Consider the following 72089-nt stretch of genomic DNA (forward strand, 5'->3'; position numbering starts at 1 on the left):
GTTGTTTTTAATGTCATTTTCCTTTTAAGTGTTGTTATTTAATGCTGTAATACTGTATTGCATTTAGTGTGCAAGTGATGGTTTGCAAGGCTGTTCTGCGAGTTACGAATTGTGGTTCCAGCTTCCGAATTTCAGTGGTTTGTTGGTTTTATTTCCCCTCTGAAAATAGCTTTCACCTTTCAAGATTCATCATGAAATCTGCAAATGTTTATCATGTTTGTTAAAGGTTGGCAGGGTTATTTGAAAAATCTTTCATATAATAACAACTTTGGTGTCTTGTCTGACATCTGCATGAAATTTGGCAGGCTATCTGCATGGCATTTGGCAGACCCTCACCATGTTCAGCTTACTCTTGGTAAGTTTTATGCAAATTCATTAAGGATGGGGAGAGGTAAATGGGAGGGTCTTAAAGTGCACAGTGTTGTCATCAATGATGTCATTGCAGATGTTCCTGTGATGCTATCAATCAAAGAACATGTCATGAGTGATGTAATATGGGAGGTAATTAGCAGTGTAGAGCGAGGGCACACATTATATATGTTTTTTGGGACAAGATTTAGGGCCATATGCAGGAAGCTGTTTTGCGATATTTGCGAAAATTCAGGGTGTATGCGATCGCAAAACAGACCATTCCTATGTAGGAAAGGTTTCCGCTGCGCAAAAATGGGAATCGCTAATTTAGCGATTACCATTTTTGCGTACCAATGATTCTGCGAATTATTTTGCGAAATCGCAGTCTGCGGCACATCATTTGCGATATTCGATACTACCGTTCTCGCTAAATGCGAATGCGCAAATTGAGATGTAGGTAAAAGTCGCAATTTGCGATTTTACGAAAATCGCAATTTTGCACTTCTCAATTACCACCAGCTCTGAGCAGGTGGTAACCAGGTGCTAAATATTTAAACTGGCCTACAATGCCACTGGTACTTCCCACCATGGCTGGCCTGCATGTGATAGCCAGGAGGCTGCGAATCAGAGATGCTACACAGAGAAGGAGACACCAGGAAAGGATCTACAGAGCACGCATCACCCTCTTCCAGCTGACCGAGGAGGAGATCCATGTGAACTACAGGCTGCACCCAGACAGCATCCTGGATTTAATAGAGGAGCTGACACCCATACATGAACACCCCACACGCAGGGCACACACCCTTCCCACCCATGTCCAGGTTCTGTGCTTACTGCACCTCCTGGCATCAGGGAGTTTTCAGGGGGTGATAGCCACAGCAGGAGGGGTCTCTCAAAGTGCACTTCTGCGCTCCTTCCACGCTTTCCTTGATGCAATCGTCCAGAGGCTGCATCACCACATACAATTTCCAAGCACACAACAGGCACTAGATCAGACCAAGCAGGAATTCTACCAAATAGCCCAATTCCCCCACGTCATTGACTGCGTAGATGGGACCCATGTCGCAATCTCACCCCCATCACAGAATGAGTATGTGTTTAGGAACAGAAAGTCATATAATTCCCTGAATATCCAGGTAGTGTGTAACGCCAAACATATAATCACTGTTATTGTGTGCACCAGGACACTGCCCACGTCCTGGCAGCAGTGGGCCATCTCATGCTGCATACTGACACATCTTCGGGCCAGCAGGGATGTGGCGGTTGACTGGCGGTTGACTGCTCTTGTGTACTAGTCCAGCCGGGTGTGATGGCGATGTCTCTCCCTGCGCCTGGCTGCCCTGTCTCTCCTTATCTCCCTGCACAGTCCTTCCAAAGCACCTGTCATGGCCATTACACCAACCCGCAACTCAGTCATGTTATGATTGTGTGCAGCCAATTGGCGCTGTATTGATCTTATTCCTTTGACTTGCAGGTGCTGTGCTTTCAGCATGCTGCCCTACACTGTGTCTTCTTCGACAGGAGCAGTGCTGGTGCTGGTGGTGCCTCTCCTGCTGTGTCTGTTGCCTGTGCCTCCAGCAGTGGCAGTGGTGGCACTATGTTGCGCTGTATGCATGGTGCAGGGTTTGCTGGTACCGCTTCGCCCTGCTCCTCCTGTCCTGCCTCATCCTCATTTTCTGGTGTTTCCTTCCCTTCTGCCACGGTTTCCTGTGTTGTTGGTGGTGCTGTGAATTTAAATGCACACATTAATTCTGTGTCCTGTCTCGCATTTGTAATGCATTACAGTTTACAATTTTAAATTCACATGAGTACTATCTGTCTGTTTTCTTCATTTCCTGAATGACTCATCCCTATTCCACCTTGCTGTGTCTCACTGGCCCAGGTATCAGTGCATGTGACTACATCTCCCATAATGCATTTCTGGGTGTTCTGGTGGACATATACTGGAGTTGCACTCATGTTGGGTGTCTGGGGGTGTGAGTGGGTTTTGGCATGCATCTTACCTTGTCTGGTGTCTGGGTGTTCGGAGCTGACAGTTCAGCTACACTACTCACACTCTCAGGCTAAAGGGTGCCCTCCACCAGCTCCTCCAGGGGCATTGGGTCTGTTGCTGTGGACGTCCCACCACCAGTGTTTTTGGCCTCGGCCAATCTTGTAGCTATCCTCTCCTTTGACCTTTGCTGCATGTCGTACCACCTTTTTCTGAGGTCTTCGACTGAGCGGTGTGTCACGCCAATAGAATTTACTTTCTCCTGGATGTCAGTCCATATTTTTCTTTTTCGTGCCTCTGGCACACGTAGTGAACTTTTTCCAAACAGGAGGTCATGGCTGCTGATTTTTGTTTCCTCTTTCTGGGTGTTTCTTCCTGCTGCTTCTCTGTCCCCTGGGACTCCATTTCTCCTCCTTTCAGTAGCTGAGCACAAATCTCCAACTCTCCTCACTGGCTCTCACTCAGCTTCTGGCTCTCACGCAGCTTCTAACAATCAGGTGCAGCATGGGCAGTCACACTTCCTGGTTGTGATGTCATCATTCTGCACCTGAATTGCAGATTCCCGGAATTGCGATTCCTTAATTGCGTTCTCGCAATTAAGGAATCTCAATTTCAGTAATCGCTATATAATGCTGCAATTTTTTGGGAATCGCTATTATTTTGCGATATTTTACCTACATCGGAATTTGCGATTCTCAAAATGCGATTCGCGGAAAATCGCAATTTCAGAATAGCAAATTCATTTTTACCTACATACGGCCCATAATTACTTAAGATAACTATAATTGGTGCATTTCAGTTTTTTTTGTTCACTTCAAATGGTATGTTTTAACTGGCATTTTCATATATGTAACCTTTAGTTTTTTCAGTGAATTCTAAGTTTTTTTAAATGTAAAGTAACATATTAATACAATTCTAACACTAATGTCAATTTAACCTTTGGTTTTTTGAGTGAATTTCTATGTTTTTTTAATGTAAAGTGAGCTGTCCATTGTTATGCACAGACTGGAGTTGCAAGCTGGGTCTGGCCTCTGGCCAGGCCCTGTACCCAGCCCCGCACGCACACCCAATCTCATGCTGTGCATGACCTTCACCCATGAGTGGCTGTAGGGTTGGAAGTGCATGTGATGTACCAATATAAAAGTGTCATTTCTAAAGTATAACATGCATTGGCAATGCCAATTGGCCTAGCTTTAAAAGAAAGCTGTATGGTAATATGAAGCATTACCTGTAGCATGGTAATTGATATGTATTTGAGCGGAAGCAAAGAACTATGGAATAATATTGGTGTAGGTTAAATGATCGGTGACTGTTGCACTGTCAAGCCATTTCTAAACATCCATGTAGGTTCTTAACTGCTCACCACCCATCTGTGCTGCTGCCAGAGAAAAACACCATAAATGATCTAATTATCTTAGACACATTACTAGCTTTACAATGTCATGTGTTTGCTTCTGAAAGTTCAAGCTAAGGAAGCTAAAAATGATCACAGCTGTGTGGAGGGCACCCACTTTTTGTAATGGAAGTACACAACGCCTGCCCAGTCAAAACATGTACTCCTGGCTCCCAATATGTGGGCCGAGCCAAAACCCTTCTCTAGTGATGCATAATTGTATGGTGACAGCAGTGCTGACAATCCAAACCATAAAAAGCAAGCCTATTGGTTTTAGCAAGGGGTCAGCACAACATATCTAAAGCAGATCTCTTGTCTATGTCAAATAGTCACTAATAACCATAATCAAATGTATATTTTATAAATTCAGCTACCCCTTCTGTTACCTCCAGTCCCACACATTGGGTTTGCTGAGAGGTTTTCGGTGGCCACTCTTTCCCCACCACTCTGTAAACACACCTCCTGGCACACTACTAGTTGGGGAATGAAGTCACCTTGGCTCTTGAGGGTCCTTTGGAGCCAACTAGCCCTCCTGTTACCTCCAGTGAGAACCACAAAGCTGGATTGCTGAGCGGTCATCAGAGTCCATGCTCCCTTTTTGTACCACTCATGCAAAATGTTTGGTGACATCTGCAAAGTTCTCATTTGTTTAAAACAGTGCAGTCTCAGAATTTCCTAAATCTACTGACCTTGACCATTGCCCATTGTTTTATTATCAATTTCTTTAGGAAATGTGAACATAGCATAAACATTCTAGTTCCAATCCATGCCCATTGTTAGCTTCACTTTGAAGAAAACAGCTTTTTCAAGCGAATTATCCCAAAATAATCATGTAAAAAAAAAAGATACATAAGGGGCACCATGTGTGGTATTGTACTATTTTCCTTCACGGGGTTCTTGTCACATTTACAAACCACTTGTACGTCTGCCTCATGGTTTAAGATGTCACCCACAACCCTGGATGGCAATATTGGACCACATAGCAAAGTTACTGATATGAATCCGATAGATAGATAGATAGATAGATAGATAGATAGATAGATAGATAGATAGATAGATAGATAGATAGATAGATAGACTTAACACTGCTATTCGTTTATGTTACAACATAAGAAATTGCTCCAAGGTATGCCCAGGGGTTAGCACTTAGCCTGACGCTCTTCGATGTACACATACAACCACTTGTGAATCTAGTAAAATCTTGATGAAATGATATTCAACTTATCATCACACTGGATAGGTCAGGTGCTGATCCTTTTGAACCCTTCCATTGGTGGATGGCATCGGTCTCAGCTTGTTTGCAACAAAACTCTCAAAAGTTTAATTCAGAGAAAATGGAGGTACCTTGGATGAAACACTAGCATCCTTCATCCTCGGCCTTTGGACTTCTGACCTCCTTCTTGGTCTATACTGCCTGCCTGTTAAGATGGGTAAAAATCTTGGGATATTTCTGGAGCCTGAAATTTCCCTACCTGGTCAGGTTAAGCATGACACCACAGTCAGGTGTTTTTCTTCTGAACGTGGTCAAAAAAATTCTGCCTTTCCTCCCTAGGAATATCCATTGAGCGGTTGGTGATTGAGGCTACCGTACTAAGGGCCCGATTTCCGCCATAGTTGTGGGAACGGTACTGACCGACAGGTAGTCGGTGGTCCCACCCGCCAAATTAGGATCCGACCACCCTGAAGGCTGTTAAAAACATCACTATTTGTATTAAGGCTTGTGCTCGGACCCAGAAAAGGGCCGCAGCATAAGCCACAATGCAAAGAGGCATGTTTTCAAACATCCCTGCAGCCATGACAGACAGGAACCATCCGGTGCCTGCCACACAATGCAAGGATGTTTAGGGGGCACCAAAGGTGTCCCCCACGACCCAAAGCTGAGGGTCATGGGGGACAGGGGCCCTGCTAGAAAGAACCAACGTGAACTGTCTGGCAGAACGGTGGATTATAATCCCCAAGGGGTGCCTGAGAAGGCATTGCCTCCATTGTGGAGAATCGATCAGACCGACCGACCGCCCAACAGGCTCCTTGATCCTGTCGGAAGCTGTCAGTCGGTTCCTGGGCCAATGTGGTCAGACCGACCACATCCTAATGCGATGGTCTGACTGCGGTTAGAGATGTCGGTTTGTCGGTCCCATCAACATCATAATCAGCCCCTTAGTTACCTGTATGACTGCAACTCTCTTTTTTGGGGATGAATTGGGGGTCTTATGAGGAAGTTCAGAGGGTAATGAACGCTGCTGCTAGATAAGCAATAGGACTTCTATGTTTCTCATCTGATTCTGAGGCATTAAAATCCTTGCAGTGGCTTCTAATTGTTAGAAATGGGGGTCTCTAATTGGTAGGTACCTTTGTCCAAATAGGGACCCTTACTTCTAGTCAGTGTAAGAGGGATACACTTCTAAAATAACCCCTGCTCACCTCCTTGGTAGTTTGGCATGAGCAGACAGGCTTATCTCAGAGGCAGTGTGTAAAGCATTTGTGAACACAGACAGTAATACAGTGAAAACACTACAAATGGACACCACACCAGTTTACAAAAATAAGTAAATCTTTATCAAAACCAAGAAGACCAAATACAATAAAAATCCAACATACAATACTCTTGAAAACTAGTACTTGTGCAAAATAACCTTTAATTTGCAGGAAAATCAATAAAATACAGTTCTTCCAACTTGATAGCTCCTCCTGGGGCTACCACAATATTGAATACGACAAAGTCTAACAATTCCAGCCGACGGCGTCGATATGGGCCAGCTGAAGCGCCGACAGACCCGGACACAGTACCTTTCTTGTTGCGGCCAACACTGTGCGAGCCGTTCGGGGCAAACGTCGCAGTTGCGTTTTGAAGCGGCGGTCAGTGTCCTCACGATGCATTGCAGGCAGTGGCTCGTTGATGGAGTCATGAGACCAGGGCTTGCGTGCTTGCTGCGGTGCTTGCAGGTCATGGTGCGGTGATGGAGACGGTTGATGATCGGGTCTGTATCGAAGCGTTGCGGAGTGCAGCGCCCTCAGGACGCAGTGCAAGCAGCAGCTCGTTGATGGAGTTGGTGAGACCAGGGTTGCGTTGCGAAGCAAGGATTTGCTCTCTGCAGTACTTTCAGGACACGGAATCCTGCGATGGACTCGATGACAGAGTTGGTTACCCTTTATTCTGTGGCGACGATCAGAGACAGTGCCCACAGACACGATGAGGTCTTTGCTGTTCCTGAGACCTTTAGAACAGGGGGCAAGCTCAGTTCAAGCCCTTGGAGATCATTTCTTCAAGCAGGGGGACAAAGCAAGCAGCAAAGTCCTTTTCTCCTTTCCTTGGCAGCAAGAAGCCACTGCAGGCCAACCCCAGACAGCAAAGAGCACAGGGGCAGTATTCCTCCTCAGCTTCTCTGGCTCTTCTCCTTGGCAAAGGTTCATCTTGATTTCCCAGAAGTGATCTAAAGGTCTGGGGTCTGGGCGGCTCTTTTTATACATTCAAATCCTTTGTTATCTGAAGGCAGAGACTGTCTGTACCCAGCCAAAACCAGTTCTGTCCTCACTGGTGCAGTTTCCTGGCAGGAGGTGGAGACAGCATTGTAGAAGGCAGACCACGCCCAATCAGGTGAAAGGAAATCTCCCCCTACTCTAAATGCAGCCCAGGTCTATTCAGCCCTGCCCTGACTCATCAGAGTTCTGGAGCAGTTGCCCCTCTCCAGCCACTGTCACCCAAAAGCCAGAAATGCAATACATAAACCTAACAGAGGCACACTGGCTGGTTAGGCAATAAAATACCTACTTTCTAAAAGTGGTATACAAAATGTAAAAATCACGCTCACTAAAAGATGCATTTTAACATTCTGAAATCAGGCATACTAAACTTTATTTTTCTACCTTGTTTCCAGGGCCAGTTATGTGTATAAGATGTTATAAACAAACTCCCCATTCTGTCCTACGGGAACAGGTAGCCTTGCAATCGTGAAAAACTAAATTGGCAGTATTTCACTATCAGGACATGCCACACACATCAGGACATGTCTTACCTTTCACATACAATGCACCTTGCCCACAGGGGTACCTTGGACCTTCCTTAGGGGTGACTAATATGTAGAAAAGGGAAGGTTTAGGGACTGGCAAGTGTGTGCACTTGCCAAGTCGATATGACAGTTTCAGACTGCACACAAGCTGTGCAATGGCAGGCCAGAGTTACATTTTACCGGCTGCTTCTGTGGGTGGCACAAGCAGTGCTGCAGCCCACAAGCAGCATTTGATTTACAGGCCCTGGGCACACAAAGTGCACTATACTAGGGTCTGACAAGTAAATCAAATATGCCAATCATGGGAACACCAATCCATAACAGTAATCTACAAAGGGAGCACTTGCACTTTGGCACTGAACAGCAGTGGCAAATTGCCCAAAGCATCTAGACCAGCATAACGGAGTCCAACACACAGCAAAATCACAGGCGGCAAAGGCAAAAAATGCAGGGGAGACCCATGCCAATGGTGCCAGGTCTAACACCGATGTACAAAGGCACCCCTTTCAAGTCCCTTTGCCATGTTTTTAGAGCAGTCCATCATATTGGTCCAGACCACCTATCTCAAAAAATGATTTACTATACCCCTTCATGATCTTCTGAGGCTCAACTGTTGTTTCTTCCCATGAGTCAATAGGATTTATTCAGGTAGAAAAGCTTTTTCAGTCAGCGCTATAAAGTTGTGGAGTGAGCTCCCTTGTACTTTGTGGCAGATTCCCTTCCTATTAAATTGTAGGAAGGCCTGAAAGACTTGTAGGACTCATCATCTGTTTGGCATTTCAGGAAGTGGGACTCTGGCAACGGTATGCGATACTCCGGTTTTTGCAAAAGGTTTGGAGTTCCACTGTGCCTCTTAACTCATCTAGTGTGACTGATCATGATCCAAAACCACTTCCTATGCAGTACAGATCAGTGGTTTGTGTATGAAATGAAGCCATTTTGCAACATCATTTGCGGGTTGAAAGGAAAAAGGTTGTAAGAGGAACTTTCAAATTTCTCTGGGAGTAAGAGATGGAAGGACAATAAAACAATATTTAAGATATGTCAGTACAAATGTTGGAAAACACTTTACTCCAAGAGTTATTGTAGTGTTTGAATGACATAAAAAAAATTCGAACAAAAAGAGCGGATGAAGACATTATAAGCTAAATAGCAACTCCTAAAGGACTATCGATTTCTTGTTAATTTGGAGTGATGAGTGATTCCTTCATAACAGACCAGAAGATGCATAAACAATAAAAGTTACTAACAACGTTAGGATAAGCCTAAAGGGATTGAGCACACAGTGGTGTGGTCCACTGAGATAGACTTGACAAAAGCAACTGAGGTTGTGTTAGGCTCTGATCTAGTAAACAAAAACTATTAGATCCAATCAGGCAATTGGCTTATTTATTAGGGGAAAACAGTTTTCAGTCCATAAGTTTGACGGACAAACTTGGTTCTTAATGTCTATTTGTCATTCCACTTGCATTTCTTTGCTATTGCCTTGAGGTGGTCTTTCAACTCATCCTTTCGTCTTCTTCCATCTGGGTTTATGGCCATTTGCCAGACTTTCGGTGCTACCACCTTGGAGGTAACAAAAGCCATGGTTCAAATTTATTCCTTAAGTTTTCCTACAGTTATGTTGTTTTCTTTCTCTACCTTTCTCAACCTATGTCCCAGTTGTTTGGCCACCCGTGTTCTCATGCACCTATGTCTTTAGATCTAGAAATCTGCTTAGTAGTTTATACAGTAGTGTTTTTCCCCTTTTCGCATCTTATTCTTGTTTCTTCACCCTTCGAGCCCATTAGCCATTTGTACCCGTTAGCTTTCTGTACTCACCTTGGAAGTGAAAACTCTTTCAGTTGGTATTTTATTTACTGGGCTTAGTGGCCCTGGAGTTACTAATTTCCTCCTCGTTTCCTCCCCTTTTCCTAGTTATCTGGTAGCCCCAAGCCTGCATATGCTCACCCACCAGTGTAAGCCACATGCACACCTCACCCACCAGTGTAAGCCACCTGCACACCGCACCCACCTGAGGGAGCCACCTGCATACGCTCAGCCCTCCTGTGTGAGCCACCTGCACATGCTCACCCACCAGTGTGAGCCACCTGCACGTGCTCATCCACCTGTGTGAGCTACCTGCATGCGCTCACCCACCAGAGTGAGCCACCTGCACACGCTCATCCACCTGTGTGAGCCACCTGCACACGCTCACCCACCAGAGTAAGCCACCTGCACACCTCAGACACCAGTGTGAGCCACCTGCACACGCTCACCCCTCCTGTGTGAGCCACCTGCACATGCTCACCCACAAGTGTGAGCCACCTGCACATGCTCACCCACCAGTGTGAGCCACCTGCACACGCTCATCCACCTGTGTGAGCCACTTGTACATGCTCACCCCTCCTGTGTGAGCCACCTGCACACACTCACCCACCAATGTGAGCCACCTGCACATGCTCACCAGCCAGTGTAAGCCACCTGCACACATCACCCACTAGTGTAAGCCACCTGCACACCTCACCCACCTGAGTGAGCCACCTGCACACACTCGCCCCTCCTGTGTGAGCCACCTGCACATGCTCACCCACCAGTGTGAGCCACCTACACATGCTCATCCACCTGTGTGAGCTACCTGCACGTGCTCACCCACCAGAGTGAGCCACCTGCACACGCTCACCCACCAGAGTAAGCCACCTGCACACCTCACCCACCAGTGTGAGCCACCTGCACATGCTCACCCCTCCTGTGATACAACAAACAAATGATGGACGGAATGCTGACAATGCAGACATTCTCCCCCAGTCAAGAGATCTGGGTTAAATCCATCGTTCTTTTGCCCACTACGCCACCCCAGTTCAGAAATGGCCATATGCAAATCAGTCTTAACCCTGTGCCTCATGGGAACAGTCCAGCCCGAACTGCCAAGCCATGTCTTCCCTGGACCGGAATCAAGCATCCTAGGACCGGTTTCTGGCTATCAGCCGTCATCAGCCAGGATAGCTTGACTCCAGTGGCGTAGTGAGCACGGGTCCCACGTCTGGGAATACCCATCCCACTTAGGGCGAAAAGCGTTACAACAAACAAATGATGGACGGAATGCTGACAATGCAGACATTCTCCCCCAGCCAAGAGATCTGGGTTAAATCCATCGTTCTTTTGCCCACTACGCCACCCCAGTTCAGAAATGGCCATATGCAAATCAGTCTTGACCCTGTGCCTCATGGGAACAGTCCAGCCCGAACTGCCAAGCCATGTCTTCCCTGGACCGGAATAAAGCATCCTAGGACCGGTTTCTGGCTATCAGCCGTCATCAGCCAGGATAGCTTGACTCCAGTGGCGTAGTGAGCACGGGTCCCACGTCTGGGAATACCCATCCCACTTAGGGCGAAAAGCGTTACAACAAACAAATGATGGACGGAATGCTGACAATGCAGACATTCTCCCCCAGTCAAGAGATCTGGGTTAAATCCATCGTTCTTTTGCCCACTACGCCACCCCAGTTCAGAAATGGCCATATGCAAATCAGTCTTGACCCTGTGCCTCATGGGAACAGTCCAGCCCGAACTGCCAAGCCATGTCTTCCCTGGACCGGAATCAAGCATCCTAGGACCGGTTTCTGGCTATCAGCCGTCATCAGCCAGGATAGCTTGACTCCAGTGGCGTAGTGAGCACGGGTCCCACTATCTATCCTGGCTGATGACGGCTGATAGCCAGAAACCGGTCCTAGGATGCTTGATTCCGGTCCAGGGAAGACATGGCTTGGCAGTTCGGGCTGGACTGTTCCCATGAGGCACAGGGTCAAGACTGATTTGCATATGGCCATGTCTGAACTGGGGTGGTGTAGTGGTCAAAAGAACGATGGATTTAACCCAGATCTCTTGACTGGGGGAGAATGTCTGCATTGTCAGCATTCCGTCCATCATTTGTTTGTTGTAACGCTTTTTGCCCTAAGTGGGATGGGTATTCCCAGACGTGGGACCCTTGCTCACTACGCCACTGGAGTCAAGCTATCCTGGCTGATGACGGCTGATAGCCAGAAACCGGTCCTAGGATGCTTGATTCTGGTCCAGGGAAGACATGGCTTGGCAGTTCGGGCTGGACTGTTCCCATGAGGCACAGGGTCAAGACTGATTTGCATATGGCCATGTCTGAACTGGGGTGGTGTAGTGGGCAAAAGAACGATGGATTTAACCCAGATCTCTTGACTGGGGGAGAATGTCTGCATTGTCAGCATTCCGTCCATCATTTGTTTGTTGTAATGCTTTTTGCCCTAAGTGGGATGGGTATTCCCAGACGTGGGACCCGTGCTCACTACGCCACTGGAGTCAAGCTATCCTGGCTGATGACGGCTGATAGCCAGAAACCGGTCCTAGGATGCTTTATTCCGGTCCAGGGAAGACATGGCTTGGCAGTTCGGGCTGGACTGTTCCCATGAGGCACAGGGTCAAGACTGATTTGCATATGGCCATGTCTGAACTGGGGTGGTGTAGTGGGCAAAAGAACGATGGATTTAACCCAGATCTCTTGACTGGGGGAGAATGTCTGCATTGTCAGCATTCCGTCCATCATTTGTTTGTTGTAACACTTTTTGCCCTAAGTGGGATGGGTATTCCCAGACGTGGGACCCGTGCTCACTACGCCACTGGAGTCAAGCTATCCTGGCTGATGACGGCTGATAGCCAGAAACCGGTCCTAGGATGCTTGATTCCGGTCCAGGGAAGACATGGCTTGGCAGTTCGGGCTGGACTGTTCCCATGAGGCACAGGGTCAAGACTGATTTGCATATGGCCATGTCTGAACTGGGGTGGTGTAGTGGGCAAAAGAACGATGGATTTAACCCAGATCTCTTGACTGGGGGAGAATGTCTGCATTGTCAGCATTCCGTCCATCATTTGTTTGTTGTAACGCTTTTTGCCCTAAGTGGGATGGGTATTCCCAGACGTGGGACCCGTGCTTACTACGCCACTGGAGTCAAGCTATCCTGGCTGATGACGGCTGATAGCCAGAAACCGGTCCTAGGATGCTTGATTCCGGTCCAGGGAAGACATGGCTTGGCAGTTCGGGCTGGACTGTTCCCATGAGGCACAGGGTCAAGACTGATTTGCATATGGCCATGTCTGAACTGGGGTGGTGTAGTGGGCAAAAGAACGATGAATTTAACCCAGATCTCTTGACTGGGGGAGAATGTCTGCATTGTCAGCATTCCGTCCATCATTTGTTTGTTGTAACGCTTTTTGCCCTAAGTGGGATGGGTATTCCCAGACGTGGGACCCGTGCTCACTACGCCACTGGAGTCAAGCTATCCTGGCTGATGACGGCTGATAGCCAGAAACCGGTCCTAGGATGCTTGATTCCGGTCCAGGGAAGACATGGCTTGGCAGTTCGGGCTGGACTGTTCCCATGAGGCACAGGGTCAAGACTGATTTGCATATGGCCATGTCTGAACTGGGGTGGTGTAGTGGGCAAAAGAACGATGGATTTAACCCAGATCTCTTGACTGGGGGAGAATGTCTGCATTGTCAGCATTCCGTCCATCATTTGTTTGTTGTAACGCTTTTTGCCCTAAGTGGGATGGGTATTCCCAGACGTGGGACCCGTGCTAACTACGCCACTGGAGTCAAGCTATCCTGGCTGATGACGGCTGATAGCCAGAAACCGGTCCTAGGATGCTTGATTCCGGTCCAGGGAAGACATGGCTTGGCAGTTCGGGCTGGACTGTTCCCATGAGGCACAGGGTCAAGACTGATTTGCATATGGCCATGTCTGAACTGGGGTGGTGTAGTGGGCAAAAGAACGATGGATTTAACCCAGATCTCTTGACTGGGGGAGAATGTCTGCATTGTCAGCATTCCGTCCATCATTTGTTTGTTGTAACACCCCTCCTGTGAGTCACCTGCACACGCTCACCCACCAGTGTGAGCCACCTGCACACGCTCACCCACCAGTGTGAGCCACCTGCACATGCTCATCCACCTGTGTGAGCCACCTGAACACGCTCACCCACCAGTGTGAGCCACCTGCACACCTCACCAACCAGTGTGAGCCACCTGCACATGCTCATCCACCTGTGTGAGCTACCTGCACGTGCTCACCCATCAGAGTGAGCCACCTGCACACACTCATCCACCCTTTGTGAGCCACCTACACACGCTCACCCACCAGTGTAAGCCACCTACACACCTCACCCACCAGTGTGAGCCACCTGCACACGCTCACCCCTCCTGTGTGAGCCATCTGCACACACTCACCCACCAGTGTGAGCCACCTGCACACGCTCATCCACTTGTGTGAGCCACCTGCACACGCTCAACCACCAGTGTAAGCCTCCTGCACACTTGCAAGCAGTCACTGCTAGAGAAGGCAGCTTGATAAAGTGACACACATTATTGCCAATTACATGGTGCTGGTAAGGATCAAAGCGACACGGCCCATCTTCATCCCTTGAAGACACTAATTAATCACCCCAACTACACACCACCTCACACCAAAGGGTGAGGCCCGACCTCAACCCAACGGATCCCACCCACAGGAACCCCAAGACCAACAGACTACATACTAGGAGTCAGTGATTGAGGAAACAGAGAGGAAGACGACCACGGTAATCACATCAAGTGACCTGAGTATTCACACCAGGTGAACAGGATAATCCCACAGGGTGACCAGGGTAATCGCACCAAGTGCCCGGAGTATTCACACCAGGTGACCAGGATAATCCCACCGGGTGACCAGGGTAATCACACTGGGTCACCAGAGTCATCACACCGGGTGACCTGGGTAATCACACCATGAGACCAGGGTAATCAAACGAAGTAATCATAGTATTCACATCAGGTGACCAGGGTATTCACACCGAGAGACCAGGGTAATCTCACCGGGTGACTAGAGTAATCACACCAAGTGACCAGAGTAGTCCTACCGGGTGACCACGGTAATCACACTGGTTGACCAGGGCAATCACATTGGGCAAACAGAGTAATAAAATCAGGTGACCAGGGTAATCAAACCAGGTAACCAGGGTAATCACATGAAATGACCGGAATATTCACACCAGATGACCAGGGTAAGCACACCGGGTTACCAGGGTAATCACACCAGGTGACCAGGGTAATCATAGAGGGAAACTAGGGTAATCACTCCGGGTAACCAGGGTAATCACATCGGGTGACCAGGGTAATCAAACCGGGTAGCCAGGGTAATGACACAAAGTGACTGTAATATTCACACCTGGTGACCAGGGTAATGACAGCAGGTGACCAAGGTAATCACACCAGGTGACCAGGGTAATCAAACCGGTTAGCCAGGGTAATGACACGAAGTGACCGTAATATTCACACCAGGTGACCAGGGTAATCACAGCAGGTGACCAGGGTAATCACACTGGGTGACCCAGAGTAATCTCACTGGCGACTAGGGTAATCACAGCAGATGACCAAGGTAATCACAGCAGGTGACCCGGGTTATAACAGCAGGTGACTAGGGTAATCACACTGGGTGATCAGGGTAATAACATCGTGACCAGGGTAATTACACCAAGTGACCGTATTGGTATTCACACCGGGTGACCAGGGTAATCTCACCAGGTGACCAGGGCAATCACACCAGGTGACTAGGGTGATCACACCGGGTGACCAGGGTAATTACACCAGGTGACTAGGGTAATCACACTGGGTGACCAGGGTAATAACATCAGGTGACCAGGGTGATCACACCGGGTGCCAAGGGAAATAACTTCAGGTGCCCAGCGATACATTTAACCAGCCTCTTATTTCTAGGCCTCGCCTCGCATTGCATTTGCTGCGTGAGGCCTTGACCCCGTTTTCGAGCCTGCGAAGTCAGCCTGCCTACTCTGTACAAACAAAACAAATGAAGCAAGGTACACGCCTGAGAACTTTGGATCAAACACATAACATTCTGCTCCAAAGAGGGTGCAGTTATGAAACGTATAATTAACAAGAGCGCCTGGAAAACAAGCCAGCGGGTGTGTCCATGCGCCTGACAAAAGTAAACAAACTCCTCCTGATCTCTTCGGTTAGAAGTGTACCCGCTTCACTGTCATCTCTACAGTAAGGCAGAACTGAAGTGGTCAGTTTATTGTGTTCAGTCTCAGATACACTGCACCTTTTTCCAGAATAAATCCTAGATCTGTGTAGGAAAGTAGGATCTGCTGTTATGGTTACCCCCACTTTTTGTTTGATGCTATGATGTTTCTGACTAGTCTGACTGGGATCCTGCTAATCAGGACCCCAGTCTCTTTGCTTTCTCCCCTAGATTGATTATGGTAAGTACTTAGGTACATCCCACATTGAGGGTACCCAGCGCATAGGTACACCAGGGGTCCCCCATGGGCTGAAGCATGTATTATGCCACCCATGGGAGAGCACTCAAATTGTAAGCACAGGCCTGCCATTGCAGCCTGTGTAAGATGGTGCTAGCACCACTTATGACAGATATAGGTTTCCCTATATCTAAGGTTACTGCACTTAACACCTATAAGTCACCCCTAAAGCAGGCCTTTCAATCCTGAAGGCAGGGTGTTCGGTTCTAAGTGTGAGGGTGCCCCTGCATGAGCAGGACAGCCCTACACCATTCAGAGTCCATTCTCCTGGGCTGTAAGTGCATCAGCCATTATGATACATAGGGACATATGTACAAGGAAGTGGTGTAGTGAGGTGTTAACTGTTATGGCTTAACACCTCACTCCTCTACTTCAGAAACGCAAGGCTGCACCATATTTACAAGGATATGGTGCAGCCCTGTGTTTCCCCCTGCACTGGCGCCAATGCAGGCACCCTTGCACCACAGTGCAAGAGTGTCTGCATGCAGGAGAGGATGGTTTATGTGTAGGAAGGTGTCCCTTCCTGCACATAAGCAATCCTTTACTGCCATTTTGTCACTACTATGCCGTTTAATGCAGCACACACGGAAGTGACAAAATGTCATTTTTTTAAGGATTGTTTATGTGCAGGAAGGGACACCTTCCTACACATAAACAATCCAATGTGTTTTGCTTTTTCCATGTGTGCTGGAAAAAGCAAAAGCGAGGAGAAATAAAGCATTTCTCCTTGTTTCGCCAACTTAAGACCAGGTTTCTCCAGGTCTTAATTTTGGTGCTGTGTCCTATTTATGCTGCCCTTGTAAATAGGGGGCAGCGTCAAAAACAGTGGGTGTTGTGATGGAACACCCACCGCAACACCCACTGCTCACCCCTTTCACGCTAAGAATAGCGTGAAAGGGGGCCTTATTTACAAGGCAGCGTTAAGCTACATATAGGGGCTTAATGCTGCCTCATAAGTAAGGCGAGGCCCCTATCGCCACCACAGCGTCACTGAATGTGACGTTGGTTTTGGGACAGGGGCTTGTACATATGCCCCATAGAGTGTCTATGCGTATTACTCGATGACCATCTCTAAACTGGCTGTAAGGATCCTGTCATGTTTCGTATCAAAAATCTTGGAAACATAACCCCACACCGTTAACAGTGTGGGAGGCACTGTAAAGCAGTGACGACTGGTGGAATTTGAAACCGGTGAGGCGTAAGCATACAAATTAATGTATGCGTGCGCAGCAAGTGAGCCCGACGGCAATAAGGGGGATTTGGGGGGGTTCTCCCCCCGTGAAGACATTTTTTAAAAATTGGCATCTTTTTGGTGTGATTTTCAGCACTATTTCTGTGATAAATGGCCTAAAAATTCAGTTCTTCTAGGTATTCATCAAAGAAAACTCATACATTATTTCAGAGAATTTCTGGGTTGCCAAGCAAGTCTGACTTCTGAAGAGGGCTAGGGTACTAAGCAAGACTGCTTTGGCTCTATCTTTTCCAATAGAAAACACTAGTTAGCGATGTGAACAAGTTCAATGGACAAGTCTGGGGTCTAGGGAGAGTCCCTCTCCTGAGAAAGACATTTAAAAAAGATTGGCAAATGGTGCATTTTAAAGCACATTAATGCAGCGATAAAGCAAGGCTTATTAAGCAGTGGAAACGTATAGTCTTGAAATATTAAACACATTAAAAACTGCCCTGTATCTTTTTGCATTCATTTGTTCAACAGTTACTGTAATATGTAAATTGTTCTGCATGACAACTTTAGCCCTTTAACATGTATGCTTACCCAGTGTCTTGCACTGCATGCAGCATTAACTTTGGAAAAATGTGCTCTAACCAGACTTCGGGAAGCACCCACAGATGCTAGCTGTAACCACTCATATAGAAATATTTGCAGATAGGTCTTTAAGTGAGATACAAAAAAGTGGGTGGTCCCTATAAAGGAACATGCCAAATACATTTCTATAATTCCCATAGTGTGTCATCAGACCGGTATTTTGGCTTCTCTCTGAGATGTAATTTTAGCCAGATAAATGGCACAGCAACTGACATACACCTAAAGCCTGTCAGTATGATTGGCTTTGTCACTGGGTGTTAGCTGTTTAAGATAAATGCGTAACAACAATGATTTCTTATAAATAATTAACATCGAAAATGTTTAAATTCTGAAATTGTGAATCTGTGCATTAAATAGCATTGAGGTCTGTGGAAGGAGTTTTGGCCTTCAATTATGTGTGCTTAATGTTAGATATGTATCCTCTTTTTCTCTGCATATCTTGTCCATCTGCATATCTTCAACCCCCTCTCTTTCCTCTTCAGCATCCGCTTTTCACTCTTCCCCGAATGCCCTTCCTCACATCTCTGTCACTTCACCACCCCAAACATGCACTGCACTCCCTCAAATATAAGCACTTTAATTTCTCTTACTTTTGCCTTGCAAATATTTTGACATCAGTGTGCCACCTTCACACACATTTCCACAGAATTTTTGTTGCAAATGGAATACACAAATATTGTTCTGTGTTCTCTGCAGAGAGGCCAACCCACTGACAGGCACTTTGTTTGGCTTTAGCATATGTGTTTCCTTCTCCAAGAAAAGTATGCCCACTCAAGACAATGGTACACACAAAAAAATTCTAACTTCTGTAGGCTACAGGCTGTAGACACTGTAACGCACTGTTGTTATGTACAAGGTAACACATTGCCGTTCAATAGGCTGGTGCAGCGCCCCCGTAAACATACTGAATACAGCGAGTGCAGCCCTGTTCCCTTGTCGACAGCCCAGTAAAGTAAACCTTAACCTAGAAAAAACATGGCTGCAGTCTACCACACGTAGCACTAGCATAGCAAATTCACCTTTATTTCACCACAGTCTCGTGCCTGCCAATTGAAGGCTCAAGCTGCAGCCGACTCTGGTCAAAGCTTTGAAAACATGAAGCTAAACTAGAAACATAAGGAGCTCACAATTACTACCATCAGAATCAATGAATAAATATGTTCTCCATCATGACACATGCTTACAGAGGAATTGCTAGCAGGTGATTCTAAAACCTGATGCAGTCCTGAGTGGGTTTTGCTTCACTGTCTTCCTTCTGCGAGAAAGCAATTAAACTAAAAAGCCGGATGGAACCGGACTCTGGGAGATGCAACTCATGAAAATACTGGACACTTAGCCCCAAATCGTGCGTCGACACATTAGAGAAATTCCACGTCAGAAAGTAAAGCAACAAGTCCTGCCATACTTAACCACTGATCTGCAAACATCAAACAGGAAATTCACACTGTAGGAACACACCCCTCAATACAATTTCGGAGACTGGAGTCCAGGACGCTAATGATCCTTTCCGGCTGTTGCCCCCCCTTTTCAGGTAACGTGTAGTAGTTTCTGTCCCTCAGAGCAGGCGCCCTTTCTTCCTCATTGAGCCAACCCCGTGCCCTACAGTGTGAATGGAGTATTCGTACACCTGAACATCCCCTGCCTACTAAGGGACCCCCGCCTCCACCACTGGACTTTATCTCCGAAGTAGTGTAGGGAGGGCTCAGTCACTTCTCTATCCGTTCAACTACTTTTCCAGTCCCTCCCGTTAACCCTGACAATTCTCTTTGTCACTCGAGAAACTCTACACCCCCTCACCTCCTTGGGTACCCTACGGTCTACTCATCTCAGGGGACGCCCCATTTGCCATCCCTCCCTGCTGCACCTGTACCTACCTAGGGGGACCCCTTGTTTCTTTACTTGGCCTCAGCCCCCACTTATTCCTTCAGGCGCCTCACCCGCTCCATGTAACCCACAGATACCCCAGCACCCCTCATCTCCTCCAGGAGCTCGCCGTTCCCCACCGGATGGTACTTCTGGGACCCTCGGAGGAGGGTCAGTTTCTGGAAGGGTCTGTCGAGGCCATTGGCTCCCATCTTGGATGGTTGGCGGCTGCCGAGGAGCTCAGAGACATGAGCCGGGTCACCTGCTGCCAGGTCTCCTGTCGCCGGGTCACCTGCCGGGCCGTGTCCTGCTGCTGCCGAGGCTCCATGCGGCAAAGGGAGGCAGCTGAGAGCTACACCTGTGCAGGTGAGGGCCCAGCCTCTGCCCCCTGAGGTCCGCCCCGCAGGGAGCACACCCTGCAGGGGGCAGGGCCCTGGAGGAAGTGTCCTGGGCCCCCGCTGTGCGGCTGCACTGCACTCCCGGGTGCTCGCCAAGGCATGGAGCACGCTCTGCAGGGGGCTGGCACGGCACAAGCTGCAGGCAGTACACCAGGTCCGCACTGTGTACCGTGCTTCACCCATGCACTGGGTCCCCGCCGCCAACAAGGAGGCAGTGTACAGTGTCACCACCGTGCACGGGCAGATAGTGCACGGCGTTCTTGGTGCGCGCCAGCTGGCTGGGTACAGCTTCCTGGGTACGAGTTGGCTAGGTGTGAACTGTCTCCCCAATGCGCGTTGGAAGGGTGGGCTCCGACTCTCCTGTGCACGTCAACAGGGTGGGTGCTACCTCGTGGGGACGTGCTGGTATCCGGGTCTCTGTCTCCCCCCTGCGTGTAGCAAATGTGGGCTCTGCTTTTAGACTGCTTGCGGGTGGCATAGTGTGTCCTGTCTCCCCTATTCGCTTTGGCAAGGGGGGTGCTGTGTCATCGGAGCAAGTTGGCAGAACGCGCACAATTTCTTTAGTGTGCACTTGCGGAGTGGGCACTACCTGCTCAGTGTAAGCTGGCAAAGAGGGCCTCGTCTCCGGGACGGCCCTTATCTCCCCAGCACGTACTGGCAGAGTTGGTACTGGTTCGCTCTTTGACATAGTCATAGTTGCCCCTGTATCCCCTGTGTGCATTGGCACGGTTGGAACTATCTGTTCAGCGTGAGTTGGCACTATGGGCACTGCCTTCCCAGCAAGCATTGGCAGAGTGGGCACTGCCTCCCTGTACACATCGCTGGAGTGGGTATTATGCCGCCAGTGCGCATCTGTGTGGTGGACAAGGGCTCTCCCGTGTGCCTCGGTGGGGTGAGCACGTTCTCAACAGCGCGTGTCGGCAGGATGGACACCCCCTCACCTGTGCACACTGTCAGGGTCGGCTCTGTCACTCCTGGGCGTGGATGATGCAAGTAACAAGGACCCCCTGTAATAATTCTAAAGCTCCTAGGCCAGGGTAACAATACAATCAAAGGCACAAATTCCTAGGCAGTCCAAAAGGTTAGACTAATTCAAACACTCATTAAACCATACAACATGATTAGAGAGAACGCAGTGTGGATATGATGAAAACTACATTAAAACATGTTAGAGATTTGTTTTATTTATTAATGATAAAAAAGTTTAGGTTCAAATGATATTGTGAACAATACATGATTCTGATGCAACAGTTTCAATACGGATACAAAATGAAATAGAAATCACAAAACCAAGGATTGGTATGAAATACACAATATCTTAACACATATATGTAATCAATAGGGAAACAATATGAGGAAAGGAAAACTTAGGACAAAAGATGTGATGTGGCTAGCAGATGGTTCTTCTCAACGCACGTTTCGACACTAAAGGTGCCTTCATCAGGAGGGCCGAAAGTCCTTCCTACAGAGAATTAAAAATTCTATAAAACACAGTTCTTAAAACACACGGAGTTAAAAAATCTCTAATGTTACATTTTTACTAGAAGTTGCCAGACGTAAGATTACACGAAAGGTTAGGATAGGCTAAGGAGACTCAACTGAGAGTATAAGCTCTGAAATATACCAACATGAGAAATATAGATGAGACAGTGTAAGACACCCGCAGTGAAGATGTAGTAAAAGAATAGTGTGTACCAGTGTGTAGAGCTAAACATAAAATGCAAAAAAACTGAAGATGAAAGATTAGGTGACATTCATGAAACAATTCAGTGGATATAGTAATAGAAGATGGCTAAGTGAACAAGGTACCGGGTAATATGAATGGGCGTGGAGGCAGAGTGGGCATTACTTGTCCATTATGCATTGGTGAAGCTGCCGATACCACTCCAATACCTACTGGCTGGGTATGCACTGGTTCTCGACTGCCTGTCGGCATGGTGGGCATTATTTCACTGGTACGTAAACAGTCGCAGCTCGCGAGGTGGGGGGCGGGGGCGAGTTTTAAAATAAAATAAAAATCTTACCTGACCAGGTCCGCCCCGTCTTGGGTCCGTTGGTGCCTACAGGAACAGCCGCATCACTGCTGGCAAGTGGCAACCCCTCTCAGCCAATCCTGGTGCTGCTCCAGCAGTGCCAGGATTGGCTTAGAGCAGGGTTACTCGCTGCCCGCCTGCCCATTAGGAGACCGAGGTTTGAGCCTTTGCTCAACCTTCGCTCTCCTAATGGGCATGCACCAGCCTGAGCAGACACTAGTGCGCATGACTGGGCACGGCGGAAAAATTCGCCGACCTTCACAAGTAATGCGCACTTGTGCTACTGCCTTCCCCTGGTCTGACAAAGCCTGTCAGTCAACATTGCACCAGACCGCCCACCCCCTTCAGACTCTGAAGGGGGTGGGCGGTCCGACGTCATGCTGACTGACATGATTGTCAGTTCTCCCTCTGCGTCTCTGAACTTAAGTAAACTGAGAGTTTACTTAAGTTCAGAGACGCCGAGGGAGCTGCGGGCACGGTCGGCTTGCGGGCAATGCCCCAGCGCCCTAATGGACGCACCGCCACTGCTGTAGCTCCTCCGGTGAGGCCCTCAGTGCTCCTGGTACCAGTCTTCTACACCCGGACAGCACAAAATGGCTGCTGCTGACCAGAGACAAGATTCTGCCCTCCTGCTGCAGTGGCAAGCTCGAGCAGGGGAAGACAGAACAATAGGTACCCTGTCACAGGGAGGTGTGACCACCTCTCAGACAGGGTTTAGTGTATTGGTGCCCAGTGGAAGCGCTTGCCAGCGCCACTCAGTCTGCTTGAGGGGCACATTTGGTGACCTCCTTGCATAGTCCAGTGTAAACCAGCTCAGGGAACTGTTGGCTCCCGCTCTGACGCGAAACTGGACATAACACGGGAGTATCCCCCCCACTGTCCGACCCCTCCTCTAGGAGGGAACTCTGAATCGTCCCAACCATTTCCTTAGGGTACTTAAGGGCTTACCTGTAGGTGGGTCCGTTGATTCATCGTGGGACAAGATTCATTTCAAGACACCACTTCTTCTTCGACCATCTGGGCACTTTGGACTTCACTGGACTTTGTTCTAGGCTCTGGGACTGCAACTGGGAAGACTCCTGATTCTCCTGGTCGTCCTGCAAGCCTATTGCAGCATCCATTCCTGTGCTCCATACAGGAACCTTCCGATGCCTGTGAACATTCAAGACACCTGAAGGAATCTCCCTTGAAGTGAAGTAGTCACTTCCCTGCATTTACAGTCACCGCAACAAAGCTAACCTGTCCGCTGGTCCCGAGCTCCCACAGACTCCGAAAGGCTCAGCAACACAGGTCATAGTTCTTCATATCCGTGGAGGCCTGCCCTGTCCTCTCACCAATTTGAGGCCAGTATCGCTTGTCGGAGCCGCAGGAGCCAAACCCCTGTGCACCGCATCGACTTGCCATTGCAAAGACTTGTTGGCTTCCTTCCTCCAAGATCTTCAGGCTCCAAGTAGCCCCAACCTCAAGCATCTCCTCTGACCAAGAGCTTCGTCCTCACTGCATCACATGCACCGTGGGCCTGCATCTTTGTTGAGCTGCTCGAGGTCCTCTTGCGACTACAATGCCTCCGGCCTGTGGGTCCTCTTGAGGTTCTTCTTTGATTTCTGTGGGCTCCACTGATTTCTTGTGGCTTTCCCTGACTCCCCTGCTTGTAGTGAGTTAGCTGGACCGTGCTGATCCCCACACTGCACCTTCTTCGCTTTCTACGTTTTCTGTACTTGCCAAGGCTTGTTGGTGCTCCCGACGGACACCGTCCCCTCAGCTCTTGACATTCGACGTGGGACAATTCGTGAATGGCTCCTGGTCTTCCACTGTGTCGCCTGGTCCTCACAGCTGCAGCTCCAAGGTCACCGTCATCTCTCCTGCAACACTCAACGTTGGTGGGCATTCGTCTTCTGTGCCTCCTGGTCACTTCTGAGTGGCATAGACTCTGTTCCCTCTGCTTGCAGGCACTTCTCATCTTGAATCCACCTTTGGGTTCCACCAGACACTCTCACCTTCCCCAGCAGAGTCATCTTCCTGAAGTCCTTCGCTGAGTTTGATGGCGGTTTTCGAGGCCACTGCACACCCATGCACCCGGCTTCCCTGGTGTAGGTGTCCTAGTTCGTAGGGTGTTCACATGTGGGGTGGCGCTCCAATCTTCTGTCTTCCACGAGATTTCTCCAGGGTCCACTGGGAGGGGTCCTTTTTATTTAAAATTGCAACAGCAACTTACCCATTGACTTGTATTGAGACCGCTGTTGTGGTCCCACTCTGCACACGGCGTCTGTGGGGTTCCTGATTACTTACCTTGGGTGGTTCCTTGGGACTCCGGCACTTCTATTTCTTCTGGGTAAAGTCTTGACTTGAGTCGTGGTTTGCATATCACTATTTTAGTATAGGGTTTGGTCTCCCCCTGGCGACCACTGTATATTTGTGCTACTTACCTGTTTTTATTTTACAGTATTGTATGCATTGTGTATATCTCCTGGCAGGAGATATCTGTATGTGTTAGTGAGTGTCTTATAATGAATACACATTTTTTTAATACACTCTGCGGTTCTTTTTCACTTAATCTATACCAATAGGATTATGTTCTGGTAAAACAAGCTGCTTTACACTCCTTCTGGACAAAGCCTGAAGGCTGTTCTCCACAGCTACCCCTTATAGAGCTTTCTAAGGTTGTCTAAGACCACTAAAAACATATAGTGTATGGGCACTATGAGAAAGGACTAAGGGCCTCATTTATTAGTTTTGGCCGTATGGGCAGCACCGCAGGCCTTGCTGCTGTGCTACCCTACGTCAAAAGAAAAGGGCAGGAATACGCTCTAGCTATCAGATACGGCGCATTGCTGTCCTTTTCCTCAGCGCTGTCGCACAGTGGGCTGCAATGCGCCAATGCAGGCACCTTTGCAGCATGATGCAATGGTGCCTGCGTTGAGGGGATGATTGTTTTGGTGCAGGAAGGGAAACCTTCCTGCACAAAAACCATCACAAGAGGCTATTTCCTCTTTCTATGTGTGCTGCGGAATGCAGCACCCATAGAAAAAGGAGAAAAGCAAAGAAATAAAGATATTTCTCCTCACTGTGCCATTCTTATGCCTCCCCTGGGGAGGCGTACGTATTTGGCACTGCCTCAGAGTTAAGATTTCTTGTAAATCTGGGGCAGTGACAAAAAGCCATGAATGTTGCTGGGAACGCACCCAGCAGCACCCTTTGCACGCCCCTTTACACAGAAAAGTGCGTTAAAAGGAACGATATTTATCAGGCAGCATTATGCCCAAAAAAGTGGCTTAGTGCTGCCTCGTAAATATCATGCAGGCTCCTGCGCCACGGAATGTCACAAAAAGTGACGTTCCAGCGGCGCAAGGGGCCTCATAAATGATGCCCTAAATATTTCAACCTTTTTTGACTTTTACTTGCTATTGAATGATAGCGCATTCCAGTGAAACTTCAGGAACTCTCTGTCCAGTTCAGAGTAAGTTTGTGTGGCTTTTAGAGTTTAGATGGTTGATTTTTACATGTACTAAACATTGTACTTTTTGTAATGAGGTGTGCGTGTGCGTGTGTTGTGCCCTGTGCTGTCCTCGTGTAACTAAACCAGATCTGAAATGCTGGAAATAGACACCATGTTACCTGAAAATCTTTAGAGCCCTTTTAATCGAAACAAAGTAGCGCTCAACGTGAAGATACATTTAGCTTTCTACAGGAAACGTGCAATACTCATAGCTCGCATTTTTCACAGTAGACTTCGTGGGAGTAAGCCTAAACTATTTCGGCAAGCTATTTTATATACTTTTAGATTTTTGGTGTGGGGACCGTGCTTCAATAAACAAATTAAGGGTCAGAAAAATGCAATTTCTGTGCTTGAGGAGGCCACAGAAGGCAGCAGGTTTCTCTGGAGCGCTGGCAATCCTTCCAGATGTCACAACGTAAACTTCACATCGTCTGTGAAGTTACACTTTCTGTTACAATAATCATTGGATGCTATGACATAATACATTTTCTCCTCCTTTCTTATAAGCTTCCTTTCTAATGTTTTCCTGGATAGTTTTACGTTCACACCCCATCCTTTCAGGATTAACTAGGTGTGAATATTTGACAACTCATGTTATGAAATCTTCTTTAGGAAACCTGCGGCTAAACATTTTTAAGCCCTGAAATGAAAAAAACAGGTATGCTGCCACAAAACACTGATTTCTGACCAACTAGCTTTGGTGATGACAACACGAGTTCAGGACTTTGTCACTTGGCTACAGTCGTGACTTTGTTTGAGTGGAGCAATGCACTTGTAGGGCAGATATGTGGCAGCTTGTCTTACAATCTTCTATGCGAAGCAGGGGCGGCTCCTCCATTAGGGCGGAGGAGTGTCGCCCCACTGCTTTCTGACAATGCAGGAAGCAGAAACTTAAAATGATATTTTAAATACCATTTTATGTTTCTGCTTCTCGCACTGCGAGAAAGCAGAAGGGTATGCCTGGCTAGGGGCGGGCGGCTCGGGGAGGAGTGAGCAGAAGGGTATGCTTTGTTGCGGGTGAGAGAGTCGGGGAGGAGAGGCCTGCCCAATGATGTGGGCCCTGACTGTTTGGTCGGCCCTCAGTCATGCACACTCTGCCTTTTCTCTATGTAGGTTGCATGCAGCATACATACATAAAATGGCCTCCCCATAAGCGCCCGGCTGGGCGACGTCTCCACCAATCACAACACTGCCATTACAGCATTGTGATTGACTTAGGGGAGGGAGGCTACATGTGGCTGCTTCCTGTTGGGAAAATGCGGGACCCGGCCAGGAGCTGAGGCGGTGTGGGACCCAGTAAGGTACGTTTTTTAATTTTTTTTAATTAAATCCTCCCTGCCTCCCCCCCTCCCCCCGGCAAACCTGCACAACCCCCGTGTGACCCCACCCGCGAGTCATGCCGGCCGCGACTGAGCAGGGGCATAGCTTGAGGGGGTGTTCGAGGTGTTACACACACTGTAATAAAGGTCTTTTTTGGTAATTAGCTGGGTACAGATGCTTTCAGTCGGTACGGATTTCACAAGGAATTTTTACATACACAGACAAAACACACAATCTCTCTCCCCCCCTATATTTCGAAAGTCTTCAAAAGTGGTGGTTAGTTTACCAAATACTGTGTTTTCTCTCACCTTGTACCCTATCCATCAGTATTCTTCCCCCTTTCCACTGCCTGTAAAGCCCCTCTTATAAACCCTGCTTGTCTATACTGTACTTTAAAATTCCATGCCAGTGTAATTGCTGGGAGATCTGAAACTCAACTCGTCTGGTCCACATCACCCTCCCACACCACCACCAACACTTTGGAGTTGTATGTACTCACGAGAACACCTATGTGTTTATACGGCCATTATGATTTGATGACGTCACATTTTGCTTTTGTCCCCAACAACAAATAGATTGGCATTCAGTATCTTCCAAACTCGGAGAGTAGCGGCAGTCCTATCATTCGATAAAATCTACAACTTCTGCTGCCTGATCGGCTTTGGCTATAAAGTGATGTCAACACAACTTGCCTTGGATAGGTTGCCATGTTAGTATGCCACTCAGCTTTTTAAATGTACTTTCCTTCCTTTCCTCTAATTCATCAGTTGCTCCCCTGATGCCCCACTCCTTTGTGCTAGTTGCATCCTTTCTCTCCTCTTCTTACCCACCCTTTTGCTTCGCTCTTATTCCTTATTCCATGCTGGCAGCATTGTCAGCTTTACTCATAGAGGTTGGTTCTGAAATGCAAACACAAGGAGATGATGGACGGAGCGCTGAAACTTTTCAGACACTCTCCCCCAGTCACAGATCTGGGTTGAATCAATCATCGTTCTTTAGCTCACTTCGCCGCCACAGTTCAGACCCAGCCATATGCACCATCATTATAAAAAATGTGGTGATTAGCCATTTGAAAAGTATAAAAAACGTTGGGGCATATTTACTAGAAAATGATGCAGTGCGGTGCTGCAAGCCATCTTACTTTATCATAAAAGGTTACACCCAAGACCATTAATCTGTTTGTAATCAGCTAGAAAAACCAGTAACTTATTTCTCCAAAGGTCAATGACTTAACGTACTAATTTAGAAAATACGTCAATGGTGTACACAGCAAAATTTGTGTCACACCAATAGAATTAATCATAACATTGATCTTGGAATCAGTAAATAACTCGGAATATACAAGGTGTCATCTTTCAGATTCCATTCTTTTTTTTGTGATAAACAAGACAAACATTTTACATGTGCTTTTTTTTACACACATTGATTTGAAACACAAAACATGTACAAACCAAAATACAATACATTGAACTTACAAAGGAATTGATCAAAAATATAAATGGACAAAATTGAGTGTCTAGTGTCCAACACTGTCATATTACTGGGACGAGTCACAATTTTACCCTCTTATCTGCAGACTGAGCTAATACTGCCTGGCCCTATTTTAAAAGGTATCCGGATCTTAATGATACACAAGCCATCTTGCTGCGCCAAGCTGCATCATATGGAAAGTGCATGGATGCATCGTATTTACAGCAATATGATGCATCCCTGTGCTTTGCTCTGTGCTGGTGCAGAATTGGCTGCCTAGTGCCAATACAGGCACCCTTGCACCGGGGTACAAAGGTGTCTGCATTTCAGGGATGATTGTTTTTGTGCAGAAAGAGGCACCTTCCTGCACAAAAACAATCATTGATGGCATTTTTCTCCTTCTATGAGTGCTGCAGAATAGACTAGAATTTATTGAATTATTTGACACCAAAATGATAAAACTCCATACAGGAAAGGCAGAGATATGCAATTTTGAAACTGAAGTAAAAATAGTGCCTAAAAGCACGCACAGCCAATTGTGGTTATCTGGTAGCACAGAACTGGGGAAAGGCACAAGTTCAGGGAAACCACACTGACGCATGGGCAGGAGACAGAGACCATCTTAGGCCCTCAGAAAATTGTACCTTTATTCCCAGTTACTGGGCTTTGCGCCACACAGTGGCGGTTTTGTGGAGCAATGAGGGGTCCTGCGTCGTGTTTCATAGCGATGCGTTGGTTACCATGAGGAGCTGCGTGGGCTGGAAGGTGAGGTTCACGTCAAGTTATGTCACGCTGAGTTGGTTCCGATGGGGAGCTGGGATGACAGATCTTGCGTTGAGTTGCATTGCGCTGCATTAGTTCCACTGAGGTGCTGCGACGGCTGCATCGGGTTGCGTTGTGCTGTATCAGCTTTGATGGGAACAACAGCTGGGCTGGCAAATCACCTTTAGTCCCACTTTCAAGTGTCTAGGGCTGTGGAGGCACCATTTTGGTGACAGGACAAACAGCAGGCAGAGTCCAGGTGGAGGGTTGAGCTGGTTGTGTTCCTGTAGCTCCAGAACAGGAGGCCAGCCACCCAGCTCTTGAAGTCACTCTGGTGCTCCTGGGATCAAGGTGCAAGTCTAGTCCTTCTTCCTCAGGCAGCAGGGCAGCAGACAAATCCTTCTTGTAGCAGAGCAGCTGGGCAGTCCTTCTTGCAGCAGAATAGCAGGGCAGCAGAGCAGCCATTCTGAATCTCCCACAGGTCTAGAAGTGATATGAAGAAGGGGTTCTGAGTGTCCAGTATTTATATCTGGTGCCCACTTAAAGTGGGAGACATTTCTGGAGTTTTCCCTACAAAGGTGTCTGGAAAGTCCTGACCCCTGGCCCCAGTCTGTCTGGGGGCACAATAGGCTAGTGTGCAGTCCTTTGTGTCTGAGCTGAGCTAGTGCCTTTGAAGTGTAAGTGCAGTAGGTGACAGCTCCACCCCGCATCAAGTCAAAGATGGCCCATCCTGCCAACACACAGAACCTCTACTATGATGCTGTTGGGAAAGAATTTACAAAAGACAACTGGCAACTACACCTAGTCATGTGACCCAGGAACAGGCTGCATGCACCAAAAGGTTAGGACACATAAATGCAACTTCCTAAAAGTGGCACTTTCAGAACCATGCCTTAAAATCCGACTTTACCATTAAAGAGGATTTTAAATTACAATTTCTCCGATACCAAACTTGAGCTTCCTTCCTGTTCTCATTAAATGTAATAAGGTAACTCAATGTTAGCCTATGGGAGAGGTAGGACACACAGTTGTGAAAAACTAATTTGTGAATGTTTCACTACCAGGACATGTAAAATTTAAAAGTACATATCCAACATTTGAATTAATATACACTCTGCCCTATGGGTGGAGGGAGGCCTAACTTAGGGGTAACTTACATGTATTTAAAAGTGAGTTTTACGCTTGGGAAAGGAGTTATTTTGCCATGTCGAACTTTCAGTTTAAAACTGCTGGCAGGCTACAATGCCAGGCCTGGGACATGTTTTAAAACGCAATTTAACATAATACGGGCTGTAGGCCCACAAGGAGCATTTAATTTACAGGCCCTGAGTACATGATACACCATTTTAGCAAGGACCTATAAGAAAATTAAATATGCCATAAGGGGTAAGCCAATTTTATCATGTTTTAGGAAGTGAGCACAAGCACGTTAGCACTTTTTAGCAGTAGTAAAGTGCACAGAGTACTAAAGGCAAGAAAAATGAATTCAGCAAAATGGGAAGAGAGATGGAAAACAGATTGGAGGTGACCTGCAGAGAGGGCCAGGTCCAACAGCGACTAACACAACACAAATATACTGGGAGGCTGTGGTGTAATGTAAAATGATGGCGCGACCCTGCAGAATGTGAAGAAGGGACCCTAAGTCTCCACCATCTTTCAAACATTCATTGGCCTTTGGCAGAATGGGGCCCCTCTGAGGGATTTGTGGGCGCCTGAAGGGTTGGGGGTACTAACAAAAGACACAACATAAAAACACAAACTACAAATGGAAAACCAAGACTAAGGAACATCTCAATAGGTGGATTAGCTGAATACATACACCATTCAGAAAGCGAAAGAGAGTAGATTAGATCATATTTGACTTTTCTATATGGGGCAAATGGGACATACAGCTTTTTGAATGGACAATGATGTGATATGTGGCTTAGTTCATAAGGTATTTCTGTATCAAGGGCCATTTTGGCGCTCTTTTGAAAGTCTCGGACAAGGGGTTAGTGTAAATCCTGGGGGGTGGCGGTGGAGTTCCATATTTTGGGTGCGCTTCCAAAGAAGCAATGAGTGATTGCTGTTTCCTGTACCTGGGTGGTTCCAGAATGAGGGTGCTCGCACATAGTGTGGTGCTGCATCCAGTAGGTGAGACAGGTATTCCAGTGTGGCCCACTGCAGGAATTTGTGAGTAATACAAGTAATTTTGAAGCTGTACTAGCTTCAATAAGGAGCCAGTTAAAGGTGATGAGCAATGGACAAATGTGATCGTAGCGGCTTTCTCTTGAAATTAGTCTTGCGACAGAGCTCAGGGCTGCCTTCATTGGGAACAGGTGCATCCTGAGAATTCTCATAAGGAGCTCTCTCAAGCTGCCCATAGTGCTTAGTTTGTTAGATGATGCAATAATATCGTTTCAAACTAAACAGAGAACATCCGTGTCCTGTAGTGCCCCTGTACTGCGGTGGCCTGGAAAGCCATCTCTGATAGCTGTGTCTGCTCTGAAAAGACAGACCATGTCTTTGTTCATCCAGTGGCATAGCTAGACTGACTGCCACCTGGGGGGGGGGCCTAAAGTTTGCCGCCCCGTTGCAGGTGAGAGTAGGGGAGGTGGTCTCAGCCTACGGATGACTTGTTCCGGGGTCGGGGGTGGAGGATGATGGACTAAACTTGTTCTAGCAGTCAGTGTGACAGCCGACGGACGACTTGTTCTCGGGCCGGGGGATGGTGGCAGTCGACAGATACGACTCCAGCCGGCCCCATGCAATATTCTTCATTGAGTTTATAGCCAAGTTTTGGTTTTTGAAACTTTATACATGACCACTTTACTGAGATGCCCTTCTATACTTTCATTTGTGCCTTAAATGGTGTAACTTTGTTTTACCGTCATAACCGATCCATGTTCACAGGCGCACTTCATAATCCTCACCCTTCTGATGCTGAGTGATCAGCCCATCTAAACACTGCTCTCATCTAGTCCATTTTCTTAGTGATACAGGTGATATCAAAAATTGAACAAATCCTTCCAATATCACACATGTTCAGACCACAAACCTCAAGGAATCTTTGTAGCGATCTCATTAGATAACACATTGCTTTTCTGCCTCGTTCCTCACACTCTAATACCACCCAGTATAGCTACCGTACACTAACAGCGCCTTGAGACCCTCACTGGTTAGTAATTGTGCTTTATAAAATTCTGATTGATTGATTAATTAATTAATTGAACAATGCACAGAGGGATAGTTCTTTGCAGACACTAGGGCCATATTTAGAGTTTGGCAGACAGGTTACTCCACTAACATGTCACATGCACTTGTAATACGGTGGACGGGACCTCCTCCATGTTTGTGGAGGACTATCCTGTCCACCAAGTTCTAGAGAAGGCTCTTTCAGTCTGGGAGTCTATTCAAACTACTCACTGACTCGACTTTTCTTGAACCCAGATTCAGAAACGTATACTGTGTTTGAAGGTCTTGGGAATCGGAGGTGGGTGTGCACACCTTTGCGTTCTTTCTTTTGTATACTCAAACAACATCACAATATAAAATTGACAGAATAAACATGCTATCTCCTCGCAGGAGGTTCACATATTGCATGTATATAAGGGTTTCTACAATTACTTTCGAGACCAATGAATCCATTTAGTAAAGTCCAAAAGTGGTTTAAGTTTGTAGGGACAGCGGGTACTGATGCATCATAATGTCTGTACTGTGTATGGGTATGTGTTAATATGCCTGTGATACTACTATGAGGGGAGCAGGTGCATCTGTACTTGTGTACTGGGTATTACTGCTGTGGTTGTATGGATGCGCAGCTGCCGATTGGCATGCCTATACCACACGTTTGACAGTCCACATTGGTGTAGGCATTGATGTACATATCTGCTGTGCTGTGACTACTGATGCACTTATGTCAGTTGGTGTGTCTCTACTAGCAGACAGATGTACTGTTTTTTTCCCCTGTGCTGGCGCATGCTAACGTATTTGTACTTGGTGTCTCTCTGTGTGTACTGGTGCATTCATGTGCCTGCACTGATATATGGTGATGTGTGACTTGTGAGTTGATTTGTCTGTTCTAGTGCACTGATATACGTTTGCCTCAACCTCTACTCTGATGCATGTATTTGTGGCTAATTTGAGTTATTATCTTGGAAATCATGCATGTCAATATTTCTATACTAGGGTGTGACAGCATAATTATAAAGGTCAACTGATATGTTTGCGTGCCTGCACATATATTTGTTTTATGTACTGATGTGCATTGGTGAGCCTGCTTTGGCATGCTGCAGTCAGTTCTTACACAATGATGCTTCTAAAAACTCAATTTCCTCTTCATCCATTCCTCGTCCCCTTCCTTACCTACTGAAGTTGTGGTGAAGAAATTTCATGAAGGTCACTCCTACCAAGCACATCTTAAAGCAAAAACTAAGTCCCTCCCTGTTAACTATTAAAGGGGGACGGAGTTTTTGAGTACTCCTTTGGAGCACTCTCTTGCAATGTGCGATGGCCTGTGTGAAGCATATTGGGACAGTCGGACCCAAGGTGCTCTGTGCTTTTCTTCATAAAATATGTATTTTTAGGGACAAGTTTGACCGGTTTCCCTACTTTTAATTTATTGGGAATAAATCCATCTCTGCACTTTCCTTTCACTTTTTGGCATCTCCCTGCTTAACTTGAGTGCAGTCATTATGGCGAAACGTTTTTAGGTCTCGCCTGCAGAAAGTATGCATGCGCTGTCGCTTGGCAGTCATCTATTAGTTGTAAAAAAAAACTCCCTCTAAAAAAGAGGTTTTAGCCCATCCATTACTTACCATTCGTTGGCATCAGTATTACTCTTGTCAGCTTTCAAGAGGGTAACAAAAAGGTACAAAAGAAAGAATGTAAAGCTGTGTACACCCACCTCCAATTATCAAGACTTTCAAATATACGACATGTCTCTGCATCGGGGTTAATAAAACGTCAAGGCAGTAAGTAGGCGGAACAGACTTCCATACTTTAAGGGGCTTATTTAGAGTTTGGCCGACAAGATAGTCCTCCCCAAATGGGGCGGGTGTCCCTTCCATCCTATTACAAGTGCACGTGACATTTCATCGGCGTGTCCCTTCCACCAAACTGTAGATGAGGCCCTAAGTCTGTGAAGAACTATGCCTCTATGCATTGTTAATGCACTGTAGCTAAATAGGGAGGTATTAGAGTGTGAGAAATAAGCAGAAAACCAAAATGTCATCTTACATGGTCGCTATAATTCAGCAGCGTTTGTCAGGCATCACTTCTTCAGCCACTTCCTTTTCTTTCTGTGGAGCATGGACCAAGCACAAATTGATTCATTAGTATCTGTCCACTGATCGTGCTGTGATTCAGGCACTATTTCTTTCACTTCAGCCACCTGGCTCTGTCTCCTTCTTTCCCAACCAGCACGATATATGTTGCGTCTAATCTGTTATAGTGCTTTGGTAATGCGTCAATGCCTTTACAAATATGACAGATGCAGGGACATATTTTAAACGAGATGATGTTGTTTTGTTGAATCTTATTTGAGACTTCACTTTCATAGCAACGCTTCATGCTCAGAGCTGCCTTTTGCAAGGCGGCCACAAGTAAATTAGCAAAAGAATGGGGCTTTTGGGTCTTGTTTCTTTGATTTGTGAGCGAGTTTGGACTAGGCACTGAGTGATTCTTTTGTAGCGGGGCAACCATGATGTGCTTACAATATGTAATTCTGGTCTCTGTTGTAATTATCAGTGGGCTGAGTACACACAAGGGCTCCTCAATATGCCTTTGCAATAGGCTTCTAATCTACAAGCTACATACACACTGTATTGGAATTTAATTTATAAAACACAAGACTTTAAAGCAGCATAGAGCAATTTAAGGGCAACTCAAGCAATTTTCCATACCACAGAATGCCACCCCAAGCAATTTCACTCTTTGCCATGCTACACAATTCCACTTCATGCCTCCTTCAAACCATTATCTCCCAAGCCAGTTGCTGCCACCCTCTTTTCATCTCCTTAGTTGGCCCAAATATCTCCCCCTTCGTCCCTTACTTCCCACCCCCTGCTCTAACATCTCCCAACACCAGGTACCAATAACCAGGGCCTTCCCCTACCTGCACCGTAACTCCTCAGAGTCCGTCCCTGAAAGACTACCCCAATCCCCCCACAATTGCTGAACATAACTGTCCTCTGTTCAACAAGCTTCTTTCCTCATTCTCACACCTCTCTCAAAGATTGGACATCCTCACATCTGCTCTACTCAATCTAAGTGACTGTATGTCGTCTCATCACTGCTACCATCATCACCTCTTGCGGACCCCCCCACATCCTTCCAGCATACTAAGAGACAGCCACCCACCCAGTCCCAATCGGACTCAATCAACCCTAGATGACTCAGACCCTTTCTGTCTCCCTAAGAGTTACGCAGCCTCAAATCCGCTACCCCCCTCCTCCTATCTTCTTGTAGGGGGCTGCCCGATTTCCGCCATTTTCTCTGATTGCACTCAAACTCACACACACCACCCCAGAGAATGCTCATCCTCTCTTAACTTGATACAAATCCGAACTTCCCTCCTGGAACAGCCAAGTACAAAAGACAACAGCTTCTCCCTTAGCTGAATGCTACATAATTGTCGGTCTGCAGTCCAACACTGTCTAGAGATATCAGACTCAATTCAGTCTCATAATCTTGACATCATGATCGTCACAGAAACATGGCTCTCTATCTCATCTAACCACGCTCTAGACCTCCTTCTTCCTCCCAACTACTCCATTTTGCATCATGACCGGGAAGATAGACACTGTGGAGGTCTCACACTCATTCACCAAAACTCCCTGCAATGCCGAACCCTCCCAACGACCCAATTTCAGTCTTACTAATGCATGTCGGTGGAACTGTACACTTCCACTACCTCCAACCCCAGACTGAATGTGATTTACCACCAACCGGGTCTAAACAACACCTTCATCGAGGAATGCATGGACTTCTTCGCTTCGCAACTCATCAGCTCAGAGAACAACATCTTCCTCGGTGACTTCACCGTCCACTGGGGAGGTGTGGGCAACAGCTATGTGGAGAATTTCACCTCCTTTCTCATTGCCAGTGATCTCCAACAACACTGCCATAAACCCACACATCTCAAAGGCGGCGTTGGGGCTCTGCTAATACCCAGCTCGCCCGACCTAAACCTGTGTCCCCATCCCGGTCGCCTGGTCTGATCACATGCAGATTCCATCCTGTCTAACCGCGTTCTCCTCTTTCTCAACAGCACAGCCATTCTCATGTCTTGGTGCAAACTGTGAAAATGCAAACCGCTGCTTCCACTCCTGTTCCCTCTGGGTTATTGCACACACTTTATAGTACATAGGGCAGTACATGAGTTCAGAGCCGCTTCCAAGAGAGTGTATTCTTGCACAAGTTAAAACACAAGCGCGTGAAACGGCTTCTCCGCGCCAGCTGTGCCGCCCTTCATTTCCAAACCCTAACTGAATCCTACAACAGTTCTGCAAGCAGCAGCGTTTCCTCCTTTTTCCAAACACCAATGTCGTTTTTCTTTCTAAATAAAATGTGAAAATGAAAATTGCTGCTGCACCTCGCGTTCCACCTGGGTTACTGCACTCCTTTCATAATGGGAGGCAGGGCGGCACATATTAATTATTCCAATTGCTGGTGTAATCCACCGCGCCAAAGCCTCCTGCCCTCGGGAGATGTATCGTGTTAATTAAGCTCCGGGAAGGAAGGGCGCCACAGCTGCTGTGGAAACGTCGCCTGATTGGCTGGTGCTTTATATTGTGTAGGATACACTTCCTTGGAAGCAGTTTTGAACTTATTTAAAATGTTAAATCGGAGCATTCGTACACTTGATATGATATGTTGAATTCAGCGCGGTGATCTGTTTTATAAGGGAGGAGGGCACGATGAATGTTAATCCCTTTAGCTTGCATATGTTGCCGATTTAAAGGGGCACAGATTGAGGTTATCTGTCGCACGTACGAGTTACGATAACTAGAATGTATTGCTGGATGCTCGTGTATCAATGTTAATAATACCGCAAATGAAGGTTGCATGGACTTCTTTTTAAAATGATCATAGGCTCGAAATGAGAAACACCGCAGAATTGTGTCTGTGTCTTTTAAGCAGTATAAATAATGTGGCAAAATGGCAACTTTCAAATTAATAAAGTCTGTGGATCAGCTGAAACACGTGTCTTCTTTAGGGCGAGCCTGGGCAGCGCATGCGCTGCCCTGCAAAGCATGCTGTATTGAGGTATAGACTTGAAGCTCCGCCCATATTTTTCATTGGCTTGTGTCATTGTCCTTGCAGAATGCTGGCTTCGAATTCATTTTAGGCTTGTTAGTCCCTCCTTACTACCGCATTGTCTTCATTTGTAACCTCCCATGAGGACACCCCCCTGTTACGTGTGCTGGTGCTCGGTAGACTTTAATTACAGAATCCAAGCACTTTTTTGTTAAACGCTTTTTTTCACCACGCTCTCTCGTAAGGCTCTATTTTTTTCTCATTGCAAGGCACGCTACAGTGGCAGCTGCGTCTTTGGTTTATTTGCGGGTGCTTTGCGGCGCCGAATGCAGCCGCATGTTTTTTTTTCTATTTTTTATTTAGGTTTTGTATGTAAAAGCACCCCATGCTGCTCTTTCATGTTAATGGTGGCCTCGCCTCTTTCTTTAGATGAGCCGCGTCTAAGGAAAGGGGCGCGGCCGCCAATAAACTGAAAGCGCGGCATGCAGCACTTTTGCTAACAACCATTTGCAATGCAACAGGTCTTGCATTTTCGAGAATTTAATAAATGCGAGACCTATTACATTGCAATGCTTGTTTGTTACTAGAGTAATCTGAGCGAACATACTCCTGTCTTTGACTGCCAGTTCTCTCTTACTTTGGGGTGTTTCCTGTGGCTTACTTATGGCGGTAGCTCCGTTCCGTGCACCCCCGGTGTTCTGGACTAGGCTGGTAAAACCGCAAACTGTTGGGCGGATATAAATCTATATATCTATGTGTAAATATGTATATTTACCTACAATCATACAAAGACAGGTTTAACCATATTGACCAAATATATATATAATATAAATATGTGTGTGATTTTGTGTACATATTTTGGTGTAGGTGACCCCATTAGTTTTATTTATGGACCAGTGTGTATCTCCCTCCTAAACCTAACTCCTAGATCTGCCACTGGATATACGTATCCCGAGGCATGGTGCTGCTCTGAAGGACCAAGCCAGGAGATTGACAGAAAGCTACTGTATGCTGTTTGAGGCAGTGGTGTAATGCAAAATGGTGAGGTCTCCCAACAGAAAGCGATAAGGGGCCCTCAATCTTCCATATATAACAGATATACATTATTCTTAGACTGAATGAGGGTCTCATTAAGTGTTGGGTGTTTCTTGAAGGGGCAGGTGCCCCCACTGTGCTGCAGGAGCCTGCGTTATGTCCCTGGTTCGAAGCCTGACCCTCTATACATGTGGATTCTGAAAGACAGTTCTGCCAGGGGCGTAGCTTCAGGGGAGGAGTTTGGGGTGTGAAACCCCCAAATATATGCAATCTTGGCTTGGTAGTTGGATCTGGGGGCTCTGAGATGGGTCTGCTGACTTTGTGTCATTTTCTCTGGTTGTGAATCAAGAATAAAAGACAAAACAGTGACCTTTCCTGAGAGAGAGAGAGCGAGAGAGAGAGAGAGAGAGAGAGAGAGCGAGAGAGAGAGAGAGAGAGAGAGAGAGAGAGAGGAGAGAGAGAGAGGAGAGAGAGAGAGAGAGAGAGAGAGAGAGAGAGAGAGAGAGAGAGAGAGAGCGAGAGAGAGAGAGAGAGAGAGAGAGAGAGAGAGAGAGAGAGAGAGAGAGAGAGAGAGAGAGAGAGAGAGAGAGAGAGAGAGAGAGCATGGCTCAACTCAGGCACAAACTCTCAGAGACATGGATCGGTTCTGGCTCGACTTGCTCTATTAATTTGCCTGCATGCCCGCCTCTATTTGCTACTCAGGCTCAGTCTATCCGGCAGTCAGTTACTTGATAAAATGGTTTGTAAAAGGTGAGGACTAGATGCATGGATCCCTTCCCACGTGCACCTGACAACACTACCATCAAGGCTTCTTGCACTAGACACGGAGAAGAGTGTGTGCTTTGAAAATACATTTAAAGTAAGTGACGCCAGGGCAAGGACACCCAATGTAAATAGTACTGACCCTGTTCCTCATGGAAACAATCCATGCCAAACCATAGTCATCTAACCCCTCCACCCTGCAACCCAGTGCTTTCCCTGGCCATGAGCTCTGCAGTGTAAGGAGCAGAGCTAATACGTATTGTAACTTGAGGCATTGTTCTGCTATGTCAGGGGAGCGCTTGCACAATACATGGACTCTTGTATCTGAGCCTTTAGGTGACACTAAAAATTCGAGCAGAACCGTGCCCCCAGACCAGATCCCCCCGCAGTCCTGTGCAGCATAACCAGGTTTCCTTTTCGGAATAGAAGACTGATCTCCTAAAGGGTTCTATTGCTTTTCCTTTTCCCATAATGCACAGTCTCGTCCTACTGATGCTCTCATTATCATTGTTTGTCACCTACACCACCATATGGACACTGTCCAATAAGAAAGCTGCATTTCCATACACTTGTCAGCCTGCTGCTTTGGACGCAAGATATAACCTGAGGATAGGAAGTGAGCTATTGCACTTTTTAAAGGTACACATGACCCCTGCTACAGAATAGCTTGAGCGGGGTGTAGCACAACATAACATAACATGTATTTGTAAAGCGCACGTTCACCCAAGGGTATCTGGGCGCTGAATAACAGATGTTTATTGTTACCCAACTCAATGGTGCTCTTGGTGCTTACTGATCTTAGAAGGATGAAAGGCTAAACGGACCCGCCGGGAATCGAAACAGGTGACCATGAGGTCGAACACAGGCCCCTACAGTGGCTGCATCGCTCCACTTAGCCACCAGACCCAGCAGGGGTTTGGCTTTGCACATCATGTAACAAGGAGAACGGCTAGCTCAGTTCCATCTTGGGATGCACCTGCGTCAGTGAGTGGTACAGAGACCTGAGAAGACTGGGAGCAGCATTTCCAGCACCACTAAAACCACGTGCCACTCTCCACTCACGGAGAACAACCATCCTGACACACACGTCTAGAAATGCACAGCACTGTCTGCACCAACAATGGTGAAACTAAATACTTTTACTGAAGTGTTACCAGGAACTGCATTTACCATAATGCATCTGAGTGAACTGATTACAGGGGTGCGGGGCAGTGTGCGTCCTTCCCTCTTTGATTATGTGACATGTATAGAATTGTTTCTGAATACATGTTACCAATGATGGACCCAGGAAAATCAAAGAAAATGTCAACTCAGCAAAAACATATCAAATGTTCCTTCCATTTACACAGTTGGCAAGCGCCCCACGTCATGTGCAATAGAATTAGTCTGCGATGGATATTTAGCCAAACATTACTAAACAACAGCGGCACATGTTGCTGCACAGAGGAAGGCCTTTCCAAAGGTTGGCTGGTCACCTCTCTGTTACTTATTGCTAAATGTGAGTGTTAAATTGCTACTAGTGAGGTGAACCCTATGCTCAGTGTAAAAATGTCAAAATCATGAAGTAATACTATCACAAAATCTGCTGCATTACGCTGCATAATTTGTCTTTTTCCGTGCTGCATAGTTTAATCAACACTGCTGCATAATTTAGCCCTTCATGATTATGCTTCTGGTCAAAATCCCAGGCGTGATAAGGGTGCATTGATGTGTTTTCCCTACAATCCATAACTACATGCCAGCAGCTACACATTACTCTGTGCCCTAGGAATGCCCACACCCTTTGCCTTTGAACTGTTCACCATCCCTTGCTCTCGCGTTGCCCTGGTGTATATTATCCAGCGGTCTCCTGAAGCACACGGGCCAGTACTTCCATCCTGTGGCACATTTCCCAGGGTTCCTCTGAGGCACGCCACCACGCGTTCCGCCCGAGGCACAACACATATCACCCAATATTCGTGGGGGGTACCAGACAGTGCTTCCCTGGTGCACATGGCTGTGTTCTCCCTGCTACGCATTGCCGTGTGCCATCTGCTGCTCGTGGCCCTCCTGAGCAGGGGTTAGGCATGGCTGCGGGCCTCTAGGCACTGATAGCTGCATGTTTCTATGCCTTTGTTTACAGGTGCCCCTTTGTCTGATGGACTCTGTGTAGTGTGTTGTAGTTAGGTTAGTCTGTGTGAATGACAGCCTACATTGTGTGTGGCCAAACGGTGATGGTCTCTGTGCCTGGGCTTTTCAGAGCCTTTCCCAGTAAATGCGTTTGTCTCTGGGACACTGATAAAGTGCAGACTAAGACACAAGGAACAACAGAGTGCTTTAAGGAGAACATTACATGGCAGGCAGTGGGACCACATCACACATGGTGTGATCTTCACACAACAGTGTAGAGTACGGGCTCCAGTTTAAGGACCAATACACAGAACCGGAAAGCATGGGGTCGTGAGGCATAGCATTTACATAGTACACGAGGCAGTTATATTTTATATATTCACAATGCTCTTATTTAAAGGTTGATGCACAGTGAAACAGCGATTTGCTCAAGATCACACAATGCTTTGATGAACTGCGAAGCAGCCGGAGTTCCAAAGTCAACTGCACTGCCAATATCTAACACCCTTATGAAAACTCGAACCTATTCACATAGCTACAATTTGATTAGAGTGAACCTTGATTTTACATTGTACTTTTCGCACACTGAAAATGCAAGGATTAGAAAAATTGCCAAAATAGAAAATGCTGTTTCCAGCCTAGTGGGCGGGACAAATATAGTGACAGGCCCGTCAATACACGCTCACGTGCCAGGCGTCGTCCTCTTTTCAATGACACTCGCCCTCGTAAAATGCCCCTTCAGACTTTTATTGTAACCCTCTTTGCAAAAGAGCACAACTCCCAAACATGTGCGTTTCCCGTTTACTATATTGGGCCCGCCCTCTTAAAAACGCACGTGGTGACCTTTCAACTTCCAAATCAAAGCACCATTTCCTGATTTAGTGTGAGGGCGACAACCCTCCGCACAGGTCTGAAGGAATATTCACCACAGTCAGCACTGGTGTAAAAAACACAAGCGCCTGCGAGAGAGGACTCAATGTGGCACGGCTGGCGTCAAGGCGCTGGTGGCACGTCTAGTAGTTGAGACTACATGTCTGTTCCAGCGATGACAGGACACAGTTCACAATTCAGTAGAACAAGCGAGAGACTTGAGTCGTGAAGGGCTCATTTTGTCTTGAAAAAGCCAGTCTGGAGGCGTGACGACGCTCCGTCAGCTCAGCATATGGCACATAAGCAGCCGGAAGCTTCCCGCGTGGCTTCACACACACACCCACACTCACACAACCCCCAGCTACGGCGCTAGGAGTGGCACGCCAGACGCTAATGGACAGGCTCGGCGCACGGTTACCTGCTCCCGCGGTGCCAGCGCTGGCGACGGGTCCACATAAGAGGCCGCCTCTCAAACACATTCCATTCCGTCGAGCCACTGCGGACTGCACCGACTTTTGTTTTTAGGAAGTATTTCATGCAGGCTGAGACAAGATCTCCAGAGTCCCGCCCACGCAGCGGGCCCTGGAGTGTTGTAACACGGAGCACGGGGTGGGGGAGAGAGGTGACCGGCATGGATGACTGCTTATAATCAGGGCCACTGGAATTATGTGGCAGGTGAGGCCCAAATTACACAGCGGGGCTGAGTTAATTATGCGGCAAGAAAAGGCAAATTATGCAATTTAATGAGCCACATTTTGTGATATTATTAGTTCATTATTTTGAAATTTTTACACTTGTTTACACGGTTTGGGTATTGGTTGCACCATGTCAGTACCACTGTAGCACCCACAGAGCGAAACAAGCAACAGGAAGGTGACCAGTCAAGCTTTACAAAGGGCCCGCCACTGCTCTGCCACACGCGTTGCTGCGTTTTTAGTAACCGTGAACCGTGTGAGCTAGAAACACATTTTTTGGGGTTCAAATCTGCAGATTATGCAACAGATGATGGTTTATGTAGCACATGCGGCAATTCTATAATTATGCGAAAACTGCAGCAGCCGCACAATAGCATAATTCCAGTGGCCCTGCCTATAATATCAACAGTAACAGCACGTGCCACGCCATTCACACCACATTGACACATCCCGCTGCACGCCAGTGAATGTTTTGCATGGATATTGCTCAATGGCCTAACAGAAAAAGGCAAAGTGTTTTAAGGGTGTTCAATTGTGCAGATTTACCACACATGCTAACTTTTTAAAACAAGACAATAGGATATTTTTAAAAGTAAATCGGGGGGGAATACTTTTTCCCCATTGATTTCTATTGCAGCAGAGTCAAAATAAAGCTATTTTTGTTTAAAAAATGTGGAGTCTCCCAGCTGAATCGGGTTTATTGGTATGTATGATTTACAAATCTTTCAGGGTGGAATGTGGAGGTACCCACCCCCACTTTATACCTCTGGCTGTAGAGAGATATGTTATTTATGTCAGGTGATCTGCAGAATCAAGCGAAGTTCTGTCTTTAAGAGAATTGTGTGGTCTCTTCTGTATTTAAAAAGCGCAGACTGACAAGGGTGCTTGAAGTAGGGGTGTGCAGAGTCCTGCAGCACCCCCAAAATAGCCAATCTGGAGTTGAGAAGGTGAATAACTTATAAAGATGCCTTAAAATATTGTTTTTATCTTGTTACATTTGGTGTGCTTTGAAGACAGACGTTAAATATCAGATTATGTCTTCTGACAATTTGCTGTGTAATCCGTTAACATGGAGAATTTGTATTTATATTTCTTTCTCCGACTGCAAATTAAGGGGATTTTGCAAAGTGAACTATCTGACAATCTTTCTGGGGTTCAGGGAATGTCAAAGGAAAGGTTGTATTAAGTCATTTTTTTCAAACACACAACAACATTTCAATACCTGTAAATGAACTGCACAAATATTTTTAAAATAGACAAGCCGCTTGGAACGGAACAAATGAAGCAACTTTTTATGTAATTGTGAAGTGTGATTGAAACAAAGATTTATACAGGATCAAAACAAATCAAGACACATTACTTTGTGATAAACAAATAATGAATATTCGTCCACACATTTTAATTTGTGGGCTCTGTAGGTCCATCTGTAACATGTTGTAGCCGTTTCAATGGAAAATGTGCTCTCTGTAAATGACAGTGTGTTATCAGACCATGCTTCAGTAATATGTGTGCACCAGAGTTCTCCAAAGCGTAGTATGGACCACATACCACACCCTTAGCACTCTTCCCCTGAATGGGTGTGGTTAAGTTGCTATATTTGTTCTTTATGTGATGCTTGCATTTCTCACAATCCCTATCACTTTTTTGGTGTAACCTTGATGGCAGCCCCCCCACTCTGAAAATTGTTCCAGCGCCACTGCAGACTGCGTAACCCCTTCATTCAAGACCCGCTGGGAAGGCCATGCAGCCCTTGCACTGTGATGATGCACTCAATGTTCAAGTTACATTGATTTCTGTTCAATAATATTCTATACGTAGACGAAGCAGAAGTTAATCCCGCAGCAGGAAGCTGAGGTAAGCCACTTGCTACAAACAAACCGCCACATACCTTACCAAAGTGCTTTTAGCGTGTTCACAATGAAACCTGTTTCAAAATTTCAAATCATGCACCAGGTTGAGCTCTCTGCTTGATTCTGAAGGAAATAATAGTATTCAGGGCTCAATGCTTTTCGCAGAAGCCTGTCCCCGCTGCTGCTGGGTGTTGGGTGCTGGACTTGGCCCTTTCAACAGGGCCACCCCCAAACTTTTTGCCTTCGCTCCTCCAGTTTTCTGAACCCATTGTCGGCTTTTAAGACTCTGTGCACTTAATTACTTCTAACCAGTGCTACAGCGCTTGTGCTCACTCCTTTACACATGGTCAAATTGGCTTGAACCCAATTGGCACATTCAATTTACTCATAAGTCTCGAGTAAAGTGGTAATACTTGCACCCAGGGGCTGTACACGAAATGCTAGTAGTGGGCCTGCAGCACTTAAGGTGTCACTTACTTAAGTAGCCTTTTAAACATGTCTCAGCCTGGCATTGCAGCCTCTGTACATTTTTAAACTGTCATTTCGACCTGGCAAAAGAAACCTTTTGTCAGGCCTAAAACGCACTTTTTAATACATATGAGTCACCCCTGAGGTAGACCCTCGAGAGCCCATAGAGCAGGGTGCAGTGTATGTAAAATGTTGGACATGTACTTTTAAGTTTTACATGTCCTGTTAGTGAAAAACTCATACTTTAATTTTTCACCACTGTGAGGCCTACATCTCCTTTAGAATAACATTTGGTTAACTTATCCCATTGGATACGTGTTAATGTTTGATTAGGAACAGACAAAAATATTATATTTGTACGCAAATTATTTGTAATTAAAATCTTCCTAATGGCAAAGTTGGATTTATGATTACGATTTTCAAAATGCCACCATTTTCCAGCCCTAAACTTTTGGAGGCCGTCTAGGAGTTTCCAGCTGTTTGGGTCTGGAATGCATATTTGGCCCAGTCAGTAAACAAGAGGACCTGTGTGTAGCTGGGAGATGGTCATCATGTAGGGTGACCAACCGTCTGTAAATTTCACGGACAGTCCGTAATTTCATCCGTCTGTCCGTTGTCCGTGAAGGATTCTTTAACGGACGCCATTTGTCCGTAATTTTAACCGGGCACCGGTCGCACCACCCTAAAGCCGGCACAGCTTCCACCCACCTCCCTGCTTGACTCCGATGCTGTTGAGGTCGGGTGTAACAGACTCCGATGCAGTACCAAAGCTCAGATACCCAGCAGCATTGGAGAGGCACAGCGGGATGGCTACCCTCACACATTCCGCCCTTGATGAGCTGTTAAGAGGTGCTTGAAGGTGACTGAGGGAGGGGCTGCAGCTTCAGGAGTAGGGGCATCTATTCAGATGCAAACAGCCCTGAATGCTCATGTCTCTGCAATTTAGAGGGGTCTCATACATTCCCTTCCTGCCCAGGGCCCCAAAAATCGTAGAACCGGCCCTGATTACCCCGAGGCAGCACGTGGTTCTCTTCACAGAGCTTAATTACTGTTACTAATTTATAAGCAAACCTCGGTTCTTCAAACATGGAGACTATAATGTAATAAAATAAAGAAATGGCACAATCACACTCACACTGATTAACAAAGTATGGAGGACAATCAGTTAAATCAGTTCTCTTGGAGTATCTCCTTTAAGTACTGTACATCACAGTGGGGGGGGGGGGGGGGGTCGCAAAACTAACAGTTTGAAAAGAGAGCCTGTATTCTCGTTGTCCTGTCCAGGAGGGGGTGAGGAGCCCTACCCCACCCTGGAAGAGACCAAGATGATACTATGATACTAGAATACTGCATGCCCAACCCTGTGCCCACCCTGGTGGATCCTGTTCACCCTCCTGTGATGGCTCCTCCCCCCCCGCCTGGGATGGCTCCTGTCCCCCCTGTGGTGGATCCTGTCTCCGCCCTGGGTGGCTTCTGTCCCAGTCCTGGAATGGCCCCTGCAGCAAGGGTGAAGTTCTTGATGGGCCTCTTCTCAAAAAGGCTCAGCTCAAAATTAATATGAAAAGGTGGGCGAGTGAGTAAGTGAAGGGATGGGTGGATGGCTCGATGAATTAGTGAAAGGGTGAATGGATGAATGAAAGATTGAATAGATGGATAATGAGAGAGGATGGATGGATTGATGAGTGAGCGGAAGGATGGATGAGAGAAAAGGTAAATAGCTGGATGTATGGGTGGAAGGGTAGCTGGATGGGTAAAAGGGTGGATGGATGAGTGAAAGGATGGATGAGTGAAAAGGTGGATGGTGAGTGAGTGGGTGGATGGATGAGTGAAATGGATGGATTGATGAATTGATAAGTGTAAGGGTGAATGGATGGACGGATGAGTGCAAGGGTGAATGGATGGACGGATGAGTGAAAGGGTGGATGTAAGGATGGATGAGTGAGTGAAAGGGAGGGTAGTTGGACAAAAGGCTGAATAGATGAGTGAAAGGATAAATGGATGAGAGAAAAGATGGATGAGTGATAGGGTCAATGGATGGATTCATGAGTGGATGAGTAGATGGATGGATGGGTGGATGGAAGGAAGGATGGCTAAGTGAAAGGGTCGATGGAGAGAGAAAGGGAGGATGGATGGTTGACTGAAAGGGTGAATGGGTGGAAGGATGAGTGACTGGGTGGATGGATGGATGAGTAAGTGAAAGGATGGCTGGATGGGTGAAAGGGTAAATGGCTGGATGGATGAGTGAGTGAATGGATGGATGGGTAGAAGAGTGGATAGATGAGTGTACAGATGGATAGGGTGAAAGGGTGGATGGATGGATAATGGATAGATGAGTGAAAGGATGGATGAAGGGATGGATGAGTGAAATGATAGATGGAAGGATACATGATGGATAGGTTTGCAAATGGTTGAATATGTTTGGATATTGCTGGGTTTACTTATATACTATTGCGCAAACTCCTCTGATGTGTCTGTAAAACTTACCTATTGTCCTGACGTTTTGTCCTGAATTTTGACCTCCTGTCCTGAATTTGTGTCCTGAATTTTGACCCTCTGTCCTGAATTTTTACACTCACGTCCTGAATTTGCACCAATGCCAGTTGGTCACCCTATCATCATGCCAAAGTGGGAGGGGCGGAGCTGTTCCACGGCTCACTTGCATTTCAAAGATGCTGCCCCAGCATACTTACAAAAAACTTGGCACCAGGCTTTTGTCACACCAGACATCCTGAGACCTGGGCAGGGAGTAAGGAAATCTTTGGGGAGGAAAACTCCAGAATCTTCTTCTACTTCAAAGCTGGCACCAGGTATAAATAGTGGACCCTCAGACCAACTCTTCAGTACACTCGTGAACCTGCGGAAGAATACCCTGCTGCTCGAGGGCTGCCTTGTTTCTCAGGGAGCTGCCCTGCTGCTTGAGGCCTGCCTAGATTTTCAGAGGACTACCCTGCTGCTACAAGAGGACTGCCCTGCTGCTTGAGGCCTGTCTTGTTCTTCAGAGGGTTGCCCTGCTGCTTGAAGCCTGCCTTGTTCTTCAGAGGGTTGCCCTGCTGCTTGAGGCCTGCCTTGTTCTTCAGTGGGTTGCCCTGCTGCTTGAAGCCTGCCTTGTTCTTCAAAAGACTGCCCTGCTGCTTGAGGCCTGCCTTGTTCTTCAGAAGACTGCCCTGCTGCTTGAGCCTGGCCTGCCTTAGGGCTTGAATGAGAGAGAGGGCCCTCCCCATGATCCCATGACTACTAGAGTGACTCCAAGGGTCAGTTAGCTGACCTGTTCTGAGTTACAGGAACACAACAAGCTCCAGAGGATTCCCTGCAACTGCCCAGTTGACCTGCTGCAACTAGGCATGCAACTAGACTTGCCTGAACCTTCGAATGAACCTGCCTGAGCCCTGCAGGCCTCTGCTGGAGTGAGTTCCTGATTCGCAAGAGGTGGCTCCCCAGTTTCTGGACCATTGGCTGGCATCAGTGGAGTTTCTGCTCTGAAATCTCGAAGTTTTGAACGCTGCACACTGAACATTGAGAAGGTAACTTTTTCAGCACAACTAACCTGGCCCCTGTATCCGGTCCGTAATCCATCGAGGTCGGCGTGAGCTCGTGACTTGGTCCCAGCCTATCATGACCAGATACCCTTGGTTAGCGTTTTTCCCTTCTTGAAGCTAGTTTTAATTAAATCTTTAAAATTGCCTATCTCCTGATCTACTGACTGGGTTTTTGTACTTTTGGCCTTATTCTATTTATTAACTTTTTACTCTATTGTTCTAAATTGTTGAGGAATATCTCTTGTGTTGTGGGCTGCATAAATGCTTAACACAGTGCCTCTAATGCAAGCCCTACTGGTTGTGTGCCAAGCTACCGGAGAACTAAGCACAGGCAAATTTAGTGACTTTTGAGGTTTACTCTGACATGGATTGTGGATGTTGCTTGAGAAGAGTTTTCATACAACTAACTCAAAAAATCAATTTCTCATATTGGGGCTGCAAAATAACAAGACTGCTTAGTTGATACCACCTCATTACTCTTTATCTCATTTTTACAGGTTCTCTTTTCCAATGCTTTCTCAGTTTGTAACAGTTGTCTCATCTTTCACTTCCTTCTTTCTTCTTTTTCTGCCTTGCTCTCTTGCAACGGCTCAAAGTCTGAAGATGAAAATAAGCCGAGGTTCGCACCGCCTGAAACCACTGGCACAAATTAAGCACTGGCTGAATCCCAACAATACTGACCATTTACCCCTCTACTGATTCCAGTCAAAAGCTGCATTCTTTATATGTAATTTGCAATCTCAGATCACGTTTTCAGACATTCCCTTTCTTTTGAAATCGGAAATACCAAACTAACTTTAAGATTATTGGCAGTAAACCATTATCTCAAATTTATGATCCATAATGTCCAAAAATGAAATTCAGTTTCCACCCTCAAGCCTGTAAGCCTTGATTTACTGGACATTCTCTGTTACTCAGCCAACTTTATAGCATCTTCCTCTGTCTCCAGCAGACCCTTGAGACTTGATGGGACACATGGGAATAGCGCTGGAGTGTGGATGTGCCAGCTGTGCGGCTGGAGGCTGTATGGTCTCCAGAGATTTGCTAGCTGGCTACATAGGATCTCAGTGCTGCATTTTTGACCTTGCATCTTTAATTTCAGCTCCTGTGGCATGGCGCAGCGGCGGTCGTGCATGGTCTGTGGCGGGCGTGGGGCTTCTAATGCAGCAAAGGGGTGCGATCTCAAAATACTAGAGCAACAATCAACTGAGGTGGGCAGGGATAGCCCTAAGGCAACGGCTACCGACCCGGATGTTTCACAGGTCATCAGGCGCGGCCGGTCCATTTGGGTGGAGGGGCCATGCCTCTCCACCTTTTGCCCCATAGGAACAGTGTCTGTCAGGCTGAACAAAGGTCAACCTGACAGACACAGTTCACTTTCAGTTCCAGCAGTCAGGAGCCAGACATGCGCATTTAGTGCTGGCTCCTGGCTGCCTGAGCTGAACTTTGCTGGGCTGAGAAAGTCACAGATCCGGTGTGCATGACGTTCTCAGCTCAGCAAAGGTTGCTGAGGCCCTCCCCTCAGTGACGAGGGGTAGCGTCACTTATTGCCTCGCACCTGGGCGCTTCAGTTTTAAGCCCTGAAGCGCCCAGGGTCGAGTGTCAATCAGTGACACTTCATCACAGAGTGGGTGGGGTCAGTAGTCTCACTGACCCCATCCCACTCTGTGATGACATTGGGACAGCTGCCTTCCCTCATTGGCAGAACTTAGGTCAGCCAATGAGGGAAGGCAGCAGTCCCGAGCCTTCTAGAACCACCGAGACAGCGCAGAGCTGGCTGTAGGTAAGTGTGTTTTATCTTATTTTTAAATTGTTTGGTGTGTGCGAGCATGTATGAATGTTTGGCAAAGAGTGTTGTGAAAGAATGTGTTTGTGTGTGTGTGCGCACGTGTGTGAATGCATGGTTGTGAGTGTTATGTGTGCCTGTGTGTGTGTGTCATCTGCCCCCCCTCCCTCCAAAACTTACCGCCCGCCACTGCAAGTCATCCATCCCATACTGGAGTTACTCAAATCCAGTGCTGTGAAGGACTATATCCAAACAGCTGCCAAAGAGCAATTAGCCTTTGGTGAAGAGATATCATTGGCAGAGGTCCTAATGGCAGCAGCCACAACTGGAGAAAGCGCCGTGACAGCCCCTTGTTCTCCTGCTCTGCTCGCAGAGGGTGGCAACTTTGTTACAGATCCCTCGGATTCACTCACTATGCAACAAACTATCAACCCCTTCTCTCGGGGGCTCAGTGAGCCACACATTTTGTTACCCCATGGAAAGGACAGAGAACAGCTCACACCGGCAGATACTCAGGCTTTATATTGGGACACTAAAACAGTGAGTACTACTGCAGATACTTTGGGCAAAAAGGAGAGCGCGGTTGAGGATTCAATAGGGGTTGCTAATTGGGACAATAGAGCTAGTCCTCTACAGCCTTATCCCTGCGCTTCATCACAGCATGTAGGGGATTTACCACTAACTCTTATGCCTGGTATTGAGCCCCCTGTTTTTTCCCATGTCTCTGATCAACTCCTTGATGGCAACTTTGGCAATAAACTTGTGGGATCAACATCTGGATCTCAAGAAGATGTATAGACCCTCTGATAGCTGTTGGGGCTCAAGTATTTCTGCCAGAGTTGGCTCGTCTCAAGGTCATCAAGGATGGATGGATTCAGATTTGCTACTCAGAGACAGACGCTATGCTGGCCTTAAGCCATTTGAAGGGTTCTTTTATATAGATTTATACCTTTCTGAATCTCTTTTTTTATTCTTTTTTTCCTTGTCTTGCGTTCTCGTGCCTTAGACTTTACTTACTAATTAATTGGAATTATGCATTCTATATTTGAATTACTTGTCAGCTTTATGTGTTTTTTGGTGGCGATGCCGGTGGTTGGCCTGGGCACGGTGCAGAGGGCCACAGTCTCAGAGGGCTGTCATGCCAATGACAGTTCAGGTGGTTTGGATGATTTCTTCCCAAGCATTCGAGGGGGTTGATTTATGGAAGGGGAGGGTTTTAGGTTGGTGCAGGAGGAAATAAGGATGTCTAAACCTCACTTGCTATCGTCAGAGACCCATTTGGCAAATAAGGATTGTTTATTACTCAGGCAGCTATGATTTAATCATCTGTAGGTTACATTCTGTTTCAAAATGGGGTGGCTATATTATCTGCAAAGAATTTTCAATGTAAGTTTCTGAATACTCCGTCAGATCCAAGGGCCAGATGGGCGATTACAGTGCTATTATACTCCCAGAAATGTGTTATATGTGTGGTCAATGGGCAAATGTTAATGCTCCTGGGGTACTGGACATGCTTTGGCTCATGGAATTATAGCCCTAAATACCTCCAACCATTTTATACAAAGATTTTCTAATCAACTTTCTTGTTTACCCATGAGATACTGTATCCATCTTAATCTGGGTTCTGTACATGCACTGTTAGGTGTTACTGAAACCTTGAGACAGGAATTGGATAGCGGAGGTACAGCGGCTCTGATTGTATTTGACCTCAGTGTTGCTTTTGATACTGTCTCACACCCTGTGCTTCGCAAGAGACTAGCAATGGTAGGGGTGCAAGATTGAGCTTTACACTGGCTGGAATCTTTTCTACCAATCAATCAACAGCATTTGTGTAGCGAACACTGTCACCCCTATGGGTTTGCTATGGGTAGCAGGGCGCGGTGGGTGCGAGCTCTCAGTTGAAGAGCCAGGTCTGGAGTTTCTTCCTGAAGTCCACCAGGGAGGGTGCTTTTTGAAGATGGAGGGGTAGGTCATTCCGGGTCTTGTTGGTGATGTAGGAAAAGGAGCAGCCCCAGCTGCAGCTGCAGCTGCGATGGATGTGGGGGGTGTGCGCATAGGCTAGTGAAGAGGAGCACAGGTGTCTTGCGGGTAGGTGGAAGTTCAGTCATTGGTTGATGTAGACCTGTCCTTGGTCCTGCAGATCTTTGTAGGCATGCATGAGGATCTTGAGCTGGCTTCTCTTCTGGATGGGGAGCCAAAGGAGGTTTCTGAAGTGGGGGTGATGTGGGTCCATTTGGGCAGGTCCAGGATGAGTCTGGATGCAGCATTCTGTATGGTCTGGAGTCTTTTGAGGAGCTTGGTGGAGATGCTGGCATAGAGAACATTGCCACAGTCAAGGCAGCTGGTAACGAGGGCCTGAGTGACAGTCTTTCTGGTGTTGACTGGGATTCATCTGAAGATTCTGCAGAGCGTGCAAAGTGTGTGGAAGCAGAAGGAGCCAACTGCCTTGTCTTGCTGTTTCATGGTCAGTCTGCTGTAGAGGATGATGCCTAGGTTGTGTGCATGGCCAGTCATTTATTTTTGATTTTGGCAATGTACATCATGCTGCATATACGAATCTTTCAAGGTGACCCCAGGAAAGGAGGGGTCCAGAAGACAGGGGGAGGATCCCTGTGGTGCGGGCTACACAAAAAGCACTAAAAGTGAGCAAGGGTGGCAGGAAAGCAAGCGGAGCTTTCAGGGAAGAGGTGTGGCGCCGCGGCCAGGGCGACTGACTCCGGAATCTGGGGATCACGGTTCGATCCCCGGCGCCGGCGGCAGATTAGCCCAGCACCATGTGACTCTGGGCAATAGCTTGCTTAGTCTTCCTGACGGCCCCCAGTGCCTAGAGACCCTTACGGGTGAGTGTTCGCGCTTTACAAATGTGGATATTATTATTATTCTAAGAGGGAAGCTGTTGTCTTCTTGCCGCAGTGGGTAAACAGACAGCCACTCACTTCATAGACTAATGCCAAGTACAGTCTATGCACGTTATGCTACCAAAGATCAAAAGAGGCAAATCTAAAAGGAAACTGACTGTCATCAGTCCAGAGTAAGGAGAAGATGAAAGAAAAAGGAACAGAGTTAAAAAGGTCACAAGGGACTAGAGGCTAAACAGGAGGTGCAGTTAGTTTACCTCTTTAATCCGACAGGTGAGATCATGATAGCAAAGTGGGGAAGGAGATGGAACTGGAGATTTAACCACATTTACACAGAAAGTAGAACTCATCATGTACACAAGATGATTCAGCATCCCTTGGCACTCTTAGCAATATCCACATATACGGCCTCTCAAAAGCTGAAGTTGAGCTTTGACTCCACATACGGCAACTGTAGACCGTTTCTTAAAGTACATGTGACATGCACAAGCAGTTCGCTAGACCACAGCAAACTCTTCGGGGAGCAGTTTTGTATCATCAGGGGGGGTGGGGGCACATAGCTCCTATCTCGTTGCCAGTTGTAGGTTCCTTCCCAGCTAGGGAGCATGTAACAGACCATACCGCACACGCAGCTCTGTTTGCACATCTTTATTCTTCAGCATGCAACCGTTAACTGAACGCATTGCGTCGCAAACTTTATTAACCACAACCATCAGATTACATAATACTTGTAAGGAGTCTGCCGAGGGCCACTAGATTTTTCAAGCAGATAAACACAGGACACGACATGCAGCATCTAGGTTCACCTTTGAAAGGCATATATTTCTATTTACTCTCCCCCTACATCACATTGCAGTACAATAACTTTTGCAGCAAAACCCGCTTTCCAAACAAAATAGCTTTCAAGGAAAACAGTTTACAACGAAAGCAGCTGTAAAGGGGACCAGTGTCTCCAAGAATCCAAAGTTGTGAGCTGTGAGGGTGTTTCACCAAAATAATTTTTGCCCGAAATTTCAGATTTACAGACTTAGTGTGAATTTTGGTGTGTAGCAATATTAATCAAGATAAAGTATTATTTAAAAAAATAAGGTAACTCATTGAACAATTAAAAAGGGGAAGAAAAATGAACACTTCCGCTGTGTAGAAATTAACGCTCGGCTGCTTCAAAATGTTGCATCATGAAAATGTGAAAACACAAGGAGAGACTTCTAGGAAAATCGGTAGAATTACTGAAAGGCTGGTGCAGTCGATCACATATACTTACCTCGTTATCACAGTTGCTTATATTATCTATTCTATGCACTTGTGGTTTAAAGTGTGTCATTGGACTTCTTTACAAAGTATTGCGCAGTGATGGGGACCTTCCAAACAAGGAGAGCACAAGTGTGTCCGTCATCCAGAGGGTCAAAAACACACATCCGAGGGGGCGTGGCTTCGACACGAATGGAGTGAGATGCGCCCTGCGGAGTCTCCACTCCGTTGTGTCCTGCAACTGCTTGTAACCCTGGCCGCCGGGCCTGTCCACTGGGGCGAAATGCTTGGCTTACCGTGGCTTCCTCGAGGGCCCTCCAGGACCGAGCTTCCTGATCAGCTGGTACGCAGCTCCCTCTCGACGTCATCTTGGGCGGCAGCTGCGGCGGAGGCCGGCTGGATGACCGCTGGCTCTGCCTTTGTGAGCAGAGAGGGTTCGACATACGCGGGGGAGCCCCGGGCGCGGCTGCCAACGTTGGGCCAGTCCGTGCCCCGGAACGCTGTGTGGGGTCCTTTCGGCCTCCAGCGCCCATCGGGGCGATCGTTAACCCCCCTGCCATCCTGGCTGCCCGGCCCTGACACCAGCCTGAGGGACAATCTCCTGGCAACCCGTCACTCCCAGAAGACAGGTACTGGGGGCGAGGCGAGCACGCTTGCCAATAGGTGGGTGGGCCCCGTTGGATCAGGCCTCCTGACCCTCCGCCTGGCTGCCCCGGTCCAGATTGCGGCCTGTGCTGCTCCCGCTTCCGCTCCAGCGATAGTGCCCGCACTCTCGGACTGCGGCCACAAGATATATCCCGAGTGGGAGCCCTCGTTGCGAGTGCCTGCCCCCCATTGTCCGGCCTGCCGTTACTGGTCCCGCAACCCTACACTGCCTGAGAGACCGCCCGGAGGGGACCTTGGTGCATTTGATCTTCTAGAAGGACCATTACAGCTCTGTTTACAGGGTCCCCAAAGAAGGCCCAGAGACTACCTCTGCTTCTCAGCCCTATTGCGTCCCTTCCGCTGCTGAACTGCTGTGCTTGCCTCCTGACTAGGGGCACCCTGGTGTACCCAGAACATAGCAACTGCCTGTGGGTGGGACCCCACCTCCTGGTGGGTACAGCACCCATCTTCTACCATCGACTGGGAAGCTGCCTTTGGCCTGGGGGTGTGTGGCCTTCTGTGACCCTCCTCCTATTTCTGGCCGCACGAGCTCTATGGTTCCCAGTGCCAGCCCTTCATTTTAAGCGGCGCATCTCCAGTCTACAGTGTACGGGTCTCCTGCCTTTCTTCACATTGCTGCCACCCTCCCTGGGGCCCATCCCCTGCCTTCTTATTTTCCTTTTTCTGCTGCTGGGCCCTTGGTCCTCCCGGACCCTGCAGCTATGCCTCCCAAGGACAGGTCAAATAAGGACATTGATACCACGGCCGCCCGCGAGAATCCAGTTACTTCTCTCTGGTCCAAGGCAAACTCGCATAAGCAGGAGGACTCTAACTCTTCCTTAGCATCCTCTGGGTCGCCTGCCTCAGATGTACCAATCACTCAGGCATTCATGTCATCCTTTCTACAAGAAATTAAGGATGAGATTGTCTCTCTCCGACAGGATTTAAATGCTGGGGTCCAAGACATCCGCAGAGAGGTTACAGAGATAGGCAACAGAGTTGATGGTCTCAAACGCACAATGGATACCTGGATGGAAGACCTCGAATCTCTGGGAGAAGGTGACTGAACTTGAAGATCAAAATATCACCCTACAATTGAAGCAGGAGGATTTGGAAAATCGAAGTCGGCGGAATAACTTACGCATCATAGGGGTTCTCCTGGGAACGGAGGGGAAAGATATCCTGACGTATACGGCGGACCTCCTGCATGCCAATCGGGAGAATGAAGATACTTCTCCACCTATGCTTGACAGAGCTCACCGAGTACCTGGCCCTCGCAACCGCCCTGACTTTGTCCCAGACATTATTACGAGAGTACACTTTTTCGCAGACAAAGAGGCCATCCTAAGAAAGGTGCAAGGGATCAAGTCGGTCTCCTACAATGGACTGTCAATGCAAATCTTTCAATACCTGGCACCCTCCGCACTATTTCGGAGGAAGGAATTTAAACCTGTAACGGATAAATTGAGAGACCTTGAGGTTAAATATCAGTGGGGACATCCTTTTGCCCTGAAGTTCACCTGGGAGGGCAGAAGGCGGGTTCTTCGGTCCCTGCGGTAGGCACAGCGGCTCCTTCATCTTTCTATGGACCCTGATGACGAGGTTCTCCCATCTCCTTGAGCGCGACAGCCTGGCGCTCTTCGTCCGGAATGGTCCACTGTTCCTCCTCCCAGCTCTAGATGCCGATCGCAGGGCCTCAAATCATCGTAAACCAAACAGTACATCATTAGCCACATCTGCTCTTTGAGTGGCTCCCCACCTCTTACGACCTAGCCACCTCGAGTTACACGACTCTCTGCAGCACGGCTTCCTCCTTGACCTACTGCTGGTGGTTCTCATAGCTAAGGCCTGGTGGCTTGACTGAACTTTGCTCAGTCCACTACATCACGGGATGCAGACGGCGGAGACCTTTGACTTCCTGTGTGTCTGCCACCCCCCCACATCAGGGTCCCACAGGAGAGTGACTTCTCCTGAATGGCTGCCTGAGGGACCCCGGGCTGTCCCAGTTAGACTCTGTACTTGCCTGGCCCAGTTGGCCATTTGTTTAGATTTTCTCTCTATTCTCTTTCCCTTTTCTCGTTTTTTTTCTTTGTGTATTATTTCCTTTGATGTGTCTCTGATAAGGGGCTGTGACATTGCAATCCTCTGGGGGTGCACTGAGAGGTCTCTCTTGCATTTGTGGGTCCAGTCGGTCCTCTGCTTTTGTCCTTTTCTCACTTCCTTTGTTATCTCTCTTGACTGTATGCCTTCTTACCTTTGATGCGTGACTTTTGGGGGCTGACCTCTCTCAGTTCATGGGGGTTATCTTTCCTGTCCTGCCAGTTCTGGGAGCTGGGCTGTTCTTCTCGCGCTTTCACTGTGGTGGGTGGTGATTGGGGGAAGCCGGAGGGGCTTAGGACCCGGCTGGTTGGAAGGGGTGCGTTGTATTCCCCTTTTTGTATTATGATGAATCCTGTTAAATTCCTCTCTCTTAATGTGAAGGGGCTGAGCTCCCCTAACAAGCATCGCCAGATATGGCGCTTTTTGCTCCAGCACGATCCCAATGTGGTTTTCCTTCAGGAGACTCACCTGCTCTCCACTGATACCCGCCTTATGTCTCACCCCAGATACCCCATCCAATATTGGAAAGCTCTCCTTCCAAGGCTAGCGGTGTGGCCATTTTATTTAAGTCAGCCTGGCGAGAGGCAAACCCCAGGTGTACGGCGGATGATGGGGGGAGGTTTACTAAGGTTCACATGGTCTGGGGTCGGGGTTCTTGCACTTTCGTTAACATATATGCACCTAACCAGAATCAAGACGCATTTCTTCATCTGCACCTGGGGGCCCTCCTCCGCTCCCTTTCTACCCCTGTTGTCCGATTTTAATTTGGTCTGGAACCCTGAGTGGGATTGCACTGCGCAGGCGCATCATGCTGCTGGGCGATGTCAGCGATGCTGTGGGATGCCATCACCGACTTCGGTTTAGTCGATGCCTGGAGACACTTACACCTGGACTCTCTGGATTACTCCTTCTTCTCTCACATGCACCGCTCGTATTCACGTATTGACTATTTCTTCACTTCTCTTGGTCCACATGCTGTGCATCTCCGATATATCTATCTCGGACCAGGCACACGTCTTGCTCACACTCCAACCCCCTGATGCTCATAGGGAACCCCTTTCTTGGTGGCGACTGCCCACTCAGGCTCTCCAAGACCCTGTGGATGTGGCAGGCATTCACAAGGAGATTGAGGCCTTCTTTATCGCATATTCCCTTTCTGATACCCCTGAAGACGTCTGTTGGGACGCCTTCAAAGCCACTATTCGGGGGGTCATCACATCAATATCCATCGCCCGGTCTAGAGAGGCGCGTCTGGGTCAATCCACCCTTTCTAGGGATATTTAAAGCTTTAGAACGTAAGGACCACGTGCATCTGGCCCTTAGCAACAAGTGGCTTCTCACTGACCTTCGCGGCCAACTGCGCTTACAGCATACCAACAAGGCGGAGCGGCTTTTAGTCAATCTCAAACAAAAATTCTACGGGATATAGTTGGGGCGTGTCTTGCACGGCGCCTTCGGGCTCAGACTACTCGATCTCACATCGCCAGGCTCAAGCGACCGGATCGTTCTTGGGCCATCTCAGAGGCGGACATGGGTCTTGCACTGGAGGCCATTTACAGGGATCTCTACGTGCATGTTCCTTGTCCCCCGGACTCTGTCAAGGCTTTCCTTGACTCTTGCCCCTGGGACCCTATTGATCCCTACTTCACGAAGTTACTTGATGATCCTATTTCCCATGAGGAAATAGCTGATTTGCAAAAACAGCTTCTGATAGGCAAAACCCCGGGCCCTGATAGACTGCCAGTTACTTTCTATCGGGTCTTCTACCCGCAACTACTGGACCATATGCTCCATCTCTTTAATAGCTTCACTGATCACTCGGGCCTCTCCCCCACGATAAATGAGGCAGAAATACTGCTTATTCCCAAGCCAGGAAAGGATTCGACCGTGCCCACTTCCTTTTCGCCCTATAGCCCTGTTAAATACTGACGCCAAGATATTCACGAAAATCCTGGCGAATGCTTTATAACCTTATCTGCCGGGTCTCATTGACTCCGATCAAGTGGGGTTTATCCATCAACGTCAGGGTGCGGACAATATCCGCCAGATAGCCCATTTAGTGGAGAAAGTGCGAATCAGAGATATCCCTGCTTTTCTGGCGTCCTCGATGCCGAGAAGGCATTTGATCGCATGGACTGGGGCTTTCTTAGGGCGGTCCTCCAGAAGGTTGGTCTGGGACCTGTGATGATCTCTAAACTGATGACCCCATATGCGAAGCCCACCACTTGCATTTGTTTTAATGGTTCTCTCATGGCCCCTACTACTATTCATCGCGGTACTCAACAGGGGTGCCTGCTTTCCCCCTTACTTTTTTCCCTTGTGGTGAGCCCCTGGCTTTTGCTATACGTCACGATAAACATATACGGGTTATCCCCATGGGTGGCTAGGAGCACAAAGCCTCTCTCTTCACTGATGACCTTCTCCTATCCCTGTCCTTCCCATCGACCTCCCTTCCTGCGGTGGCGACACTCCTGGGGTCTTTTGAAGCCGCCTCTGGCTATCGGATCAATCTTGCAAAATCCCATGCCCTCAATCTTACACTTTCGGCCCTGGAGGTCTGGGGCTTGATCCCGGTGCAGTGGACCGCTGCGTTGATTCGCTACTTGGGCCTGAATCTGACTCCTACACTTGCGTCTTGGACCTCGTCTAACTGGCCCAGAGATAGGAAGTCCATACGAGAGGAAATGCGTAGATGGGAAGGCCTCCCCCTAGCATGGTTAGGGCGACTCAACACCATTAAAATGTCTCTTCTTCCTAAAATTCTTCATCTCTTCCAATCTCTTCCCACCCCCATACCACAAGCGGATATTCTGTCCCTGCAGCGAGATTTTACAAAATTTATATGGGGGAAATCTCGCCCCCGCTTCTCTCATAAGATTCTTATGCTTTCCAGATCCCGGGGGTCTTGCCTGTCCCGACTTGTTGGAATACCCCTGGACCTGTCATCTCCGGTTTATATCTGAGTTGATAGTTCCCGAAGGTGAGAAACATTGGTTCCACTTGGACTATCCTGTAGACCCTTGTGGGACCTAGCCTGGCTCCTGTGTGGGTCCCGTCCCCGCAGTGCTTACACAGCTACTCCAACGAGAACGGTCTTGGAGATCTGGGTTAGACTGGCAGTGCCCCGAGGCCTAACAATGTTTGCTTCCCCCAACACACCTCTAACACGTAACCCTATGTTTCCCCCAGCCTTATAACCTCAGGCCTTTGATGCTTGGACTGTGGAGGGACGGCGAGTTATCCAGGATTTCTTTCAGGGCACCGCCCTCCGTACCTTTGAACAGTGCAAACAAACCTTTCACCTCTCATAAAGCGCGTGCATGCAATATCATCAGTTGAGACATTGGCTTAGCTCCCCGACATATGCCCGGGAGGCGGCTCGACAGCTCATCCCCTTAGAATCCCTGGTTTGTAGGTTTGAGGGGTCAAGGGGCCTGATTTCCAAAACTTAATCTGTCCTACAGCACTCTGAACAACTCATGCCTCATGGCTATCAGACGCGTTGGGTCTCTGACTTGGTCGCTGACATCTCCCCGGAGGAGTGGGTCTGCCTGTGGAGGGACATCCCTAGGGTGTACCGCAGTATACCACAGCGTGAAACAGCATACAAACTGATGAGACGATGGTACTATACCCCCACTCGCCTCCATCGGATGTTCCGGAACTCCCCTTCGCTTTGCTGGAGGTGCCAGGGCGATAGAGGGAACTTCCTGCACATCTGGTGGTCTTGCCCTGGTCTCACGTTATTTTGGAAGGAGGTCCTCAGCCACATTAAAGAAGTGGTGGGTTTCCCTGTTCCTTCTATCCCGTCCTTAACGATTTTGGGCATTAAACCCGGCACGCTGAAAGCCATGACTACCGCGGAATGGCATCTGATCCTTCATCTGCTGGGAGCGGCAAGACAGTCCATTGCCTCCTGTTGGAAAATGCCTCACCCCCCACCCAGTCGCTTGGTTCCTTCTATTGTGGGATGTGCTGGCCTTGGAATTACTCACGGCACGTCTTAATCACACAGACACACGATTTGAGCGCATTTGGCAGCCACTCATATACCACTTCACCAAGACTGAGCACTCTGCCTGGTGCCCCCCAGGCTGCACGTCTTGCAGCTGTTTGAAGAATTCCTGGAGCCCTTCTCTCGGGGTCGGAAGCCAGAATCCCCGGAACGGCCCACTTGAACTAGCAGGCAGGTCTTCTTGCCCCCGGGAACCCCGGCCCCCACCCTGGGCCTCGGCTCCCCACAGCGCATCAAGCCTTGCGCCCCCCGGGAGGGACGCTCCCTTGGTTGGCTTATCCCCTCTCTCTTTGTGTCTTCATCTCTTCCGATTTCTATTTCTTTCTTTCTTTTGTTGTGTGTTCTCATTCTTATTAAATATTGCAAAGGCTGTATAGTATTGTCACACTGAGAGGTATTTCCTCTCCGTGATGCGAAGGTTTCATAGTTGCTTGGGCTAAGCCTACTAAGACCCTATTGTATCACCAGCAGTGGTGCTATGCCATCCTTCCAATGGAGGATCGGACTCTGGACTGGCTTTTGTACTGTTGTTCCTCCCATATGCTTTTCCCTGGCCCAGGCCCTTCGCCCCGCCATTTGTGATTTGGGAGAGACCCATGCTTTATATCACCCCTGTTTACCATATTTTGTGGGGAGGGGGTTGCCCTGATAGGTCGATTTTGAATTGACATCTCAATGTGCAGCTGAGCCTATGATGCCATCTCACCGTTGTTCTTACTGAGACATGTACCTTATATTTGCTTTTTTTAAATAAACGGACATTAAAAAAAAAAACACACACACCCTAAGGAACAGAGCTGCCAACCAATAAATTAAAAATGTTAGGCGACAAAAGGTCAGTACACAATGTTTTGGTGTGCAGGTAAGGTGCTATTGGAAATCCAGTTTTCGGTAATTGAGGCACATGCCAGTTAGGATCCAAACTGATCACAGAGTCACAGCTCATTGCAGGGGACTACTGAGGCTGGTGTTTGGCTAACACTCAAATTGAATGCAATGGGCATTCCAAACTAGAATGGCCTTTACCTCGAACCAGGGCAGATTCAGTCATGATTTTAGGTTGACCGTAACATGCAAGGGTCAGGTGTGTGCACTAAACATACACTTTTCCCCGATAAAACAGAAGCGGTAGCATTGAAGATCAGGGTACAATGGTGCATTCATGTGGTGATATATCCTAGAACCTGGGAGACTCGATGCAGCCATTTTTCATGACCCTCTAAGGAAGGTCTACTGGAATGACCTCTTTGCCAATGTGGGCACTGAAAATGGGCAAATATAGGCTCTCACAAAGTTTGGATTGGTGTTGGTGGTGTCTTCGGAGAGGGAGAGAATGAGTTGTGTCTTGTCGGCGTAGGATATGATGTTGAGTCCCTAGGTTCTGGCGATGCTGGCCAGAGGTGTCATGTATATGTTAAAGAGGATGGGCTAAAGAAGAATCCTTGGGGTGCCCCACCAATGATTTCCTTGGATTCAGAGGTAAAGGGGAGAAGGCAGCCTTTTTGCTCTCTCCTAGTGAGGAAAGAGGCGATCCATCTAAAGGCAGCTCCTTGGATGCCTATGTTGTGCAACGTCATGATGAGTGTGTGGTGGGAGACCGCATTGCAGGCTGCCAAGGGATCTAGGAGAATCAAAGTCGCAGTCTCTCCTTGGTCGAGTAGGGCTTGGAATGTCGCCGGTACCCACAATGAGGGCTGTCTCGGTGCTGTGGTTTCTGCAGAATCCGTATGGGAGGAGTTAAGTAGTGGGTTCCATTCCAGATGTGAGGAGAGTTGTTGGCTGATTACTTTTTCTAATACTTTGACTGGGAATGTAAGACGGGAGATCAGATTAATAAATTCCCTGGGGTCTTTAGTAGGGTGTTGCATTCTGCATGATTCCAGTCCTTGGGGAAGGTGCCCACGGCCACTGATGCGAATGAATGAATAAACACTTAATTTTTCAATTAATTAAAACTTTTACAATTAAAATCATGATGACAGAACTGAAAAATTGGGAATGTTTACACAAATTGAAACATAAGAGCCTTAATTCTGCTAGTTGTTTGTTTAAACCAGTATGAGCCAAAAAGCTGCATATCACCTTTCAATACACAAAAATTATAAACAGATTCAACTTGTATAGTTGCAGTCTGTGCAATTCCCTTGAAGTTCAGTGGAATCTTGCCTTTTATCAAAATGCAAAAGAATTTCTCACAGTTTTTAAGTGCTGATAGTGCCAAGTATGTGCAAGCTCTGTAGTTTATAAAAACAATTCATGAACATACTGAGACTGGCATTCTACAATTTTACTTCTGTGATTAACCAATTAGACCTCGCCATTTATGCAACTGTACAAAATAACATTTAGGTTAGATTCATCTACTACAGTGATATATTAAAAACACAGATTATAAGGTACCACTCTTAATTTGTATTTGTAAGTGCTCCTGTCAGAAGCAGCACCCTGGCGCTGCGCAGAGATTTAGCTAAGCTTCGGGAAACATGAATGAGCAGATCACAATGATTAAATGAGTGCGGAGCACAATGAGTCAGGGGATGTGAAAATCTAGGTTTTCATCGTTCCCAAAAGAAGGGCTCATTATTCGGTAGATCTCAGGTGACTGGGAAGGAGGTTCTATGCTTAGGACCCAAGTGCAGCCAGGGATTTGCCACCTTTTGTCTTATACCTGAAAGAAGGAGGTTTGAGCAAGTTTGATGATGAGGATCTGAGCGTGTAAACCTAGAGAGATTTGGGCCCTAGTGATCAGAAGGCTCTAAATGTAATTTCCAGGATCTTAAATAGTACTCTTTCATGGATGGGTAACCAGTGTAGGGGTTTTAGGGCTGCTGAGGTCGAGAAGCGGCGCAGCAATTTCAGTACTAGATGTGTGGCTGCATATTTTACTGACTGCAATCTCAGCAACACTTGATTATTAACACCTGCATACAAGCTGTTACAATAGTCTAGTCTTGAGGTGATTAGAACCACTACCATTGTCTTTCTCACAGAGCAGGGAAAAAATACATTTTTTTAGAGATTTTATCAAATTGAAACACATCCCTGCCACTGCTAGTGCTTGTGGCCGGAAGGATAGAGAGGCATCAAATTTTACGCCAAGATTTTTGACCACATCTACAGTATTAGGTTGGGGCATCTTTAGGCCACAATAAGATTGGGTCAAAGGGATTAGATTTCCCTACTAACATGATCTCCATTTCTTCAGTGTTGCACCTAAGATGGTTGAGTTGCATCCATCAAATGATTTCAATAAGGCATGGCTTAAAACCGTGTTCCGAGTCAGTAGAGTCTTTATCTAGGACTAGAATCAACTGAGTGTCATCGGCATAAGAAGTGGTTTCGGTATTAAAGAATATCACCAAGATGAGAGAGGCCATGTATATGTTAAATAGCACCGGCTAAGGGGAAATCCTTGCGGGACACTTGCAGTTGACCAGTAGGGTCCTAGTGTGAGTATTTGCCTGTGGTCGGAAAGGAAGGACTTCAGTCAAGCTTGGGCCAGATGGGAGAAGCCACTGATTTTCAAATGATGCAGTAGTATTTCATGGGAGATAGTATCGAATGAGGCTGACAGATCCAAAAGGATTAGCACTGCATTCTTTCCCGCCTCTAGGGTTAGTTTTATGGTGTCAATTATTTCCAATAATGCAGGTTCTGTTGAGTATTTAGACTAAAAATCTGACTGACGAGGGTGCAAACTGTTGGCCTCTTCAGGAAAGTTGTTAGTTGCCTATTGGCCAGTTTTTCAACACTTTTAGTAAGGAGATGGGTTGGTGGCTAGAAAGGAAAGAAGGGATCTGGTAGAGGGGATCTGTGACTTGTTTTTTCTGAAGAGGTTTAACTGTGGCAAGTTTCCAGTCTGCAGGAACTTCTGCTGACGCAAGAGAGTAGTTGATTATATTATTAATGACTGGATTGATGCTGTCCACGATGACGTGGCATACCTCTGGTGGACCAGTATTGAACGGGGACCCAGATTTACATGAGAGAATTGTTTGGCATGACTGATCTAGGCTAATACTATGAAAGGCCTGGAGAGAAGGTCCATTATAGGAGGCATCTACCTCTAGATCTGTGTATCATATTAAAATCATTTTGTAGGTTTTGAATTTTTTCGTCAAAGAACCAAGCAATTTGATTGCATGGGATCTAGGAGGGGGAGGTCTTTATCTAGTGCCTTTTGGTGTGTAAAGGATTTAACAATTTTAAATTGTCCTGTGTTTTTTAGTTGCTTAGAATAATAGTCCTTTTTAGCTGATTTGATTTGTTGGTGGTAGGATTTGAGGGTTGCTCTGAATTGGGCTAATTCTTCTATTTTATGGGTACTTCTCCACGTCCGTTCCAGCTGTCTACAATGAAGATGATGGTCTGCTAATGTTTGCGTGTACCAAGGGGCTGAGGACTTGGGAATTTGTTTCTTTTTCAGTTGAACTGAAGGGGCTAGTTTGTCGCTGACCATAGTCATCCAGGAATTAAAACACTGAGCATCTTTCGTGGTACCCCCTGATGAAGAGGGTCTAGATTCTAATGCACATTTAGTTAAGTCAGGATTAGTTAGCATTTTAGTCTATTTTCAAATTACCGTAGGGATGGATGTTGGGGGGGGGCCAGGGGAGGGCCTGGAACTAGGAATTTTAATACTAAATAGAATAAGCATGTGATCGCTCCAGGATTGAGGAGTGGGGGTTTTGACTGTCAGAGTAGTGAGATTCGAACATACCCCGTCCAGGATGTGTCCTGCGCCGTGTGTAGGGAATAGCACCAACTTTTGAAGCCCAAATGTTTCCAAAGTATCAAGGAGCTTTTCCACCCTGTGTTAATTTTTACACTCTAAGTGGAAGTTGAAATCTCCCAGAAGGGTAAAATTTGAATACTGTATGATTAGAGGGCCTAATCTGTCACTAAGGGTTTCTAAAAAGTAGGAGTTAAGGCTGCCATGGTGATATATCAGTCCTCATGCGAAGGAGATGGATCCTTTGAGCTTGAGGCAGAAACCAAGGCTTTCTGCCCCTATCAAATCAGGTAGGTCAAAAGTTGTACATTGAAATGCGTCTCGGTAGATGATGGCAAATCCCCTTCCCCGAGTCTCTATTCTATCTTGTCTACAGATGGTGTATCCTGGGGGAAGGGCTTGAATAATGTCTGGGTTACCCCACTCTTTGAGCTATGATTCTGTGACAAAAAGAAAGTCTAGCTGGGAATCAGAAATGACATCTTGAATTTCTTAAGCATGTTTACATAAGGAGTGGACATTGATAAGTTTTTAATGTTTTGCTTATTCCCTACCTGAGGCTGTGGGACCCCTGGCTGCTATTCTCTGTACTCAGCTCATCCGACGTAACTGGGGGTTGTGACATTAGTAGTTTATTTTCAGCAGACAGCATACATTTCATGAATCTTCCGATGAGTATGGGGTCATCTCCTTGGAGGCTCGCAGTTACTGCCTGCCTACACGTATGACTGCCTTTTCTTATGAAATGAAGCTTTAGTTGCCGTCTTCGATCCTCCGTCACTGTCAGGCATATGAATAAAAAGTCCTCCCTCATACAGTTGCACAGGCGACATGCAGTCTACATAGGGGGTCTTTTCCAGCGAGGTGAGTTATGCTAACTGACAAAATTGCCCAGTCTGTAGCTCATCAGTTTTAGTTTTGCCTTAAATCCGTAGGGTTCCCACCGAATAACTGCAGTTTTACGATATTATACATGCCATTCATCATCCATGCATGTAATTGTTTTGAAAACTGCACATTATCTGCCAATAGGGAGCACTTTTTAGCCACTGAACTCACAGCTTTCATATAGCCTCCTGACTAAGGGGTAATGGCTCTGATGTCTCAAGTTGCAACCTTTGTATAGCTGAGTTCATACATTCCATTGCTTGTCTCTTTTCTGCACCAGACATGGCTTTCCACAGAGTTTTGTTTAGCATGCCTTGCTGTGTTCTCTTTTTATTTTGTAACACTTTTTTTTATATAAGTGCCTAGACTGGCTAGATCTTCTTTACAGAGACTGAATTCTGGCCTTAGAGGTACTGGCAATATGTTGCGCGGTAGCCAGAACACACGCTGAAAGACGCAGACAATAGAACTTTCTGTTGTTCCAACTGCCCTCCCCTAAGGGCTTTGGAACCATGTTCTAGGGTGGGAGCAGGTTTTGTGGCGATGACTTGTGACAAATTGAGGTGTTGAACAAGGTGGTGAGTATGTGGCTAATTCTAGCTTCACCTAGGGTGAAGATGTGGTGAGGGCATGAGTCGGCCCCTGAGTGCACTGAGTTCATGATGGAGGTGGTGTCCCATGGGGCGAGCTGGCTCCATTCGGTTAGTCGGATGTTTGTGGTGGGAGCGGAGTCATTGTGTTGCTTGAAGAAGTCGGTGACCTTGGGCTGGGGTGTGAAGTTTCTGTAGACGTTGACGATCTTGTTGTGGAAGAAGTTTGCAAGGTTGTCGCAGAGTTCCTGCGAGGGGGTCATGTTGTTTATTGCAGCTGAGGGGTTGAAGGATTCTTTGACAATGTTTCAAAGTTCTTTGCTGTTATTGGAACTTGATCGGATGCATGAGGCTAAGGCCGTTGTCTTCTGTTATCTCAACTGATGTAGTAGAGGTTGAGGGCTGTCTTGAAGGCAGTCCTGCTGGTCGTGTCTTTCTTGTGCGCCATCTCATTTCCAGTTGTTTACCGTGCTGTTTAGTGGTTCTGAGGTCTTCAGTGTACCAACTAGCCTGCTTGGTGGACCTTTTGTGGGTGTCATTGTCGATGGGAGTAATGCTGTTGTTGCAGTTGGTGATTCAATTGTCGAAGTATCTGATGTGCTGGTCTAGGTTGTTGGAGGAGATGGCGTGGGTAGTGTTGATCCATGTGTCCTTTGAGACTTTGTTTCACCTGCAGTGGGGAGCATTGGGTGGACTGAGGGTGGGGGACAGTGAGCTGGTGATGTTGAAGAGGACGATGGAATGGTCGGTCCAGGGGAGTTCCATGGATACCTGTACCTGAAGCGTTGCTGGAAGTAATGTAATGTAACTTGGATTTATATAGCGCTAAACTGTCACCCTACGGGTATGCTGGCGCTGCGACTTACCCTGTTGTCAATGTGTATAACAATAGCCTGTTCACTGGTATGGGGAAAGGCTCAATTTACTAATCCCTAGGGAAGAGCCATGTGAACATGGAATCTAGCATGTGGCCTGCAATGTGCATAGGATCGTGGATGAGTTGGGTTAGTTGGATGTTGTTCATGCTGCCGAGGAGGTTGGTAGTGTTAATGTCATTGTGTTTGTCGAGATGGAAGTTGAGGTTAGCGAGGGAAATATAATTGTTGGAGTCTAAGGTGAGGAAGGATATGAAGTCAGTGATGAAGTTGCAGAAGTCTGGACATGGTCCTGGAGGACAGTAGGTGAGCAGGTTCCTGATGGTGGTTTTGCTGTCTGTTTGGAGTCAGAAGTTGAGGTGTTACATGGCTGGGGAGATGTTGTCATTTGTGGTGGTGCATTAAATGGATTTCTTGTGCATGATAGGTATCCCTCGACCATGCTTGTTGATGCAGGCATGGTGGGTGATCTTGTATCCTTCAGGAATTGCGGTGGCGATGTCAGGCACAGAAGTGGGGTTGATCCAGGTTTTAGTGAGGAAGAAGACGTTGGGTATGAGGGTGGAGACGAAGTCCCAAATCTCTGTGGTGTGTTTTCATAGCGAACATGTGTTGAGAAGGGCACATGCTAGTTGGTGTTTTTTTCTCAGGTGGTCTGTGGTGTGTTCGGGTGGGGCTGGTCGATGGGCTTGTCAATAGGCTGGTGTGTGTGATGTGTCAGGTGAAGTGGCAGTGGGTGCAGATGAAAGTCCTACCACGGAGTGTGGTTGGTGCAGTGGCAGTGTTTGTTGAGGCGTCAGGGGATGAGGGTGTAGAGCTCACAAAGTGGTATCTGTGGTGAGCAGGAGGGCCAGGGTCCGTGGCACTAGGTGCGGATCAAGCGCATTTGGGCACAGATAGGCTTGCCCTTGGCATGCCAGTGGTGCATCAAATGTGAGTGTCTGCTGCACGGTCGCTCTGCAGCCTGCAATAAGTAGGTTGCATGCCTTTTGCGCACAAGCGGAGCAGGCCTGCATTAAGTAGGTCCAGGTGCGGGTGATGCTTCTGTTGGAGGGAAGAACTATGAGGAGAAAACACGGTCGGGAAAACCAGGGCAGGAAACCCGGGTGGGAAAACCCTGGCAGCGGCAGTGTCCCTGGATCAGGCTGAAACAAGCAGGAACTGGAGGCCACAGGTAAGTGGCAATCTGGGTGGCCAGGTGTCTCACAGCCCTAAACACGCTCTCAGTTTATTTCCATGCATACCAACAGCTTTTGATTTTTACTCATGTATGCTAAATCCAGGCATGTCACCTCTTGAATCTATAGATCCATAGTATAGATTGGATTTCATGTACTCCTGCGGTGGTCTCTTCCACCCAGACTCTACTAGATTATCCATGTTAGATTCTGCCCTAGATGTTGTTCTATTTTTTGGAACATCTCCATGTGGGAAACTGCCTTGATATCTACCCACTGAGATCTCTCCGATACGAGAGCAGGAGATTTCTTCTTTTTTCAGCCACAATTCTTTTCTTCATTTCAAGAGAAATTGCAACTAACAACAAGGCTTAGCTTCAAAGTTGAGCAAGTCTAATTTAAAGCTCGCTAACACATCCTTGGCATCAGAACAACAGAAATTGGTGGCTGGGGATGAGAGCTCACACTCTCCAGTGATGAAACAGTTCCAATTGCCTAAATCCAAAGATGCTGTCAAGTGCCCGGTGCTCAAGGAGGAGGAAGACCCACCTGATCTCCTCCTGCTGGAACAAGTCCAAATGATATAAAATGAGATCTCCGAGCACTTGAAATAAATCAATGTTGAGTATGTGGTATCAACAGTCTTTAGTTTTACAAAAGCCTTTAACATTTTCCTCTGCCAAGACGTGTTTCGCCTCATGCTGCAGATGTTGCAATAGACTTCTTTCAGGGCTACAATTATAAATGTACATCATTTTAGGGAGGAGCTAACAAGTATGGCGTTTCTAAAAAACCATAACCTGGGTCAAGGTGATCCAAATCACCCTGCACGTGAATAGTTAAGGTGCTCTTACTTATATAGTATATAGTAGTAGTAGTCATAATAGAGTAGCTCTTGGTGCTTTTTGTCTTAGATCGTCTGTAGATGCTCTAGTATTCAGCCACCCTAAAATTAATGTTATCTCCATTTAAGAATGTAAAGAAATGGGTTTGCTATCATAAGGTTCTATACAAGTGCTCATATCTTACCTTGTAGCACTAGTTTGTTGTGTGTTTATTAGGTCGCTCTTCTAACATTGGTAGTTCAATCCATATCCTAGTCGATAGCTGTCATAATTCCCTGGCTGACATGCTCCAATTTATCATGATGCACTTTATCTAACAAAATTAACATGCCACCCTAAGGTGAAAATAAATATACAAGGTGTAGTTTCAACATGTCGTCTATCATAATAAAGTTTGCATTGCCATCCACTATAATCCCTGTAGGGCATGCTGTTTCTGTGGTGACTCAACGTGAGACACTCCATTCCCAGAAGTGAATCGAACCCATAAAATGTAAGTTCAAGTGAACCGTATACCATGCATGCCCTATCTCCGCCTATAATTCATCACAAGCGGTGACTGGGTGGCTGTAGCTGCATAAGTATTATCTCAGCTGCATCGCTGCTTAAAAGTAAGTGCCATCAAGGACCACGTGATATAACCCTACCATATTACACCTGTGTATCTGGTGTATGTAAGACTTCAGTTATCCATGTGTGGCCACACACCTATACATTCGGTCACCGTACAGAGCTCATCTTGGTAAAATCTCTGCATTAAGCAGTGCGTAAGTGGTTGCATCACACACCTGCAACCATGTTAAACCCATGCTTCATTAAGGGGTCTCCATTTAGTGGCCATCTCGTAATACTTTCATCATAAGGCTAACATTCATACTTGCATACTACTATTTACTGACAAAGCTTTGTGTGATGTGATACCGCTCCATGCTTATGTGAATAACCTGCAGTGACCCAATATGTTCACAGACACCACCACAAGACATGCTGAATAAGAATACATATCATATATATCATGTTATAAAACTATACAGCGTCCAGAAGAATGCTATTAAAGCAAACAAAGATAGTGAGGAAAGGATCTGTAACCCACATACCCAAGGAGAGTGCTCCGTGCCCCACCGCTGTATTCTAAGGGAATTCTAGTATGTTTCATAAGCGCCATCTTGGAGTGTCCATTTATACTGGACGTTAACAGTGTATGGTGTCCAAAAGTCAAACAAGCATTGGCATAGCCAATAGGTCTCGCTTTTGGGACCTTATAAGTATATTTACTTTTGCTATAATCGCGACAGTAAAGCACGGGTGCCGCGATTATAGCAAAAGTAAAGAAATAGAAAAAAACATCTATTTCTTTACTTTTGCTATAATCGCGACACCCGCGCTTTACGTGCCGCGATTATTGCAAAAGTAAACATACTAATAAGGTCCCAAAAGCGAGACCTATTGGCTATGCCAATGCTTGTTTACTTTTCGCGCAGGGGAGGGGGCATTGCGGGAGCGTGCGACCCTATGGTGCCACCATATGGCGCCGC

At 47.1% G+C, this 72089-nt stretch overlaps 1 long non-coding RNA gene across 1 annotated transcript; it reads right to left on the minus strand.

Annotated features, from left to right (window-relative positions):
• Window positions 1-21397: 21397 nt before the first annotated feature.
• On the minus strand, window positions 21398-42787 carry LOC146809225 (uncharacterized). Its single transcript, XR_014965534.1, has 3 exons — window positions 42661-42787; window positions 34446-34507; window positions 21398-21609 (listed from the first exon to the last, which is right to left on the minus strand). It is a non-coding gene; the product is annotated as an uncharacterized LOC146809225 (long non-coding RNA).
• Between the last annotated feature and the right edge of the window lie 29302 nt (window positions 42788-72089).

The sequence above is a fragment of the Triturus cristatus genome, chromosome 7 (genome assembly GCF_964204655.1).
Source record: "Triturus cristatus chromosome 7, aTriCri1.1, whole genome shotgun sequence".
NCBI classification, from domain to species: Eukaryota; Metazoa; Chordata; class Amphibia; order Caudata; family Salamandridae; genus Triturus; species Triturus cristatus.